The sequence below is a fragment of the Eretmochelys imbricata genome, chromosome 5 (genome assembly GCF_965152235.1).
Source record: "Eretmochelys imbricata isolate rEreImb1 chromosome 5, rEreImb1.hap1, whole genome shotgun sequence".
Taxonomy (NCBI): Eukaryota; Metazoa; Chordata; order Testudines; family Cheloniidae; genus Eretmochelys; species Eretmochelys imbricata.
Window position 1 is genome coordinate 57230127 of NC_135576.1, and position 72089 is coordinate 57302215.

Here is a 72089-nt window from a genome sequence, read left to right on the forward strand (position 1 = left end):
ATTCATCTATTTAAAATGCTTTACAAGTGAACCTTACCTAAAGCACTTTAGTTAGGATACGTTTACTAGTAGCTAAGGTGCTTTGGCCAAATAAACCCTCTCTATGTGGGCTCACTGCCACATAATAGGAAAACTGGCTATTAGTCTTCACTGATTATTAGAGCAAGCTGTGGCAGAGAATGCTGAGAACACTGCTTGAGAATTTCTGAGCAAGTCCTAGAACAGACAAGGCGCTTACTCAGCTGCTTTTGGCTGTGCTTGAAAAAAATTGAGCAATGCTTTGCACCTGTGCACACACAAAAAAAGACAAGATATGGAAACATTTCAATAATAGTATTTACTGGGGGATGGGAAGCCTGTATCATCCCTATAACAAAAGCAACAGTAATGATTTTCATGCATGAATGTTTTCTACAGTTTGTTTTTTAAACACTAACAGCTAAGATGACTCTAAACTACTGAAGGGGAAAAAGTGCAAATCTTCCATAATTCAAGAGTCTTGAAATAAAGGAAGTAGTTTCTGAAGAATATAACGTTTTGAAATATAGTCATTTCCTGCTTGTGAAGCACTTTGAGTGGTAGGTCTTCAACAGTGGAGATCTGAAAGATAAAAAGGGAGACAGGATTAGCCAACAACAACATTAGGACTAATAACAGTAATCAGGAAAAGTATCACCCTTACTAAATCTTATTCACTTTACCAGAATGTGATGTTCTTCCATGCACTTTCCTGCTATCTAGTATAGGTGTTACTTGAGTGGTCTCAGGGATGAATTTGGTGAGCTGATATCTATGCTAAAACACCAAGGGAGAGTAGACAATATTTTAGGGGATACAGCCTGCTAAGAGAAGAACACACAGAGAGAGAGAAATTAGGGTACTCCTTACACCTCGTGCAATTACTTTGGTTCAAAGTACAAAGTGAATGCTACAAAACCAGAACGGTAATGTTTCATACCTGTTTTGCACATGTGTGAATGACCACACAAAGTGAAAGGCAATGTAGAATCAGGCCCTTTGTGAATCCAATGCAAAACCAGACTCATATGCTGCAGCCTTTTGTCAGTGAAAACACCCATTACCAACACCAGCATATTAAGTTTGATAATGTGCAGATTAGCCTGATTCGCCACTCCATTATACCATTTTATGCCAGTGTAGCTCCACTGAAGTCCTTGGACTTACAGTGCTTAAAAAAAAGGTGTAAGCGTGGACAGTTAGATGTCGTGTATACAACACATTAGGAATTTAACAAGTGACTTATCTCTTCTGACACTATAGCTCAGGTGTCTGCCTTTCCTTCAGTTAGATGCTGGCTGCCAAATACAGAGACTGCAACCTCTAGTAACCATTTTTTCTCCTTTTGGAGTGAAGGGGTATTACCAGTACCCAAGACATATATGCAGCTCTTTGGGGAGTCAGAACCAATTTGTGGAACTGGCTATTGGATATGTAAGCAATCTAGAATCAACAGCACCACTTCATGGTTCCTTGCTGTAATGCACATTTCTAGTCCCCTCAAAACACATGAAACCTTAATTTGGGCAACCTTACCTTATAAAGAGACAACCTTCTCTTAGGGTAAGGGGAACTTTAGGAAGTCAAAAAATGTAATAGGGCAAGAGCTTTCTCAAACTCAATTCATGATCTAGACTGAAGAAACTCCATCCTGTGACAATAACCTGATGCATATATTTGTATATATGTAGAGAATTGTGTGTGACTTTAGTTTTCTTGCTTCTGCATGTTTTGGAAGCTAGATAACCAAGGAGCTTGAGCTTTGTTATGTTGAAGGTGACTTCTGTGATTTCAGAATCACCATAGCCATGTGTGGCACAGAATACTGGTCAGGCCACAGATTGGTAAGAGCAGTGCTCAACCTGCATATAATCCCCCCACAGTGCAAGCGGCCCTAGCTCAACAGAAGAGCCTTCAACATAGCAAAGCTCAGGCACCCTGACTAGCAAGTTCAGGTTCAGCAGTCACTTAGAAAAATCTTGTCATCAATGTCCACTATTCACTGGCAACCCAACAGAAAAAATGGAACCAGTTCAAAGATGTAATTGACAGCTAAATCAGTGCTGGGACCAAAGAAAAGGTTACAATGGGATTGGTTTGATGAGAACAACAAGGACATTTCCAAATTCCTAAGTGACAAGCAGAAAGCGTTTGTTGAATGGCAGAATGATCTCACTTCCATCTCAAAGAAAGAGGTTTAAGTACCTACAGAGAAAGGCTTAGTTTGAACTGAGGAGAATGCAAGATGTGTGGTGGGAAAGGAAAGCTGCAGAAGTTCCACATTAGGTGGATTCAAATAACTCAAAGATATTTTTTGTCTCTCTAAAAGTCGTCTATGGACCATCTAAACCTGGCACAGCTGCCCTGAAATTTGGAGATGGTATAAACCTCATTAAAGACAAAGAGGGAATCATACAGAAAGGGTCTGAAACATCAATAGTCTACTCAGTAGACCATCCACAGCTGGTTGGCATGTCCTTGATCAGTTACCCAAGAAACCCACCAAAGAGGATCTTGACCTACCTCCATCAGTTGAAGAGTTCATGAAATCCATCAAACAATTGAACTCTGGCAAGGTGTCCAGAAAGGATGGTACTCCAGCAGAACTGTACAAATCAGCAGGCCCAAAGGCTATTGAGATGTTTCACGACATCTTCAGCAGCAATTGTGAGGAAGAAATGCTTCTTAAAGGATGCTATTATATCAATTTTCAAATACAAAGGCAGCAAAGCTGACTGCAGAAACTATAGAGCAAGAGTGGGCAAACTTTTTGGTCCGAGGGCCACCTCGGGGTGTGAAACTGTATGGAGGGCAGGGTAGGGAAGGCTGTGCCTCCCCAAACAGCCTGGCCCCCACCTCCTATCCGCCCCCTCCCACTTCTCGCCCCCTGACTGCCCCCTCAGAACCCCCCACCCATCCATCCCCCCTGCTCCTTGTCCCCTGACTGCCCCCTCCCAGGACCTCCACCCCAACTGCCCCACAGGACTCCCCCCGCATCCTGCAGCCCCTGCCCCCCCAAACCTCTGCCCCATCCAACTGCCCCCTGTCTGCCCCCCCATGACCCCCTGCCCCATATCCAACCCCCTGGCCCCAGCCTCCTTACCATGCCACTCAGAGCAGCATGTCTGGAGCCACACTGCCAGGCCAGAGCCAGACACTCTGCCGTGCTGCCCTGCATGAGTGCGCAGCCCCACTGCCCAGAGAGCTGCCTGTGCGGCAGCATGGCTGCAGGGGAGGGGGACAGCAGGGGGGGCTGGGGGCTAGCCTCCCTGGCGGGTACGTCAGGAGCCAGACAGGACAGTCCCATGGGCCGGATGTGGCCTGCAGGCCATAATTTCCCTCCTCTGTTCAGTAGAGAAAATACTAACGCACATTTTACTGAACTGACTCATTGCAAATATATCTGAGGAGAATCTGCCAGAGATGCAGTGTGATTTCAGACCAGGTTGTAGTACTACAGATAGGATTTTTGTTATAAGGCAAGTCCAGGAAAAATGTTTAGAGCAGAACATGAACCTGTATGCAGTCTCTATTGACTTGACTAAAGCCTTTGACACGGTCAGAGAGGGTCTGTGGGCTATTCTACCTAAACTGGGCTGCCCAAGAAGGTTCATAGACAGTCTGTTCCAGGACCACGTGCCAGAGCAAGTGCTCTCCAATGGTGACTTTGAGTCATTCTAAATTTCAAATGGAGTGACGCGAGGCTGCATACTTGCTCCAGTGCTGTTCAACTTCTTCTTTGCCTGTGTTCTCAACCATGCCACAAGGGACTCGGATTAGGGATATATATACACACTCTGACTCGATGGCTCTCTTTGAGCTTTGAAGACTCAATGCTAAGACCAAGATACCAGAAAGACTTCTCGTCAAGGCAATTTTTGCAGATGACTGCGCCTTTATGGCCCATAGACACAGTGACCCACAGGTCATCATTGATAGATTCTCTGAAGCATCCCAGCTCTTCGGCCTCACCATCCATCTCAGTAAAACAGAGGACTTGTCCAAACCAGCACCTCATTCCAATGCCCCAGTGCCAGCCATCTCCATTCAAAGCACACAACTGAAAAATGTGGATCAGTTCAAGTATTTTGGCAGCACTATCTCCAGTGATAGTTCCCTTGATAAGTAAATTGCCTCCAGAATTAGTAAAACCAGCTAGGCCCTTGGCTGACTCCAAACAAAAGTTCTTAACCAACACAACATTTCTCTCTAACAAATTGAAGATTTACAGTGCAGTGGTCCTCTCCTGTATGGATCTAAGATGTGGCCTCTTTATAGATGGCTCATTAAACAGTTTGAGCAATTTCATATGTGCTCCCTCTGTTCAACAATGAGCGTTCACTGGCAGGACAGATGACCAGTGTTAAGGTCCTTGATAGAATAAACACCACTTGCATTGAGGATATTCCATTGAGAGCACAACTTAGGCAGACTGGATATGTCATTAGAATGTAAAACTACCATCTCCCAAAACAGACCTTGTCTGGGGAGCTGAAGCAGGGCAAAAGAAAGAAGGGTCATCCATATAAGTGCTTCAAACATAACCTGAAGAGCAAGAATTTGAGCAAATGGCTCAGAACAGGACTCACTGGCAGTCTCTGACAAGATCAGTATGTAACAAGTGTGAGCAGGATTAACAAAATAGTCCAGGCTGCATGTGTGAGGCACCACAGAGTTGCCTAGTCAAATATCATAGATATGGACTTCCCATGCCCTCAGTGTGGCTGACTCTGTGAATCAGGGTTTGGTTTTCAGAGTCATATGCGTAACCAGAGATGAGAATTTCAAAAATATCATCATCATCGTCAGGGACATAGGGGCTGACTCCGTGGGTGCTCCAGCCCTGGAGCACCTACCGGCAGTCCCATGAATCAGCTCCCCTCCAGCACTTCCCATCTGCCAAAAGCCACACCAATCAGTTCCTCCGCCTCTCTCCCAGCACCTCCCACCCACTGCAATCAGCTGTTCAGGAGCATGCAGGAGGCACTGGGGGGCGGCGGGTAGAGGGAGGAGTGGGGACAGGAAAAGGAGGGAGAGGGGGTGGAATGGGGAGGGAAGAGGCAGGGCCTGGGATAGAGTGGGGGTCGAGCACCCCCAAGGAACTCCAGAAGTTACACCTATGATCAAGGAGCTACTTTGTGACTGTACATCATTGCCTGTGAATTCCCTTGAATAGAGTTGAGTTACCTTAAGGTGATATATCAACTATGTAAGTGTTATACCTTTCTGTTGGCAGAGTATTGCCCCTTTAAATCTTGAAGGACTCTATCCGAAGATATGGGCAGCCATTTTGTGTTCAATCAGAAGAGACTTTATATACTCTCTCATGGAGACCTTACTTATGTTCTTTGTTTTGTTGTTCCCTTAATCCAAAATAATTGCCATTCTTACAGAAAGAATTTTCTCTTTGGTTATGGAAACACTTAATTCAAATACTGATCATATTAAGAAATAGCTTGTCCCCCACCATTACTCCTGCCTATTTGCTGTTGACTCTGACATCTTAGACAGATGCCCTACTAAGCAGATATGGTTATCATGATAGCCTCAAACCAGATATCCGGAGAAATTTAAAAGAGTGTATTAGATGAGGGCAGCGTACAGATAAAACAGTAAAAAAAGTGTACTTTCTGGGTATTTTTTATTTGATGGGGGGAGAAGATTCTTATGAAATGTTAGGATATAGATATTCAGGCCTGTCTGTAAAGGCCTATACTCTAAGAATTTAGGTGTATTCTTATCACTTGGCTAATTATAGAGGTATAAAAGAAAGAATCAAAATCACTGTCTGGCGGTGTAAGGGCCTTCTCTTACTGTGACAGTCTGAGGCCCTGTTCTTAGGCTAAGGCCTTTGGCTAAGCAGCAGAGGCAGCCATAAGCTCGGAAGTGAACGGTCACATCCTCACATTCCAAACCATCACATTGAAATCAGGTGCTATTGGGCTGTTAGAAATAAAATCCTGTCCTAATAATGCCTATCGCCTCCAGAGAAAGGGAAGTGCCAAGAAGATGTAAAAGGAAACATAGTTTGATAGCATCCTGTCTGGCAAGAACTCACTTATCAATAGCTGGGATGTGAAATCCTCACTTCTGTATTGTTTTGTCATTATAGTTCCTACTTTGCTATTGTTTGTCTGTATAATCTCTGTCTGGTTCTGGGATTGTTCCTGTCTGCTGTATAATTAATTTTGCTGGGTGTAAACTAATTAAGGTGGTGGGATATAATTGGTTGCACAATCATGTTACAATATATTAGGATTGGTTTGTTAAATTTCAGGAAAATGATTGGTTAAGGTTTAGCTAAGCAGAACTCAGGTTTTACTATATAGTCTGCAGTCAATCAGGAAGTGAGAGGGGGGGAATGGGAACGGGGGGGGGCGGAAATTGGAATCATGTTTTGCTAAGGGGGGGAATGGGAACAGGGACACAGGTAAGGAAGGCTCTGTGGTGTCAGAGCTGGGAAGGGGGACACTAAGGAAGGAAACTGGAATCATGCTTGCTGGAAGTTCACCCCAATAAACATCAAATTGTTTGCACCTTTGGGTATTGTTGCTCTTTGTTCATGCGAGAAGGACCAGGAAAGTTACTGGGTGAAGGAATAAGCCCCCTAACATGAAACACTTTTATTGACTTTTTTTTTTGGAAGAAGTTATTCCCAAGCTGAGTGCTTGTTTGCCAAGTTATAGGCCTGAGCAAATTTTTCTTACATTATAACTGCCCGAAAAATTGGGTTCACAATGAAAGAGTTGATACGATTTTAAACTACAAAGGTACACATAGTTTCACTGAATATATAATATTTCATGTAAATAGCATCATTCATCATTAAGGTTCCCAAATTGCTTTGAAGCCTCCAAACTCTAGATCTAAAGACCTTTCAATTTTCAGAGGCTTATAGTCTGAATTGACTGAAGTTTCCATGTCAGATTCATATCTATTAAAAAAAAACACCCAGTTTTGAGCCCCCTAAGTAAAACTCTTCATGAACCTCTGTAGTCTATGAATTTAGTTTCCCCTCTAAAAGGTCCTGACTCCCAACTGCTTTTCTTTATATGTCTTTTGGAAGGAGGCTGAATGATATTCTTTCCCCCTCAATGTCTTTGAGGAAAGTTGATTGCTCTTCAGTGGTGGCCAGCACAAATTTGCATCAAGTGAATCTCAAAGGGTTCCAGTGATTTGATTCAACAAATCTCAAATAACCTCAAGGGATTTGAGAGGTATGATGGTCTACTGGAGAAGCCAGTAGATTAGGAATGAGGAGCTCTAGAATCTATTCCCAGACTTGTCCCTGTCCTGATGTACAAATATGGGCAAATCACTTCACCTCCCTGTGCCTCTGTTTTTACCTGCTCTTTGTGTGTTTTTTCTGTGCAGAATGTAAACTCTTTGGAATAGATTGTTTCTTACTATATGTTTATATGGCACGGTCATGGGGCAACGACTCACCGGTGTGGCGCCTCCTGTCGGTCATCCTGGGAATTAACTCTTCTGGCCAGGAGCACCCTCTGCAGGCCATTGTCTTGCCTGCCGCTGGCCCCCCATGTCCCTCCCAGACCCCAGTGCCCTTGTCGTCAGGGTTCCGCCCCAACAGTAACCCACAATCCGAGTCTCCCCACCCAGTGGATTCCCCCAACCCTCTACCCCCACCTTGCCGCAGTGCCCACTGCCAGTCACCATCTAGCCCCTGCTCCCTGGGGCAGACTGCAATCTATGAACCACTCATCATCGGCAAGGGGCGTTGGACTAGCTGCCTATCTCCAGGCTGCCCCTCTGCAACTCCAGTACCCTTTCATAAGCCTTTCACTAGGCCTGGAGCTTTGCTAGGCTGGAGCTCCCCAGTTCCCTCTGCCTTTCCCCAGCACTGCTCCACTTCAGGTACCCTGCTAGTACCTTTTGTGTGTCCTTAACTAGGCCTGCAGCCTGGGGGTTTGCTCAGGTGGAGCTCCCCAGCTCCCTCTGCCCTCCCACAGCACTGTTCCACCCTAGGTACCCTTCTTAGCTTCCCAGGCAGCCCAGTCCTTCTCTCTCTAGAAAGCTAGAGAGGGTATCTATCCTTGCTTCTGCCCCACAGCCCTCTTATAAGGGCCAGCTGGACCCTGATTAAGCTGGCCACAGCTGTGGCTGCTTTCCCAATCAGCCTGCTTTTCCAATTCACAGCCCTCTCCAGGGCTGCTTTAACCCCTTCATGGCAGAAGCGGGGTAGTCACCCTGCTACAGGCACCTAGAAAAATGGGTCCCTGATTTTGATTGAAGTCTCTAGGTAGCACTGTAATATATCTACTACTACTACTACTAATTAACCTTTGGAGCTAGGGCAAACAAAATCCTCGATATTTGGTTTGCTAGGGTAATGCAAACAGAAATGGTCAGGTTTTGTACAGCCATAAAGGCAGGAGTTTATGGGGTCAAACACTACAGTTTTTAACAGTGCATAACAACACTACTTGAGATAGGTCAAAATTTCGAGGCTGATATGTGGAGGTGGAGTCTAATCTCAACTTTGCCAACTCCAGTGTTCTGGTTCCAGCCCATCTATGTACAATACAGTTTAAGATAGGAAGTGAAGAATATCATAGCCAGTCAACACCTCAATAGAAAAATCTAAAGATACTGTTTTTTTCATCCAAAAGACAGATTTATTGCAATATGGAAATATATTGTAAAAATTCTATTCGATATTTTTCCAAATCCAGAGGGTTTGAAACTGAGCTACGCTGTTTCTGAAATACAATTTATTGGTGTGGTAATAGCTTTTTGAAGTGGTTATCATGGTATCATGTTCAGCTGGACATAAGCAGTCAAAGCACAGTTTATGATTTCCTATGCACATCATTATGAAATAGTATATAGGAGATTGTAGAAGGTATTTAATAAGAGTAGAATCCAGCAAGACTTTCATCAAAATAAAAGGGAAGAAAATATTAAGGGTTTTCTGACATGAGGCACAGGATGCTTCGGGGGCAGTTAAACTAAAAGCATTTCAGCACTCTAAATGAATATTTCCTAGATAGACATGATCTATTTCTGACGGAAGGGTCTGTTGCATCTGAAAAATTCTAATATGCCTGTTACAAGTAAACTGATGCCACATATTGTCAGGTTCCATTCTCAGAGGAAGTTCATTTGCAGTCAGTGCAATAAAATGATACTATATCAGTAATCTCAGCTCTGATTATGAGCTCCTAAATATATGAGAAGAAAAATGAAACGGTTAAATTTGACAGATACTTGAAGTACATTGCTCTTCTCACCATTATTTCAGTCATCTATTTATAAATCAGTATGTAACTGTACAGGCATGTTAACAAATCCATTCTGTTTTTAATTAAATTCTTCCTTCTTGGTGTGTTAGTAGGTTTAAACTTTTCAGGAAAGCTAAACATTGAAAGAGGGAAAAACAAACAGGAGGAGAAAGGAGAAGGACAACTTGGAAGCCAACAGTACAAGAGTTGAATATTATATGCATTACTTACATAGTCTGGTATAGTTTAAGTTTAGTAGTGGGGTATCAGACATTATAAACTGCACAGCTTTGTGAGGTCATGATGGCAACCAGTTTTGGAAAACCACTTGTGTATTGCACTCCCGCTGTTCATACGTCTCAGAGATTGAGAGCTTGAAATTTATTTATTCCTCTGCTTTCACAGCTAACACATAGTTACACCCTGAAACAAAGAGTGAGCATATTCTGTAGACTGATGCGTACTGTACCCCACACTACCGTAAAGTTCTGTTCCTATCCATTCTAAAAACAACAACAGTAACGCAAGCAAAGCGCAGTGAAAAATCCCTTTTTATCTTCTTTCTCTGATTCCCCTCTACCCCCCGCCCAGGCATTGTATTAAATAAGTTAAGTACGTTTAGGTTTGGCCTTAAAGTAAACTTTTAGGTAAGGCCTTTACAGTCGCAAAGCTCAGCTGTTAAAACAGACCCAAGAATCTACACACTATAAAGACCTTTAGATTTCCCTTTACACTAGACAGAATGTTATTTGATCAGATCATTTTACAAACTACAAACTGATATGAGTGGTGAGAGTACAAGGCTGGTTTTCCGTTCTGTAATGTCTGCACGAAAGGAGAGTATGGTTAAAAACATTGGCGGCGGCCAGTTACAGGAATAGCTGGCACTTCCAGGAATGAGAGCATTCCTAATGAATTTGTGGACTCTGCATTTACCGCAACAGCAGGTTTTCTCACATTCACACTAGACAGCATCAGAATTTGCTAGTTTTATTGACCTTCTGTAAACACTGATAGTGGAACAGAGTTGCCAGAAATTGCAAGGCCAAAGAGCAATCCGAAACATCATCTTGGAAAAGCCTCTGAAAGAATATTTCTGTGTTCAGGAGACACAGTTTTTCCACTTGCCAAAGGTAATTTTGTTAAAGGATTCAAGGAGTGCAAAAATACAGTCTGTAATGACATAGGCACGCGACACCTTCCAAAACTAACAATACCCGCAGAGAATCCTAATTTCCTCCCATGTCTGTTTTAGTTTCTTGATTGCAGTAAAAACATACAAACTGGACTGGGCTTTATTTCATTGCTCATTTACCAGCTTTTATAATCTTCTTGTGGATTAACACTAATTCTAGTGTGCACAGTATCTTTCTTCAGGAAGTAATCTTCTTAAAGACTGACTAGTTTTGACCCATGGCAAAAGTTGGAAAGATAGTACAGGCTTCCTCAGACTTCCACATCTGGGTAGAAACCATGGAAAAAAAACATCAAGGCAAACTAGCTACCTTATTTTGTTATTAAACATTGCACACTTAAAAGCCATTAGTTCTGCTAACCCACCTGGTTCTGTAACTAGTGACTGCTTTAAAAATATTTAGGAAGGGATTTTAGAGTTGCCTGTTTAAGCCATTATTGCTTAAATCAAAACAAAAGTTTACTGTAGCTATTTAAAATGTCACCTCTGACTATAAAACAAGTTTAACCATGTTCTGAACATTAAGGGATAAATTATCCTAATGTAACTGCACTGAATTAGATGGGGAGCATTTGGCCCTACATTTTTATCAGAGACAACAAATTACATACACTGGATGAATATTTGATCATATTAAAGACTCTTCCACTGGAAGAAGGATAGCTTAATTAGTCCTCACCAAGGAACAGAGAAATGTTCACCTGCTTTCCTAAATGTTTGGAACTGAGAGTACTGAGCTCCTCAGGCATGTGTTAAACCAAGAGCTATCCTGCTTTGTGAACAATAAATACCTGTGGCAATGTCAGTACATATTCCCTGGGTAGATTACTCACACCTGTCATCACCACCTTTTCCCCTTTCCCCCATCTCGAGTGCAGATTGATACAATGGTGCCAGAATGTATTTGCAATCAAGCATTCATTCTCAAACAACCTCTCTGTATAGAGATCTACAATAACTAAATTATATAACTGCAATGAATACATGTTTATCATTTCACTGTACCAGTGGTGTTACTGAGTCAGTTTAAGACCACAAACAGTAAAGCCCTGTTTTAATGACCAACTCCAGACATAAAATTTATGCTGTTCTGGCTGCTTGTGGTTGCTGTTCTAGCTAATGAATAAATGTCTCTATCTTCAAAAGATTTAGTTGACCTGCTGATTTGAAACCGCTTCCCAACAGCAGTTAACAGTAGACCCCCAATTGAGATCAAAAGATGGCCCTGTCTGAGTTGAAAAGAGGCTTTTCTAACAGGCAGAATGCAATAGCATCTCTGCTCTGGAATGATGAAGTGAGCTGTAGCTCACGAAAGCTTATGCTCAAATAAATTGGTTAGTCTCTAAGGTGCCACAAGTACTCCTTTTCTTTTTGCAAATACAGACTAACATGGCTGTTACTCTGAAACCTGTTCTGGAATGGGAACTTAAAAGCATCCAAATAGCTCATATTTAGCAGTAATCAATTAGGGCCTGATCCAACATCCATTGAGGTCAATAGCAGTCCTTCCATTGACTTCAAGGGGCATTGGATCTGCCTCTTAGTGCTGCCTGCTACATTTCCCTTTTAAAACAGAGAATGTTCCTTTAAAATATGCAAGCTACACCATGTATTTTACGTACATTAATTTACCAAGAACCGTGAATGACAATGCTCTATCAGATGAGCCTTTTTGGGTGGGGAAGGGGGAAGATGGAGGAAGTTCCCTTAAATGCCGGGTCTCCTCCAATTCTCACAACTCTCTTCTGTCTTCTGTGGAACAAATCCCTCCTCTCTGAGGCTGGATAGAACTAAACCTGGTCCTCAGTGGCAGAGCTGATATTTAACTCTGTGCCTTTCATGAGGGCTTTATCTTGTGTGTAACTTTTCTTTTTCTAGCACATCTTGCACCAGGACAACTATCTTCCAGTTGGGAAGACTTCTTTTGTGAGTTCAGTTCATTCTGATTTTGACAAGTCAGGATATGTTTCTGTAGAAGAGAAATGGTGGAGACAATTGTGGGTGAAATTTGTTTGAAAAGTTTCATGAAAAAAAATTGTTGACATTTTGAATTTTTGGGAAAAGTCCAAACAACCCTTCAAACATTTTTTAAAAACATTGAAATTTCAAATCACCCCATAAAAATGTAGAAATTAAAAACAAAAAAACACCCCAGCCAATTCTACTGTGCCAGAATACTAAAATAACCCTCCATCCAAAAAAATAAGAGCCTTCTACCTCTGCAGTAGAGGTTAGAAATGACTGGGAAAGAGTCTAGTATATGTACCTGAGTTTTCCATTTTGTAGAAAACAACTGGGGCAAAATCTGTGTGTATCCAGTGTCTAAACCTTTCATTTTTAGTGGCATTACCCCATTTCCATTTTTTGGCAGCCTTCGAACACTGGTATGAATTAGTGGGGGGGAGTATTTTAAATTATATAGATTCCAATACTAAGGTTTACCACAAGTGACTTTGAGAGAGTTAACTCAGTAAACCCCACATTTGGATATGTGAAGAAGCCGACTTCTGAAGAAAAGTCATATTTCCTACTCCATCTCAGGATTGAGGGTGTCAACCATAAATAAATATCAATGCATGAAATATACCCACTGCCCACTTCTAAAGTTGCCACTGAACCGCTGGGCTGATTTACTTTCAAGTGGTGTTTATTTTTATTTCATGATCTTTGTGGAATGCTATAAATATATTAGAGAGACAAGATGCGTGAGCAAATGCCTTTTATTGTACCAGCTTCTTTTGGTGGAAGGTACGAGTACTGAGTAACTTGATAGCTTGTGCCTTTCACAAACAGAACATAAGACTGGCCATCCCACATCAGACCAATGGTCCATCTAACCCACTATCCTGTCTTCTGACAGTGGCTAATGCCAGATGCTTCAAAGAGAATGAAAAGAACAGAGCAATTATCAAATGATCCATCTCCTGTCATCTGATCCCAGCATCTGGAAGCGAGAGGCTTAGGAACACCCAGAGCCTGGGATTGTATCCCTGACCATCTTGGCTTGATGGACCTATCTTCTGTGAGCTTAGCTAATTCTTTTTTTAACCCAGTTATGCTTTTGGCCTTCACAACATCTCCTGGCAATGAGTTCCACAGGTTGACTGTGCGTTGTGTGAAGAAGTACTTTCTTTCATAGGTCTATAAACTGCTGCCTATTAATTTCATTGGGTGAGCACTGGTTCTTGTGTTGTGTGTGTGGGGGGGTAAATAACACTTTCTAACTCACTTTCTCTACACCATTATCATCTCCCCCTTTAGTCACCTCTTTTTCCAAGTTGAACAGTCCCAGTCTTTTTAATCTCTCCTCATACGAAAGCTGTACCCTTAATCATTTTTGTTGCTCTTCTCTGTACCTTTTCCATTTCTAATATATCTTTTTTGAGACAGGGAGACCAGAACTCTATGTAGTACTCAAGGTGTGGGCATACCATGGATGTGTATAGTGGCATTATAATATTTATAATAATAATAATAATAAATATTATATATCTCTTTCCTTATGGTTCCTAACATTCTATTCAGTTTTTTGACTGCAGCTGTTTTCAGAGAACTATCCACAATGACTACAAGATCTCTTTCTTGAGTGGTAAATGCCAATTTAGACCCATCATCTTGTATATATAGTTGGGATTATGTTTTCCAATATGCATTATTTTGCATTTATCAACACTGACTTTCATTTGTCATTTTGTTGCCCAGTAACCCATTTTGTGAGATCCCTTTGTAACAATTTGCAGTTAGCTTTGGACTTACTTATCTTGAGTAATTTTGTTTCATCTGTAAACGTTGCCATTTCATTATTTACCCCTTTTTCCCAATCATTTATGAATATGTTGAATAGGACTGGGCCCAGTACTAATCCCTGGCAGACACCACTATTTACCTCTCTCCATTCTGAAAACTGACCATTTATTCCTACCTTTTGTTTCCTGTCTTTTGACCAGTTACTGATCCATGAGAGGACTTTCCTGCTTATCCCGTGACTGCTTGCTTTGCTAAAAGCCTTTGGTGAGGGACCTGGTCAAGAGCTTTTTGAAAGTCTAAGTACACTATATCCACTGGATCAACCTTGTCCACATTTGTTTGACCTCCCTCAAAGAATTCTAATAGATTGGTGAGGAATGATTTCCCTTTAGAAAACCCTGTTGATTCTTCCCCGATAAATCATGTCATCTATGTGTCCAATTATTCTGTTCTTTACTTTAGTTTCAACCAATTTGCCTGGTATGGAGATGATGTAATTGAATTAGCCTCTTTTTCATTTGACAGTTTCTCTTCAATTCCTACCTGTACTTCATCAACTTCTATCCTCTTCTCTTTACTAGACTATAGAGAATTCCTGTTAATAGATCCTCCCCTAAGGGATGTCTCTGTCCAAACTGTGTGCTCCTCCGCACCTGTCAGCTTTCCTGCAGCCCTTAGTTTAAAAACTCCTCTATGACCTTTGCAAGTTTACATGCCAGAAATTTGGTTCCAATTTGGTTTAGAGGGAGCCCATCCTTCCTGTATAGGCTCCTCCTTTCCCAAAAGGTTCCCCAGTTCCTAATCAACCTAAAACTCTCCTCCCTACTCCATCGTCTCATCCACACATTGAGACCTTGCAGTTCTGCCTGTCAAACTGGCCCTTCACATGGAACTGGAAGCATTTCAGAGAATGCTACCAGGGAGGTCCTGGATTTTAATTTCTTACTTTGCAGCCTACATTTGGCCTCTCTACTACATTTCATGTAATTGGGACCTACAGGTACCATGGCCACTGGCTCCTCTCAGCACTGCACACACATCTGTCTAGATGTTGCCAGAGATCTTCAACCTTCACACCCAGCAGGCAATTCACCATGTGGTTCTCCTGGTTACCATAAATCTATTTGCCAATGATCAAATCCCCCATTACTATCACCTGTGTCTTCTTAATAAATGGGATTCTGTCCCCCAGAGGGGAAGCCTCAGTGCAAGAGGTTCCCAAGACATCATCTGGAAGGAGGGTCCCAACTATGGGATTGTTTCTCTCCACTACAATTTGATGTTCGCCTTCCCCGAGACTTTCATCCTCCTCAACAGCACAGAGGCTGTCAGACAGAGGATGGGACTCTTGTTTTGCTCTTGACCAGAAAGTCTCATCTACATACCTCTCTGTCTCCCTTAGCTCCTCTACTGAGCCACTCTGATCTCCAGGACCCGTTCTCTGTCTCTGAGGGTCATGAGCTTCTTGCACCAAATGCACATACATGCCACCTGCTCACAAGGCAGGTAATCATACATGCTGCATTCAATGCAATAAACTGGATATCCCCCACTCTGCTGCTGGACTTCTGCCTGCATCCTGTTTGTTTGTTTGTTTGTTTGTTTGTTTGTTTGTTTGTTTTGGGGAGGCGGGAGATATTGACTAGCCTAAGTTTAGAGAATGTTAGGTGTATCTGGTTCTTATGCTTCCTCTCAAAACTGCCCTGTCTGCTGCTCCTATTCACTAGTTCCTTGGATCTCTTAGGAGCTGGCCTTTTAAATCCCTGTTCTCCCTGAGTAGCCCCACTCCCTGGTTGACAGTTAACGGATCCTAAAGGGATTAGGGCTAAAAGCCTAATTAAGAAGCCCTCAACTTCTCCTAGCAGGCCGGTGGGCTCAGCACAGATCCTCAGCATAGATCCTCAAATGGACCACACTATATGCTACAGTCAAGCAGCAAGCAAACAAACAAACTGATGACAAACTCACCCCAAGAGTCGCATACTCATTCCTCCTTCACCTGGAGAACTCCCTTACAAAACTCCCCTGTTGGCTGTTCCTGTTCACACCTTTCACCAACAGAAGTTGATCCAGTAAAAGATATTACCTCACCTACCTTGTCTCTCTCATATCCTGGGATCAACACTGCTTACTGCTGCTTACAAAAAGGGTAGGGGATTGTTAGGGGAAGTAGAAGTGGGTGGCAACCTGGGCAGCAGTGACCATGAGATGGTTGAGTTCAGGATCCTCACAAAAGGAAGAAAGGAGAGTAGCAAAATACAGACCCTGTACTTCAGAAAAGCAGACTTTGACTCACTTAGGCAACTGATGGGCAGGATCCTCTGGGAGGCTAATTTGAGGGGGAAAGGAGTCCAGGAAAGCTGGCTGTATTTTAAAGAAGACTTATTGAGGGTGCATGAACAAACAATCCCGATGTGCAGAAAGAATAGCAAATATGGCAGGTGACCAGCTTGGCTTAACAGAGATATCTTCAGTGAGCTCAAATACAAAAAGAAAGCTTACAAGAAGTGGAAACTTGGTCAGATGACTAGGGAGGAGTATAAAAATATTGCTCGAACATGCAAGGGTGTAATCAGGAAGAGCAAAACACAACTGGAGTTGCACTAGCAAGGGATGTGAAGGGTAACAAGAAGGGTTTCTATAGGTATGTTAGCAACAAGAAAAAGGTCAGGGAAAGTGTGGGACCCTTAATGAATGGGGGAGACAACCTAGTGACAGATGATGTGGAAAAAGCTGAAGTACTCAATGCTTTTTTTGCCTCGGTCTTCACAGAAAAGGTCAGCTCCCACACTGCTATCCTGGGCAACACAGTATGGGGAGGAGGTGAGCAGCCCTCTGTGGTGAAAGAACAGGTTAAGGACTATTCAGAAAAGTTGGACATTCACAAGTCCATGGGTCCAGATCTAATGCCTCCAGGGGTGTTGAGGGAATTGGCTGATATGATTTCAGAGCCATTTGCCATTATCTTTGAAAACTTGTAGTGATTGCGGGAAGGTCCTGGATGATTGGAAAAAGGCAAATGTAGTGCCCATCTTTAAAAAAGGGAAGAGGGAGAACCCGGGAACTACAGACCAGTCAGCCTCACCTTAGTCCCTGGAAAAATCCTGGAGCAGGTCCTCAAGGAAACCATTCTGAAGCACTTGGAGACAAGGAAGCTGATCAGGAACAGTCAGCATGGATTCACCACGGGCAAGTCATGCCTGACCAATCTGATTGCCTTCTATGATGATATAACTGGCTCTGTGGATATGGGAAATGATAAGTGGAGATGTTAAGTGGAGATGATATATCTTGACTTTAGCAAAGCTTTTCATACAGTCTCCCACAATATTCTTGCCAGCAAGTTAAAAAAGTATGGATTGGATGAATGGACTATAAGGTGGTTAGAAAGCTGGCTAGATTGTCAGGCTCAATGGGTAGTGATCAGCAGCTCGATGTCTAGTTGGCAGCGGTATCAAGTGGAATGTCCCAGGGGTAAATCATGGGGCCGGTTTTGTTCAACATCTTCATTAATGATCTGGGTGATGGGATAGATTGCACCCGCAGTAAGTTCATGGATGACACTAAGCTGTGGGGGGGGAGTAGATATGCTGTAGTGTAGGGATAGGGTCCAGAGTGACCTAGAGAAATTGCAGGATTGGGCCAAAAGAAATCTGATGAGGTTCAACAAGGACAAGTGCAGAGTCCTGCACTTAGGACGGAAGAATCCCATGCACCACTACAAGCTGGGGACCTACTGGCTAAGCAGAAAAGGACCTGGGGATTACAGTGGATGAGAAGCTGGATATGAGTCAGCAGTGTGCCCTTGTTGCCAAGAAGGCTAGCAGCATACTGGGCTACATTAGTAGGAGCATTTGCAGGAGATGGAGGGAAGTGATTATTCCCCTCTATTTGGTACTGGTGGGGCCACATCTGGAGTACTGGGTCCTGTTTTGGGCCTCCCACTACAGAAAGGATGTGGACAAATTGGAGAGAGACCAGTGGAGAGCAACGAAAATGATCACGGGGCTAGGGCACATGACTTACGAGGAGAGGCTGAGGGAACTGGGCTTGTTTTGTCTGCAGAAAGAGAAGAGTGCGGGGGGATTTGATAGAGAGGATGGAGCTCGGCTGCTCTCAGTGGTGGCAGATGACAGAACAAGAAGCAATGGTCTCCAGTTGTAGTGGGGGAGGTCTAGATTGGATATTAGGAAACACTATTTCACTAGGAGGGAGGTGAAGCACTGGAATGGGTTATCTAGGGAGTTGGTGGAATCTCCATCCTTAAAGGTTTTTAGGGCCTGGCTTGACAAAGCCCTGGCTGGGATGATTTAGTTGGTGTTGGTCCTGCTTTGAGCAGGGGGTTGGACTAGATGACCTCCTGAGGTCTCTTCCAACCCTAATCTTCTATGATTCTATGAACACAGCTACAACAGCACTTCAAATAAATATATTAGTTCAAATATAATTTGTTTTTAAATAAATGACATAATTAAGGTTTTTTAAGGTTTTTGCATTATTTTGTAAAACTTTAGGAACTTAGGTATCCATGGGACTTCTACTCAAAGGGAGCCTAAAGTAAACCAAGAGTAAAATTAAGTTGAGTTTTATCCTAGTCCCTAACTGACATCTGTGCACCTCACAAAGCCATTAAGACAATTTGCTATGATTGACATACTCTGATCAGTACAGGTCTAGGACTAGAGCCAGTAGATGGATTCTAGGTGAAGGGGACAGAAGTACTGTCAGACCCATATAGGAAAATTAGTACTGTACTGAAAATGCCTGGCGGTAGACAGTTCCAGGAATCTCTCACTTACATAAATACTTATAAACAAAAAAATTTTCTGGAGGTGTTTGTAAAATTAGTTTTTGTTCTCTGTCTTGTTCTTTGGGGAGACTAGAATACAAAAACCATCCCATTTAGGACTTATTGGCATCATGAGCTGATCATCTCAGAAAAGAAGTGATAGATTACATAGGAGTAATCAATTGGTTGGGAGCAATAATAATTTCCAGGAGGTGTCTGAGCAGCTTTGTTTCTGGATGAATATGGTATCTCAGAGGACTTCAGCAAAGAGGGAAATGGGGTTGAAATGATAGATGAGAATTCTTCCAAGGAAAGAGGAGGAGGAGATGACCAGAAAACATAGAGAGCCTGCCTCTGGAAGTCCTCCATTTCCTTCCTCTATGTGAAGGAAATGTCATCCATCATTCAATCCTCCCCATCCCCTTGTCAGATTTTAAACACAGAAATGGTTCCAGCTGTATTGTTTCTGTGGCCCAGACTTTCTCAGTGGTGAGTCCCACATCCAGGTTGGATGTATGGAGGAGCAGAACTGCGTCCACTCTCTGCATTCCCCAGGGGTGGAGGGAATGATGGTGCTTATCTGTCTATATAGTGGGATTACATTAGAGCAGACATCCTTTTGCACAGAAAAAGGTATGCACATAAACATGAGGTGAATGAAAATGGCCATGGTGATGCAGTTTCCAATCTTCTAGAAGGGAAATTCCATGGAAAGAAAATGTGGGTTGCCATTGTTCTCACAGGTGCCACAGGTATAGCTCTTAAAGTATATGCATCTTGTATAATGAGACTCATAATTACAGCTCTTACAACATGACTGGGGACCCTCCTCCATATAGCTTTGTTAGAAAAGTGGCTAGTGCTACCTCTCAGGGGGAATGACACTTGCCTGCTTCTTATTGTAAGGTTGTATTGTAAGGGATTCAAAGTGCACAGAACTATTAACACCAGTAAGTGGAAGAGACGAGAATAGAATATATGGCGTGAAATCCTGGCCCCATTGAAATCAGTGGGGATTTTGCCTTTTACTTCTATTGGGCCAGGATTTCACCCATGGACTGCTGTTGGCACTTTGCTCAATATCAGAAGGATTGCTTCATCTATTAAATTCATGCCCTCCTACTGACTGGAAATCTAGCCTGGGCCAAACATATGGAGGCTCACTGGGGTACTGGAACTTATTCAGCACAATTGGCCTGTAGAATAGAACAGGGCTGAATAGAACAAAATCTAGAATAGAATAGCTCTTCAGGGCTGGAGCATGCTTAGTACAGATGGGATGTTCAGAGATTTTAGCAGCAGGCCTCTAACAACCTGTACTGGGAATGTGGAAATGGTGATTTGCAGAGGATTATGATTCAGATAAATCTGGGTTGATTTTCATGGGGACAGGAAAAGGCATCTCTGTAACACCAGAACACCCTGCCCTAATTTCAAGTTTCCCCTCCAAAACACAGTAGGTGCTAGAGCTCTTCTGTGAAACAACTGGAAGGCAGAGTGGGGGTTAACTCTGGCAAAATTCTCTCTTTTTTTCTCCTAACTTCATCCTCAGAAATGGCTTTACAGTTTTTGGTGAAACTTTTAAATATACATGAAAATAGCTATAAGCAACCAAAAATAGATGATTTTAATGGAAAGTATTAGGCAACCTTCAGTATTAGGAGTCACTACCAGTTTCTCCAAGAATAAGTGCTTATTTGATCATGTTTATTCTCCTTTCTTAGGAGGGCCTCAGCAGCATGCTCTGAAGATAACAGACTTCTGGGCCTCTGTTGGACCAGTAAGGGAATGAATTCAGAATTTAGAATGCCCCACTGAAAATGCCCTGCCTCTACCCCCATAATGTCAATGAGTCAGCATTTTTTTTTCTGGGATTTCATCCTGGTAACATTACTTTTTTGGGGGAAGGTTAAAGCGAAGGTTCTTTTGGAATGGCATCCAAAATCTCCATTGGTTTAATGGATTCTATTGTATATATTCTATTGTATATAGTATCTGAGAACTCTAGTAATGCATTAAGAAATGTGACTACACATCCGTTCAGTGCTCTTTGTTTTCTCATCTTCTCCCTAAGGGGAAAAGCATGTGCAGTGGAGTTTCTAGTTTTAGTAGAGTGTTTTTTGGTTTTTTGTTTATTAAATATACATGTTGCTGTATATTTATGTGAGAGAAGGCAAGGTCAAAGAAATGCACCTTTCACTTAGAACAGAAAGTGGTGAGATTTGTGATGGTAGTTCCTGGGGGAGTTAATTCCACAATCTCAGACTGGCCCACAAGAAAGTTCTATCTTTCGCAGACAAGTGTTACTTTTGCTGTAGCGAGTTCCATTGCATCAGAGGAGTTTAATTGTTGTCCATGGTCTTTGTCACTGAGCTTTACATGATCTTTCAGATCTTCTGGGCTCAGATTATAGAATGCTTTAAAGATAAAGAGCTGAGACCTTGAACTTGATTCAAAATTCTATGGGAAGCTCATGTAGAAAGCTCTGATATGCTTGTAGTAACCTGTGTTGCTGAGGAAATGTGCTGCAGTGTTCTGTACTAGTTGAGATGGCTTCATGCCCAGGTATATTGCATTGCTGGAGAAGTGACAAAGATGTAGATAATTGAGGTCAGATCATCACTCACCAGGATTTGACGGAGTCTCTTAGCTAACCAGAGATGATAATAGAATTACTAATGGAGGATGTTATGTGAGACCTTGTGGTCAGTAAGGAATCCAAGAGCAGTACTAAACTATGCACTGAACTGACCAATTGTAAGTGTGTACCTTCAACTAAAATCACTGCACTGTGACTGAAAACTATTCAGAATGTTTTCCTCTGCCCACCAGTATTACCTCTGTCTTGTTTGGATTCAGTTTCAGTCAGTTGCTCTTGGGTTGAATTTATCCATGCACTGGGCCATTTTGATGGTAGTGGTGTAGTTGTATGTGGTGAAGGATAGGGAGAGCTGTGTCATCTCTATAATGCTGGAATGAGTGTCCGTGTTAGCTAACCAGTTCACCTAGTGGTTCCAAAAAGGACCAGAAAGAGAACTGATCCTTGTAGGAGTCCAGAAGTGAGGGATCTCATGGTGAAGGTACAATTTCTTATCACTGCACAGATAAGCAAAATCCCTAGTCAGTACTCCTCTGAATCTATTTGCCACTAGGCCTATTTTTACTATACACCCATTTATGTTCAGAGTTGATAAGGTGCTCATTGTACAATATTCACCACATTCCTCAGCAAAACTGCCTACAGAGGGGGAACTGAGACAGAGAGAGATTGTGACCCAAGGTCAATGAGGAAGTCTGAGGTGGAGACAAGTCCTGAATCCATCTCCCTTAAATCCAGAGTCTTAACTACTAAATAAATTTATCATCCTGAGCTATCAAAGGCAATATTGGAAAGTGCTTAAGCATGACCAATGTAGAGAGAACGAATTCATCTGAATTTACTTTCCATCCCAAGTGTAGTATAATATAAAGCTTCTCTATAATTCTACCCGAGGCTACTGAGCGATATCCTTTTACTTGCAATTTCAAAGCAATTTCTTCAAGTCTTTTCAAGAATTATGATGAATATCTCAGAAAACATACTTACAGGTCTGCCATTCTGTTTCTGTGACTCAGCTCCAGAGAGCTAACAAGTTAAGATCTCCTTTCAATGGAACACTGACTCCCAACATTTCAACAATGGGAATGTACATGTATTATACTGAAAGTCAGAGGTATCATCATTCAGACTTTTCTTTATACAACAGCACTAGCTCAGCTCCTCATAAATCTGTTTGAGAATGGAGGTAATGGAGCAATAGCCATGTTGTACTCCTTTGGATAGTTTGCTAATAGCATGAATATATGGCATTTCTGCTACCTACTAGAATACACATCATACCCTACTATCAACAAATCTTTGGGTTTGTTAAACTATTTTGTAAAAGCATCATCAATTAAATAACATGGAATGAAATGAAGCTCACAAAAGCATTTGGAGTGACATGAAAGTATTCGAGATAAATCAGCACTGACAGTTTCTAGCTCAAGTTTTTTTGTCTAATGAACCATACTTGGAACTCTCATGACCCAGTAAGTATTTCTAATCAATAATTAAGAAAATACAAGGATTACACACACATTGAAGGGTGTATTTCCTACTAAGTCTTTCATACCTTTGACATTATATTTGAATTTAAAATGAACTCAGGGTTTTTTAAAGCCTGGAGCAGGATGAAGTTTCTGTCTGGGTGCACACAGCCCCAAGTGGTAGAAATAATTCTGTACATTGTTCTTCTAAATGTTCTCTTTGTTTATACATTATTTCTTAACCCCCCCCAAATTTGTTTCTCTTTCATGTAGACTTGCAATACTGCTAAACTGTGCCCACTTGCATAGCATGTTGTGGAGTAACATGCAGTGGCCAAAATTCATGGAGGGTCTAGGCATAGACCAAGGCAAAGGGTCCATACTGATAGAAAGTCCATAGGAAAAATGTGATTACAACATCTCCTTACTGTGGAGCCTGCAACTGGCACAACCTCAGAAGAGTGTGATTCCGCCTGGGGAGCATAGCGGCTATGGCAACCAGGGGGGATTCAATGGTTAAGTGCATCTCCTCAGGAGCCTCTACTCTCAGGGTGCCTAGTCAGCTGCTGTTGGAATGGAAATCTGTCCTCTCCCAGGCATTCTGCTGGGGAAGAGCAAAAGTGGTTTGACCCGGTAACTATACATGTCCATGTGAAGCTATATTGCAGTCGTACTCAATTTCCTTGTGACCCAAGTCATACCTGGACTTAGGTTTTATGTATCTATCTGTGAGTGGAGGAGGATCTCCCACCTCGTCCCCTTGTTATTCTCCTCTCCACCACTCAAAGTGCAGGGGAAAGGAAAATGTTCTGGAACAGAGGCCACATAATCCATTATACATAAAGAATACTACACCATTCCACTTACTACAAAAATGTGTTGCCTGTGATCATAGCAGAATGAAATATGAATCCAAAGTTGTAACAAAGGAAGCAATAAAAGAGAAGAGTCACCCCATGTTCAGTCTCTGTCATAAAACAAATACTTGTAATTAAACTGAGACACGGAAAATAAGAGCAAAACATAGTTTGAGGTAAAGAACCAAAATGTCTGTCTAACCAAATTATTTTTTTTTTCTATGTGGTGCATGATGATGCCGGGTTGTTGAGCTCCTAAAGTTGAGTGTTGCTATTAAGCAGGGTCTCAGATGCTGGTAAGCTGAGAGACTTGTCTGACAATCATTTACCATCTGGAACTACTTCATGACTTCATTATTCAAAAAAGATCAAACATATTGCCCTTTTTTGGTGTTATTCATTGTGCATTTACTAAATTCAGAGATTACAGACTTAAGGGCCTGACTTTTTAGGGCTGTTTTTACATCCCTAAAAAACTGCTCGGTGGACATTTCTCTAAAAAACATCCACAGTACAGCTCCAAAAAAGACTTAATATGATCTCTAGGGCAGGTTCCTGAAGCTCTGACTGTCCAAAGTACTGTATATTAGGTAATAACATCAGGACTCCATGTCTCTAAAATTAAATTAGCTGTTTATTAAGAGAACTGCCACTGGCATTCCAATCATGTGCAAGCAGACTGACTTCTTGGAACCTCCTTCAAACTCTTCCTTCCTGAAACCTATACTCCTCCCTCCTAGTTCCATGCAGGTTGCTACCATGACCACTTGGGGAAAATTTTAAATGACTGCTGAATAAAAAGTGTAAGTTTATTATCCTTTGTAGTTGTCACCATAGTTCTAGCACTTAAATTTTTTGTAAAGTATTTTAAAAAGGTGTTAAACCAAAATTAGCCACAGTGTGGAAAAATAGTATGTGATCATAAAATTAAAGACTGCAACATAATACATATGCACATGGGGGTCGAATTAATTCTGGCTTTTCCTAACTTTTAAGTGCTTGATTTTGCAATCTTAATTGTTTTAATGTAGGGGTGTGTGTGTGTGTGTGTGTGTGTGTGTTATAATTATAGGTAGATAGATACACAGACAATGAATAAGGAAATACATTGTGGTATATTGGTATTATTGATATCATCTCGGGAAGCCTGCAATATTCATAGTCGTTGACAGATGACTGAGTGATACAGGTCATCCCAAATATATACACAAATATATACCCATATATACCCTTTATTTTACACCTCACTGCCATATATTTTGTATATACCATGTATTTTACAGAAAATTATTTTAGAAATGTTTTAAAGAGTTGTAAAAAATGTTGTTGGTACTGATTTTTCTACCTCCTCTGTAAGGCCATGTCCCTTCCCATAAGTCCAACTTCGCAGGCCTCAGAGAAAAAGGAAAACTATAAGTAATACATTTTAAAAACATCTACAAATAACCTAAAATAGACTTTGTTTTCAAAATAATGCTGTGATTTTAAGCTTTTTTGCTTCCAGGTAAGCATTAACAAGAAATGCCTAAACATCTGAATAGAGAAAAAATACATTTTTCAGAGATAACACCAATTCAAGGATGTGTCCTGGCTATTGCCATTTTTGCAGGGAGGGGACTGGGTGCAGGTTGTACAACAGCATATTTACACATTTTCACAAGTAACTTTATTACTAGTGCCCTTTTTGAATTAATGGGAATAAGCGTGCCCTAGATTTTACTTTCTTCCTAATACAAACGTCATCTAAAGTTACAGTTTCATTTTATGCTGTTGTTCTTAAAGGCCATCTAAAAACTAGCCTGCTTTACTGAAGCATATCAATTACTAGTGCTTACTACAATTTGCAATAATTACAGTTTGTTTAGCGAGCTGGTTCTTAATTGCAGACACCGCTGAAAGAACAATTCAATGAAAAATAAAGTACAATTTCTGCAATCATTCTTTTTAGGCTAGAGGAAATAAACTGGTGGGGAGGAAATTGGTTTAGATAAGTTATCCTGGAGCATTTTCAAAACAGCTGGAACAAAGGCACCAAAGTGCTGTATTTTCCTGGTATAAATCAGTAGTAACCCCCTGCAGCTGATGGAGTTACACCAGTGTAAAGCCAGTGTAAACTGAAATAAAATCAGACCCACTGTGTCCAGTTCAAGAGACCACAAGTCAATTTTTTTGCAAACTTATATCCCATGCAATCCTATTGAAGGAAATGAGGCTGCACACAGAATGAATCAAGGCTAAATTGGTCCTAATGTCCTGAGAATTACTGCCTTCCTGAAGAGTAGTAATAAGGTAATATTCAATATGAGTAAGAGTGGCATCTGGCCATAAATTAATTTAAATGTTGTGTTTGTTTGATTTCCATGCATATACAACTGACTGAATATACTGTTAGTAACAGTTATAGAAAAATTGAGTATTGGATACTATTCATAAAACGTGAATATTGAATTTGTAACCGATATCATTGTAAACCTGATTCTAACAGTTATGCTCATGGTCAATGAATAGAACAAGCCATGTGACTTATGTATCTAATAAAACGACCAGCACAGATCATTTTTCAAATATCAGGTACCTGGAATGAATTCTGCATGACCAATCTATCTACCAAGAGTTATTTGCAGGAATTAATGAGCAGCAGAATCTGATCACTTTACTCTCACTGATCAGCCTTTTACTCTCACTGAAGTTACTTGTTGCAACTTCTGATTTAATTCCAAGACCTTTCAAAATTTTTTTTGCAATAAAACATAAATGAGAGAGTGTGTCACCCCATCCTGGACCTAAGAAAACTTCCCACCAAAAAAAAATCAAAATTGGTACATTTTGTTTAAAAATGCCTGACTAGCTCTGGTATTCAACATCAGTAATGCTGTCAGAAGCTGGCCCTCAATAACTTGTTTCCTGACAATCTGTGCAAAAACAAACAAAAAAGTCAAATAGATCATTCTTTAGGAATTATTCATCTATCTATATATTTTACATTTTCTCATCAATGTAGCTGGACCTGAAAAAATAAATGCAACACTGTGTTTAGGTACATAAATCCTTATAATGGTAACATCTTTTTTTAAAAGCACACCTAGTGCTCATGAAAGGTGCCCGACTGGCAGCCCTGGAAATTCTTGCAGTTAAACTCTATCCACAAAATAGGTCCAGCATGGTTAGTGGTAGTGAAACCACCTCACCGTGTCCTGCCACTATACCACAACCCTGACTGGGAGGGGATCACCACTGAGGATGAAAGGGTAGTTCAATCTCCAAGCCTGTTTAGTCCTTGGCCTCTCTACTACAGCTGCCAGTTACTGCCAATTATAAGGTGGGCACCTGCCAACTTAGAAGTGAACTAAGGAGACCTCCAACTCATTTCAGATACACAATTAAAGAACCAGCAAATGGCAATGACATTTGGTCACTATCAACCTGGGCTACATTAAAAGTATTACCCTAGCAGGGAAAGGCTCTATGTTCAATAATTCATCTCCTAAACTCTCCAATCACAATTTAAATATAGTAACTTTACAAATATGGGCAATAAATCAACGGCGTTATGCCAGTTTACACCTAGATTTGACCTTACATAGTTTTTTCACTGTTAAACTGTATTTAAAAATATTTTAGTACAGTCTACTTTTAAACTGAAAATATAGTAAACCGTTCATTAATTAAGGTAGTAACTTATTGGTAACTTCACAGATAGGAAGTGCACCCAAATCTGTTCCTGCAGTGCATTCCATCACTAGAAATACAGCAAAAACAAGCACTTTTTCTGGAGAAGGAAGACTGCAGAGGGTTACGCAGGCACTTCCAAGAATATGAGAATTTAGAAAGAATCCCAGCTCTTCAGAAAAAAATAAGTTGAATTGCAGATGCCAGGTGGTCTCTATTGATCTATTTCTGGGGAACCAAGTAGGGGGAAATCTCCCCTTCTAAAATAATATTTTCCCTGGTTCTAAACAGTCAATAACTTCAAATCCAAATTTTTGCCTTCATCTGCATATTCCATGGTTCCATTTGTGAAATGTGGGCCAAATTCTGATCCCCTCACTCATGTTGAGTAGCACCTTACTCCACAATCAACCCCACTAAGTTCAATGGGACTGCCTCAGAGGAAGGCACTACTCAGTCTGAGTAAAGATTACCCAATCTGTTTCTGTATTTTGACACACCATTTGCTCCAGAAAACCTTTGTGTGGCTTTCCCTCCACTGGGAATTTTGCAGATAAATCACTGCTGATCACCAACTTCCATATGGTAAACTGATAAAGCCTGACTCAAGATTATTAATGGAAGGGAGATTTCTAATGTCATTGCAAAGTATCTGCATGACTATAAGGGAACATCTTATCCATTAATGTATTATCAGGCTTCTCTGAGGAATTGTACTAGAGCACAGGAATACAGATATATAGGATATAGGGTTTGTTAGTTTAAATTCTTTTATCCTTATCTGTTGAAATTTCTTGTATGCAATTTTCAGTAATCATGAAAGAAAATCTAAGACCAGGGAAAAAGAATAAAAAGCTCAGTATTGTTGCGTAGGTGGTTTTGATTAGCGTTGGCAGCAATTTAAAACGAGATGCATTTTCCAGAAGTAAAGACCATTTTACTCAGAGGAAATACATGGGATACAAGAATAAGACCTTTGACTAGTGATGGGCCAATACACTTAAAAATTTGGGTGCTTATTACAAGCATCTCCAAACCTTTTGAGGTCTCCCTTATGTTTCACTTCTCCAACATAATACTCATCCCTTTACCTACTACCTCCTCAGAGATTGCCTTGGGGTTTTCAGGTGGGTCTGCAAAGTATTTTTTTTTCTGTCCCTCCTTCCTCCACAACATCACTTACTTCTGGCCATCATTTATATCACCCTACTTAACGACAGCCTGAGGCTTTTGAGAAGGTTAGAGAAATGATTTTGTGGGGACAGCATCTCTCTTGCCATAAAAAAGAGCGCTGCGGGAATGGGACTTTAAGTCTTGTCCTTTGCTTCTTGCTATCATAGTGAAATCCCTGATATCTCTGCTGGGGTCTCTGCATGTTTAAAATGTTTTGAAAGGGATGACAGGCCAATTAAAGTAATACTTTAGGAACCAGTAGGTCCTCAGATGATACATGTTTTAGGGAATTTTAGCCCATACATAGCACTTTACCCCCTCCAACAGTAGCTCCAGTATTATGAATTAACTATTATTATTTTGTAGGGGCCGACATACTGATTGTGTGCTTGACACTGTCCAATACATGAATAAAGACGGAGGACAAAAAAATCTCTTGGTCAAATTCAGTGGTGACCTAAACAATGCTATATGTTACTGACTGGGTCAGATGCTCAGCTGTTGTACATCAGCGTAATTCTATTGGCATCAGCGGAAGATCTGACCATTTGGGAGTAAGCGGTTAAGAAAATTGATGTAAATCTCAAAGTAGATTAATTTGCAGTAATCTGGCATTCAGTGGATGTGCAAACCTTGCGTAACTTTCCAAATGATTCTCCCATTGGCTGCTTTTCTTGCTTTGATTCAAGGAGTGTAAGTTTCACTCATTTTGCACTCCCACTAAATACCAAAGTCAAACAGCTTTGGAACTTACAACCACATACTCCTGTGTCTTGACCCAGAAACATGGTGTGTAATTTACACCATTTCACATCACTGCTGAATTTAGCCCCGTGTTTTGTGTTTATTTTTCTCTTTTAAAAAGAAACAGTGCGTGAAACGTGTAAAGGCATGTTCTCATCTGCACCGGTGTCAATGGCTACAGTCTGTACTCTCAGGGGTTTCCAACCTCTGGTGCTGATCCTGCAAACCAAGTGGTTAGACCCTAGCATTACAGGATTGGGTCCTAAAGATATACAGGTCTCATAAATGCTGTTCTGATCCTATCAGAATCTAGAAAAGTGAAACCCATATAAATGGATTTTATATAATTTTGTTGCATGTGGTCTTACTATTTTGTTTGTTTTGTGTGTTACGGTCCTGTTTCCTATTTAAATGGAAATAAACTATCTGGAATAACTCAGAGTAATCTGTGTCAGTAATAATCTTCCAATCAAGGTAGCTTTCAGCAGTAGAGAGTTGCAGAACATGGGAAGGATTTGGTGTTCGTGTATGCATAGAGTTACAGTAGTTTTTGATGTTGAGGATAAAGTCAACTGATAAATTTCAGCTTGGGGTAATAGCCAAGAAAACGGACTCTCACTCTACAAAAGCTTCATAAGGGTATGATTTAAAATACGTACATCTGAAATGGCAGTATATAGTATTGGGTCAGATTGGGCCACTAAGGCACTGGCCTAAATAGGGGTGGGGCAGAGTTGCCCAACCCCATTCTGGTTGATCTGAACATTCCTGAACTGCAACTGGGGTGAGTGAAGATTCGCATTTCAGATTTAAATTTTGCAGTTCAGCTTATCTCTACTTATAGCTACAAATGGAGCTATTTTGGACTGGTCCAGTTGTGGAGCATTCACAAAAGCTGTTTCAGCTGTTACAGCCTTTCGTCCTTCTCTGGCTTCTGGGCACCCACTTAGCTTAGGTATTTCTAGGAAGTATTAGTTAGATATAGATCTAGATAGATATGTTTCTTTATTAAATGGTTTTAAATACATGATACAGTTTTAAATAACCCTGGCTGCTCACAGTTGTCGTGCTTGGAGAAGCATCATCTTGAAGATATGATTAGCGTTTACTATAAGCTTATAATATCAAGAAAGGATCCCAACAGGAAGTTTTAAAAATACTTCATCTATCAACATGGCACCTTCATTAACAAGATCAGATACACTTTACAGGACATTAATGCAGTCATCATAGTATTACCCCTTTTGCACTGAGTGGTTAGCCCCTACTTGGAGTTGTTTTCGTTAGGAGGAAAAATTGATGATCAGTCAGGTTTTTCTTTGATGCAGTCCAGTTTATTTTTGAAGCGTGTGCACAAAAAATGGTTTCACTGAACACAGTAGGAATCGAACAGCAGGAGACACTTTATTTGCTCAATATGCTAAGACTCTTCTTTTTTCAGCCAGTACTCTACCCCAAAACAATGTTTCTGAGCTTTCTCTCAGGGTCACACTACAAGCGCTTCTCTGGCTGTCCTTGGCTTTCTGCTACCTTCTGTCTGCTTCTGACGTTTTTCTGACTGCATCTCGCACAGCTCCTTCAGACAACACCTAGTGAAAACCCTCCACCCACGCCTTGCATATGACCTGTGGTTAGGGTGTTGGCTCCTATTATTTAGCTCCTATTGTTGTCCTATCAGCTATCTTACTCCAAAAGGAACTTAACTGCATCTTACATTTACCTGGAATGATGGGCAGCTGTTATGCTACCCAGCTTCAGTGAAGTATCACCTAACCCCCACCATAGTAATATTCTAGCTCTTCCATTTGCAGACAGACATACAATATAAAGAAATGCAGATAGATTCTAAGGGCTAGTCCTTGAAGTGTGCCTGAGTGCTCCCCCAGGCAATAAGGGGAGATATTAGTGGCTTTTCACCTTGCTTGCCCACAAACCTGGGGATAGCCATGGGGCCACTTTGACCCCTGGAGCAATTTAGAGCAGCCTCAACATGTTTCTAACCTGAAGCAGCTCAAATGGCTTAACAAAGAACTGTTTTGCCCACCAGTATTACCAGAGCACAGCACATTCCCCACATGGGTCCTCTCACCATGGTAGGCCCCCTATTCCAAGAGAGGCAATATACCAGCTTCACACCACCTGGGGATTCTTATGCGTTGTATAAGAGAAACTGAAGATTTCCTGGACAGACGTCAGGATATGCTTCTATGGACACAATGTTCTGAAGATTCAGAGCAGGCTGCACTGCGGAGACAGGAGGACAGTGAAGAAATTTGGCAACATGTAACCTCCAGAAGAAGAAAGAGGAGCGTCCATGTACCAGCAATGCAGATACAGGTAAGTAACCGTTTTCATGTTCTCTCCACAGATACTAATGCGGAGAGTGGACTAGATGATACATCTGAGGGAAGGAAACAGAAGGAGACTCTACTGATTGGAAGGCATGAGCTGCACTGTCCTAGGGTTGGGGGTTTCACGACTACTGCTCCCAAGAGAAGGAAGCGGGTGGTGGTGGTCAGGGACTCTGTCCTCAGGGGGACTGAGTCATCTATCTACCGCCCCGACCAGAAAAACCGAGTAGTCTGCTGCTTGCCAGGAGCTAGGATTCACAATGTGACGGAGAGACTGCCGAGACTCATCAAGCCCTCGGATCACTACCCCTTCCTTCAATTAATGGAGGTTACTAGATCGCAGGCCCTGGTTCTCATGGGAGACTTCAATCACCCTGATATCTCCTGGGAGAGCAATACAGCGGTGCACAAACAATCCAGGAAGTTTTTGGAAAGTGTAGGGGACAATTTCCTGGTGCAAATGCTGGAGGAACCAACTAGGGGCAGAGCTCTTCTTGACCTGCTGCTCACAAACCGGGAAGAATTAGTAGGGGAAGTAAAAGTGGATGGGAACCTGGGAGGAAGTGACCATGAGATGGTCAAGTTCAGGATCCTGACACAGGGAAGAAAGGAGAGCAGCAGAATACAGACCCTGGACTTCAGAAAAACAGACTTTGACTCCCTCAGGGAACTGATGGGCAGGATCCCCTGGGAGAATAACATGAGGGGGAAAGGAGTCCAGGAGAGCTGGCTGTATTTTAAAGAATCCTTATTGAGGTTACAGGGACAAACCATCCCAATGTGTAGAAAGTATATGGTAAATAGTAAATATGTAAATAGTAAATAGAATAGTAAATATGTAATAGTAAATATGGCAGGCGACCAGCTTGGCTCAACAGTGAAATCCTTGCTGATTTTAAACACAAAAAAGAAGCTTACAAGAAGTGGAAGATTGGACAAATGACCAGGGAAGAGTATAAAAATATTGCTCGGGCATGCAGGAGTGAAATCAGGAAAGCCAAATCACACCTGGAGTTGCAGCTAGCAAGAGATGTTAAGAGTAACAAGAAGGGTTTCTTCAGGTATGTTAGCAACAAGAAGAAAGTCAAGGAAAGGGTGGGCCCCTTACTGAATGAGGGAGGCAACCTAGTGACAGAGGATGTGGAAAAAGCTAATGTACTCAATGCTTTTTTTGCCTCTGTCTTCACGAACAAGGTCAGCTCCCAGACTGCTGCACTGGGCAGCACAGCATGGGGAGGAGGTGACCAGCCCTCTGTGGAGAAAGAAGTGGTTCGGGACTATTTAGAAAAGCTGGACGAGCACAAGTCCATGGGGCCAGATGCGCTGCATCCGAGAGTGCTAAAGGAGTTGGCGGATGTGATTGCCATTATCTTTGAAAACTCATGGTGATCGGGGGAAGTCCCGGACAACTGGAAAAAGGCTAATGTAGTGCCCATCTTTAAAAAAGGAAAGGAGGAGGATCCTGGAAACTACAGGCCTGTCAGCCTCACCTCAGTCCCTGGAAAAATCATGGAGCAGGTCCTCAAGGAATCAATTCTGAAGCACTTAGAGGAGAGGAACGTGATCAGGAACAGTCAGCATGGATTCACCAAAGGCAAGTCATGCCTGACTAATCTAATTGCCTTCCATGACGAGACAACTGGCTCTGTGGATGAGGGGAAAGCAGTGGACGTGTTGTTCCTTGACTTTAGCAAAGCTTTTGACACGGCCTCCCACAGTATTCTTGCCAGCAAGCTAAAGAAGTATGGGCTGGATGAATGGACTATAAGGTGGATAGAAAGTTGGATAGATTGTCGGGCTCAACGGCTATTGATCAATTGCTCCATGTCTAGTTGGCAGCCGGTATCAAGTGGAGTGCCCCAAGGGTCAGTCCTCAGGCCTGTTTTGTTCAATATCTTCATAAATGATCTGGAGGATGGTGTGGATTGCACCCTCAGCAAGTTTGCAGATGACACTAAACTGGGAGGAGAGGTCGATACACTGGAGGGTAGGGATAGGATACAGAGGGACCTAGACAAATTGGAGGATTGGGCCAAAAGAAATCTGATGAGGTTCAACAAGGACAAGTGCAGAGTCCTGCACTTAGGAAGGAAGAATCCCATGCACCGCTACAGACTAGGGACCAAATGGCTCGGCAGCAGTTCTGCAGAAAAGGACCTAGGGGTTACAGTGGACGAGAAGCTGGATATGAGTCAACAGTGTGCCCTTGTTGCCAAGAAGGCCAATGGCATTTTTGGGATGTATATGTAGGGGCGTTGCCAGCAGACTGAGGGACGTGATCGTTCCCCTCTATTCAACATTGGTGAGGCCTCATCTGGAGTACTGTGTCCAGTTTTGGGCCCCACACTACAAGAAGGATGTGGAAAAATTGTAAAGAGTCCAGTGGAGGGCAACAAAAATGATTATGGGAACACATAGAACACATGACTTATGAGGAGAGGTGGAGGGAACTGGGATTGTTCAGTCTGCGGAAGAGAAGAATGAGGGGGGATTTGATAGCTGCTTTCAGCTACCTGAAAGGGAGTTCCAAAGAGGATGGTTCTAGACTGTTCTCAGTGATAGCTGATGATAGAACAAGGAGTAATGGTCTCAAGTTGCAGTGGGGGAGGTTTAGTTTGGATGTTAGGAAAAACCTTTTCACTCAGAGGGTGGTGAAACACTGGAATGTGTTACCTAGGGAGGTGGTGGAATCTCCTTCCTTAGAAGTTTTTAAGGTCAGGCTTGACAAAGCCCTGGCTGGGATGATTTAGTTGGGGATTGGTCCTGCTTGGAGCATGGGGTTGGACTAGATGACCTCCTGAGGTCCCTTCCAACCCTGATATTCTGTGATTCTATGATTCCCCTATATGAGGGGAATTCCCCATTGGCTGTGTAAGCCTGCTTTCTGTCCCCTTTCTGCTGGCCTAAATATCTAAACCATGTTTCAAAACCTTTTGCGCACTTAACATTTAGAAGCATTTTGCTCCCAGTCTAATCCAGGGAAGTCCCATTTGTTAGTACTTTCTGAAAAGTAGGAGTGAAACCGACTAAGCTATTTCATGCTTTTTCTTGCAGGGATATTTCAGTCAAACAGTGGTTCAGCTCTTAAGCCCCCTGGAAATAAAACACTAGAGGTATAAAATTAAACACAAAAATAAATACAGAGATTAGCTAGGAACAATAACGATTTTTGAAAACTCTGTGGAAGAAATAGTATGGTTCATAAGATCGTTAGGCCAAATTGACTGCTTACTTAAGCTGCTGAGACTCATGTTGTAGTATAGAAGGTATATCTGTTGTAGCAGAATTACCTTGCTGGTTCAGTGAGTGTTTCTTGCTATACACACACAGAAGCCCCAAAGATTGTAGTTCCTCCCCTATGGGAAGGAATCCTGAATCAGGAAGTAATTCTGAGAGGACGTTCAGCCATGTGTTTGCTCTGCCTGCCCCTGGGAGAGAAGGCAACTGAATGTGATGGTAAAACCAACAGCGGGAGGGGCAGCAACAAACAGACCACATTAAATAAATATGTGGCAGGGTTGTTATTGCAGGGAGTGTGTCTGCTTGTGCTACTGACCGACTACCCTGGTAGGAGGTGTTCTTCCTTGTCCAAGAGTTAAGTCAATAGTAAGGCAAGATGGGCTCAGGAAATCCTAAGATGTGAAGCAGCTAATGGAAGCATTGCACTTATTAGGGGGCTAACACAAGGGGTTGTTTAGTTCAGTAAATTACAAAGAGTTCAAAAAATTACAAATTACTTCTCCTGCTGCTGGTTAGGCTGTTATAAATTCAGTTGAGTTCACTTCAATGAGACATGGCATGACAAGCTATACAAGAGTTGCCAGTGTGAAAAAACACACAGACTCTGTCAGGGAAAAAACACACAGACTCTGTTATCCATTCAGGATAGGGCTATGCATCATGTTGGAGCTTTGAGCCCTCTCTCCATTTGTTAATAGTGTTTATTCCTGATCCAGTGATGTCTCTCTTTTTCCACAGCTAGGCACAGTTTTTACTCATTAAATTATGTTAGTTTCCTCTCACACTCAGATACAGAAAGAACAGACAAACAGAACATCCTTTCAGAATAACTGCCTGAACTAGGGTCCTTTTCCTTTGGGAGGAGCTAAGTCCTTTGGGGGGCTGTGACTGTGCCAAGAAATACTCACTCACTCACCCAGGACAGTCGCCCTACTACAATTCACAGGATAGAAGAGATCCATAGAATGGATCAGAAAAAAGAATGGTGCCCCATTTTGTTACACTTGTCTTGATTTTAAATCCACTCACTGTTGTAGTTGTTGGTAGATCTAGTGCCATGTTATGCTAAACAGGTCTACCACAGGAGAAGAATGGGACAGAAAAATAGATACAGACGTTTTTAGTTCTTGTCATGCAAGAGAAAGCATAATATTATGACCTTATGTTATTCCTGTGCAATGCTTGCCCAAGATCCTGTGTCAGGATGTAAGACACTGTGTGCCACAAATTAATGACTAAGTCAGGACAAAGTAACTTTAGGATTCTTTGATTGACCTGTTAGCAGTGAACTATGAAGAATAGGATCACTAAAAAATGATGACTGTCCTGTGAAAACTGCGACAGGTGGTAATTCCATATGGGAAATAAAGCATAATAATAGTACTTTGCACTAACTTAGAATTTTAAATCTGAGCATTTCAGTGCACTTTATAAAACATAATTAAGCCTTGATGGGATCATTGTATCACTCATTTTATAGATGAGTAAACTGAGGCAGAAAGGTGACTTGGCAGCCTCCTGGTCACACAGTAAATCAGTGGTATAGCTGGAATATAAAATTGATGGTTTGAAAGCCAATCCCATGCTCTGGCAATTGGATCAGACCCCATAAAAGATATATAGAAAAGAAATCAGAAGCAAGGAAGTCTTTAACTGCTTTGTGTCTGTCGTCAGTCTATGTATCTCAAAGGTGTGTATATTAAAATTATTTTCAGAGTAACAGCCGTGTTAGTCTGTATTCGCAAAAAGAAAAGGAGTACTTGTGGCACCTTAGAGACTAACCAATTTATTTGAGCATGAGCTTTCGTGAGCTACAGCTCACTTCATCGGATGCATACCGCAGAAACTGCAGCAGACTTTATATACACACAGAGATCATGAAACAATACCTCCTCCCACCCCACTGTCCTGCTGGTAATAGCTTATCTAAAGTGATCATCAAGTTGGGCCATTTCCAGCACAAATCCAGGTTTTCTCACCCTCCACCCCCCCACACACAAACTCACTTTCCTGCTGGTAATAGCCCATCCAAAGTGACAACTCTCTACACAATGTGCATGATAATCAAGGTGGGCCATTTCCTGCACAAATCCAGGTTTTCTCACCCCCCCACCCCCATACACACACAAACTCACTCTCCTGCTGGTAATAGCTCATCCAAAGTGACCACTCTCCCTACAATGTGCATGGTAATCAAGGTGGGCCATTTCCAGCACAAATCCAGGCTTTCTCACCCCCGCCCCTTTTTCCCGGGGACACACACACACACACACAAACTCACTCTCCTGCTGGCAATAGCTCATCCAAACTGACCACTCTCCAAGTTTAAATCCAAGTTTAACCAGAACGTCTGGGGGGGAGGGTAGGAAAAAACAAGGGGAAATAGGCTACCTTGCATAATGACTTAGCCACTCCCACTCTCTATTTAAGCCTAAAATAATAGTATCCAATTTGCAAATGAATTCCAATTCAGCAGTTTCTCGCTGGAGTCTGGATTTGAAGTTTTTTTATTTTAAGATAGCGACCTTCATGTCTGTGATTGCGTGACCAGAGAGATTGAAGTGTTCTCTGACTGGTTTATGAATGTTATAATTCTTGACATCTGATTTGTGTCCATTTATTCTTTTACGTAGAGACTGTCCAGTTTGACCAATGTAAATGGCAGAGGGGCATTGCTGGCACATGATGGCATATATCACATTGGTGGATGTGCAGGTGAACGAGCCTCTGATAGTGTGGCTGATGTTATTAGGCCCTGTGATGGTGTCCCCTGAATAGATATGTGGGCACAGTTGGCAACGGGCTTTGTTGCAAGGATAAGTTCCTGGGTTAGTGGTTCTGTTGTGTGGTATGTGGTTGTTGGTGAGTATTTGCTTCAGGTTGCGGGGCTGTCTGTAGGCAAGGACTGGCCTGTCTCCCAAGATTTGTGAGAGTGTTGGGTCATCCTTTAGGATAGGTTGTAGATCCTTAATAATGCGTTGGAGGGGTTTTAATTTGGGGCTGAAGGTGACGGCTAGTGGCGTTCTGTTATTTTCTTTATTGGGCCTGTCCTGTAGTAGGTAACTTCTGGGAACTCTTCTGGCTCTATCAATCTGTTTCTTCACTTCTGCAGGTGGATATTGTAGTTGTAAGAAAGCTTGACAGATCCTACAAGATCTCTGTCTTGGGAGACAGGCCAGTCCTTGCCTACAGACAGCCCCGCAACCTGAAGCAAATACTCACCAACAACCACATACCACACAACAGAACCACTATCCCAGGAACTTATCCTTGCAACAAAGCCCGTTGCCAACTGTGCCCACATATCTATTCAGGGGACACCATCACAGGGCCTAATAACATCAGCCACACTATCAGAGGCTCGTTCACCTGCACATCCACCAATGTGATATATGCCATCATGTGCCAGCAATGCCCCTCTGCCATTTACATTGGTCAAACTGGACAGTCTCTACGTAAAAGAATAAATGGACACAAATCAGATGTCAAGAATTATAACTTTCATAAACCAGTCAGAGAACACTTCAATCTCTCTGGTCACGCAATCACAGACATGAAGGTCGCTATCTTAAAATAAAAAAACTTCAAATCCAGACTCCAGCGAGAAACTGCTGAATTGGAATTCATTTGCAAATTGGATACTATTATTTTAGGCTTAAATAGAGAGTGGGAGTGGCTAAGTCATTATGCAAGGTAGCCTATTTCCCCTTGTTTTTTCCAAACCCCCCCCCCCCCCCAGACGTTCTGGTTAAACTTGGATTTAAACTTGGAGAGTGGTCAGTTTGGATGAGCTATTGCCAGCAGGAGAGTGAGTTTGTGTGTGTATGGGGGTGGGGGTGGGGGGGTGAGAAAACCTGGATTTGTGCAGGAAATGGCCCACCTTGCTTATCATGCACACTGTAGGGAGAGTGGTCACTTTGGATGAGCTATTACCTGCAGGATAGTGAGTTTGTGTGTGTGTTTTTTGGAGGGGGGTGAGGGGGTGAGAGAACCTGGATTTGTGCAGGAAATGGCCCACCTTGATTATCATGCACATTGTGTAGAGAGTTGTCACTTTGGATGGGCTATTACCAGCAGGAGAGTGAGTTTGTGTGTGGGGGGGTGGAGGGTGAGAAAACCTGGATTTGTGCTGGAAATGGCCCAACTTGATGATCACTTTAGATAAGCTATTACCAGCAGGACAGTGGGGTGGGAGGAGGTATTGTTTCATGATCTCTGTGTGTATATAAAGTCTGCTGCAGTTTCTGCGGTATGCATCCGATGAAGTGAGCTGTAGCTCACGAAAGCTCATGCTCAAATAAATTGGTTAGTCTCTAAGGTGCCACAAGAAAAGGTTCTCCTTTTCTTTTTGTAAAATTATTTTCTTTCCTTTGTAAAATCACACAATTTTGAGATTTTCCTTCTAGTGCTTTGTTTGTGCTACTGTGCTTTGCTTGCAATATCCTAACTAAACAGATCCTTATGCAAAATAAAACAAAGAGAGAGCAATCCGATAAGCTATTTAAACCAGACAAAACAGATGATGGAATAACAAAACATTCCAAGTTCCTTTTTGAATGGGATTCTTCCAGACTTACATCCATGATTAGCCCAAAGAGTTTTGTGAAGCATTCTAGCTAACTTTTTTTGCACCTCAAAAATGTCCCAGTAGAGCTGTTTCCTCCCCCAACATATCCTTGTGGTTCGCCGACCTCTCTAGTGGAATATTATGAGCTTAGAGGAAGAAGAAAGGAAATGCAGTAAAATTAAAATGTATAAAATACTGCCTTTTTTTAACAGAACATTATCTTTAGCAGGAAAGACTTGCCCCCACCAAAGCATTTCCTACACTAGTAGGATAGCTCACTCACTGGCAATAATTTCATTCTCATCTTTCGTATTAAGATTCTTTTGAATCTGGTGTGATGGAAAAACATTAACTTACCTTCACACCACAGGTTTAACACCTAATAGAACTGAACCCCAGCAGTAGCTCATTCATTGTTCCAAAAGATGTTTTGTATATATTTGTCATATGCTTCAATTTCAAGCTCCGCTTTCTAGAAGCCATATTGCTAAGTGACCTTCTAAATCAATATACCTTCACTAGCCTGGCTTGGTGCTAACTGAAGACATGCCATTCTGAACTAAAAGGAGAAACGTTTTCAAAAACAGGGTCTTTTTCATTCCAGCTGCATAGGGAAAATATGTTTCCTGCTTAGAACCAAAGAGCAAACTATGGAAAAAACATACTTTGGTTACCATTCTCTGTCTAGACACAGACCAAATTGAAGATAATAGATAATCATTTTAGAGTTGACATAGACTTAGCAATTTGGAGGACTGAAAATCATGTGTGTTTGCACTATCATTTAGGGCAAGCCTTGTACGTTTTGCTGACTACTAAAACCAATTCCTGGTTTAAGGATGATAAAGCATGGGCTCATTCTGTACATGAACAAATGCCATAAAAGCAGAATGGAAGTAATAGATCCCTGTTTGAAAGGCACTTCACAAATTATATACTGTCTGATTTTGAGAAAGGCAGTTTCATGAACTACCTCCCCAACCTGATCATATGTCTCAAAATTCTAATCAAGTATAGAATCTAAAAGGATTGGAATTGTTACATAAAAACTTATAAAGGTCATCTCCCAAGCCTAAGCAGCCGGGCTCTGGAACAGGGTTCATCAGAGGTTAGTGAAGGAAGGCATACTACCATCTAAATCATGCACTTTTATAGTCCTATGTCTTCTCCTATATTCCAGTTCTACAGAGAACGATGGCTGATGAATATGTGTAGCAAGAGATCCACTAGATTCATCCTTGCTTTTCCCTTCTCCTGACTATGACTTTTACCAAATGCCATTATGTGGGGCGGTATAGGGATTACCTAGGGAGCACCTTCTCTGCAGGTTCCTCAGATGCTGCTGTCACCGCAAAATTGGACCAGATCCACTGTGTCTGTGGAACTCTGTGGCTGAAGCAAAAGATCCTAAGAATATTGTTTGATCATGAATGTCTATTTCTCAGCTTAGTGTCTGTATTTAATTGGATATATATTGGTCTGTTTCTCTAGGTAATTATAAAACCAGTAAGCATTGCAAATAGATGTGAAGCAATAATTTAGGACCACAAAAAGATTTTTCTGTAGCAGACTGTACTATTAACTTTGAGATATTTTTCATGCTTTTTCTCTTCCTTTATTTTTCTCTCTTCCTCCACACTCTGTTTTTCTACTTTCTACCCTATTTTCATCTGTCCATGAGAGTCAAGTGCTCTTTACCCCTCTCATGGTGGGAAAGCCTTGATTAAGAGGTGGGTCTTATATCAAACTCTGAAGATGATTAGGCCTGGATTTATCCTGATTGCCTAATTAAGCTTTCAGAGCCTTAAAGATTGGTTTCTGGCCCTAGAATTATTGGTTTTAATATCCTTCTCTGAGGGGAAATGTAGGGTTTAGAGCTTGGCAAAACAAATGTCTTTTGAAATTGGATCACTGCTTTAATGATTGGTGTGCAGATGTCATCATTAAATGATAAGGCTGATCTCCTGGCACTTCCATCTTGCCTCAATTGCTCTTTATCCACATGCATTGTGACATGTGAATGATGGACTTCCCTGCATCTGCTGAAAGAAGAAGGCTTCCTTTTCATGTTGAAAATGAGAGGATACAAGACAGATCCAATCAGTTTTCTACATATGATTATGAGTGCTTTTGTGGAAGAAAAGTGATTGCTCATTAGAATGGTCAGGCACTTGTCCTAGAGAAATGAATGAAGCCAAACTTAGTGTCACAGGATCCACCTGCTAGGTGTATGTGATACAGCAGCATGCTGTGATTGGTGGGGCTAAAGACAACTGCATACATTCAGTAGCACTACCAAGAGGATGATAGTTTAAGCAAGGAAGCTTGTCCTTGGTCCATGGCTATAAGGAGGTCAGCCATTAGTGTCACCAGAGGCATATTTACATCATGTCCTGGGTTTAGAGGTCTAGTGTTATGCCAGCAGACAAATGATATTGGGAATTTGGTTACCAACATTAACTCTGTGAACTTGTCTTGAAAATGGAAATTTGACACAGCATGGTAGTTGGCAAGACCAATGACATTAAGGGATGGTTTCTTAAGGAATGATCTTTTAATTACCTATTTCAAGATCTTTGGTATATTGCCTTATTTGAAGGAGATGTAGGGCAGTAAATGTCCCAAGCATTGCTCACAGGTTTTGACTAGCTGCTAGGGCTAGAAATCTATTTCACTGATGGTGTTCCAGATCTGCCTCATCACCTCCAGCACTTCATTTAGTTTGTGTGAATTGAGGCCATGTATACAAAACGGGACTATAATAGCATTGCTACAGCTCCATAGCTCTGTCAGTGTCACCCTATGTAGATGCAGCCTACAGTAACCGAAAGGGGTCTCCCCATTGCTGTAGGAACATCACTTTCCCAAGCGACCATAGCTAGGTTGACAGAAGCATTCTTCCATCAACCTAGCCATGTCTATACCGGGAGTTAGTTAGGCATAGTGATGACACTCAGGGGAGTAGATTTTTCACACCCTTGAGTACCATAGCTACATCAACCTAATTTTTAAGTGTAGACCAGACCTCTATTAGTGCCAGAGAAGTGGAATGTTTGAGATTTTCCCATATTTGCTTGATCTTGTCATCAAAATAGGACAAGACCTCTTTGACACAGGTTAGCTCAAGGCAGTTGATTAGCTGGTTGACTAGTCAAAATAGTTGTGAAGACTTGATCTTCCTGCGTTTGTGGCAGCTGAGAAGAAAATTAATTTAGTTTTTCCCCTTGGCAGCAGTCCGTGTTTGTGAGAATTCCTTGTGTTGCTATTGATATGATTCAGAGCAGTTTTTGTGTCACCATTGTTCCAGGCCAGTGTCTTAATGCTCCATTAGAGATACAAGGTGGGTGAGGTCATATCTTTTATTGGACCAACTTCTGTTGGTGAGGGAGAAAAGCTTTTAAGCTTACACATTGCTCTTCTTCAGGTTTGAAGGCAGTTCATCTCCGAACCATGGTGATTTGCAGAGTTGCGGAGAAAGAGGAGGCATTTGGGGACCAAAGAATCAAGAGCTGGGGAGAGCAGATGGCTGCAAGTTAGTGCTATCATTCACTTTACATAAAGGGCAACATTTACATTTTTTGGTTCTGTTTTTATCTTTCAGCAATTTAAACTGTGCAGTCACTCACAAATTTTGATCTGCAATAACCAGGTAGTGCTGAGTCCAAGTTTCTGATTGAGTGGTCAGATCTGAAATCATTATTACTTTGCAGTGAAAGACAGTTGCTGTGATAGTACATTTCATCCACTGCACACCCAGCCCACAAAAACTCAAAACATTCAGTTAGCCAGGAGTTTTTAAACAGGAAATGTAAGGTTTGCCATACTGGATCAGACCATTGGTCCATAAGATCCTATCTTTGGCAGTGACTAGAGGAAAGAGGAAAAACTCCCATAGTACACCTACCTAGTTATGAAATGCTGTCTGGGGAAAAGGGAGAAGTGAAATCTTTTCTGACCCTTTTACACCTTGGAAAAAGAGGTTGCTTTATCTTAGCATGTTCAACTTTAGATGTTATTATTTACCATAAAGTTATTCAATCTTGTTTTAAATCCAGCCATGGTACATGACTTTATGAACTGTTGTGACAGTGAATTTTACAGGTTGAGATCCTGTCTAGACTAAAAATAAAGGTGTTTTTTTTTTAAATCCAGCTATCTTAGTTTAATTGAGAAACCTATTAACACCAATACAGACTTGGACCTTGTCTTCACTTAAAAACAATGTGCTCTTTACTTGAGTTAAAATCCTAGTGAAGACAAGACAGTTTGTCAGTTTCACACAAATTAGCAAATTGAGTTATAGCTTAAGGAGGTTATAATTTGAGCTCCTAAAAACCAAGATGGAGATGTTAAACTGTGTCTACAATAGTGTTAAGTGAGGCTTTCATCTGACTTAAGCTAGCTTAATCGCCTAACTTGATTGAAAAATGTACCTTTTTTCCCCTCTTCACAGGACCTTTGCAGTTCTAATTGTGCCTGGCACTGAAAAACTTCTGTCTTGTAAAAAGGGGATATGCACTTTACTTGTACTGGTGAACAACAAGCTATCTGCAGCATTTCCACACATGATTAGCCACTTTTGTTCATATGGGTACCACATTTTCTATTATTTTTCTTTTCTTGTTTGTTGGTATATGAAGCTCTTTTTGATCTCAAGGTGAACTCAGAGTTTGATTTGCTACTTAGGAATTTTTTCTTTGTCAAACTTAGTGGTGGCTTTGTATGTAATACAATTTAGATTAAAATGAAATAAGTCATATTAATTTCATTTTGCTTCTGGATGGTACCTATTAGAGTAAAGAGAGAAAATGGATCTGGCTTAAATTAACCAGAAAGTAACTCTCTTTCAATCTTTGTACACTGTTCATTCATTCTAAGCCCCACTGGATGTGCTACATTTCATTTCAAACCAGGTTCCCATCTGGCTAGAAGACTGAAGTTTAAAGGATCCTATTACTATGTGAGGATGGACTATTACTTATTCTATTGATTTCAGGCAGAGGGTAGGAAGGGGTAAATAGAGCAGATGAAGTGGAGAATAGAAAATAGCCTTTTACACATTTGAACTGAACAGTGAGTATAGAGGGCTGCAAGCAATTTTGTTGGGATACCTCAAACAATATATGAAATTAGGTGTTTGGTCTCAATTCAATGAAAGATAATGAAGGGGTTTGATATGATAATCCCACTTAAATGATTATAGAGTGTTGTGTATGTATGGGGCTGGGGGGAGGGGTGTTACAATAAGCTAGCCAGCCAGTTCTGCTCTCAGCAAAGTGTCAGATCGGCTGTTTTGCTAAAGATAAATTTTTCATGTTCCAAATATTCTGAGAGAAAATAAACTATACTAATAGCAAGATGTGTAGTGATTTGCACATTATCCAACCCATTGAGTTATTCCTGACTGTCCCTATTCTAGTTCTTGATTTGCAGGCCAGCTATGCTCTGCAGCTGGAGCAAATTATATCAACAGAAGTGCTGATGTGACCACAAGTTGACAAAAGGACATGATTTCTAGTAGCAGAAAAGCAACTAGATGTTATGAAATTGTATCTAATAATGTTGTTCAACTCATGGATCCTGCATCTGACGTCTACTTTTTATCCAGTCCTTTCAGCAGCCCTTTGTTAACAATCACTCAGATGAGGAAATAAAATGTAGCCATTGAAATAAAAATTGCTCTACTCTTTTTAATAGCTCAGCTGCAAGCTCTATTGTTTTATTTAATGGATTGTATAACTGAAGTCTTTCCTCATGACTATACTCATTTGGCTTCCTACTTTCTAAACTAAACTACAGTATCTTGGGGTTCCAAAGTAAGGGAGTTAGAGAGAGATGAAAGAGAAGAATGGTCTCTGTGTTTGCCGAATACAAGCTACTAGTAGACACGGTGTAGTCTACTGGTCAGAGCAGGGGACTGGGAATCAGGAGTTCTGGATTTCATTTCTAGCTCTGTCATTGGTTTGATTTGTAACCTGGGGTGCTAAACTCAAACTTTCTGTGTCTTGTTTTACCCATCTTCAAATGGGCATAATGATAGTTATCCACCTCACAAATGTGTTATGACTAATGTTTGCACTTTGAGATTCTCAGATGACTAACTACTATAGGAGAGTAAAGTATTATTTAATTTTTAAAAAAATCCTAAATCATGCAGGAAAAAACTCTCCTCTCACCTAATATTTTATTGATTCAGTGGTGTATTCAAATAAACAACATCTAAAGGAATGGTTTGTTTAGAATGAAACAACAGCAAAATCATAGGCATAACAAGTATGAGGAGCTCTGTTGTCTAATGGATAGGATATTGGTCTAAAACTCAGAAAATTTGAGTTTTATTCCCTGGTCTGTCATGGCCTTATTGTGTGACACTGACTAAGTCACTCCACCTTGTACTGCCTCTTTCCCCTTCTCCTGTTTCTCTCTATTAAGATGGTAAGCTTTTCAGGGAAGGAGTGGTCTCTTACTATGTGAACAGAGCCAAGCACAATGGGAACTCAGTTTCATGGGACTCCTCAGCACTACTACAAGTAAAATAAAATTGTAATGATAAAAGTTTAGCTGAGGTAGCATGTGAAGAAGGAATGAAACTTCTATCAGTTTGTGAGACTGTGAGAAGTAAGACCAACTGTTAATAGGGTTCGCAAAAAGAAAAGAAGTACTTGTGGCAACTTAGAGACTAACAAATTTATTTGAGCATAACCTTTCGTGAGCTACAGCTCACTTCATCGGATGCATTCAGTGGAAAATACAGTGGGGAGATTTATATACATAGAGAACATGAAATAATGGGTTTTACCATACTCACTGTAACCAGAGTGATCACTTAGGTGAGCTATTACCAGCAGGAGAGCGGGGGATGAGGGGGAACCTTTTGTAGTGATAATCAAGGTGGGCCATTTCCAGCAGTTGACAAGAACATCTGAGGAACAGTGGGGGATGGGGGGGATAAACATGGGGAAATAGTTTTACTTTGTGAAATGACCCATCCACTCCCAGTCTCTATTCAAGCCTAAGTTAATTGTATCCAGTTTGCAAATTAATTCCAATTCAGCAGTCTCTCGTTGGAGTCTGTTTTTGAAGTTTTTTTGTTGAAGTATTGCCACTTTTAGGTCTGTAATCGAGTGACCAGAGAGATTGAAGTGTTCTCCCACTGGTTTTTGAATGTTATAATTCTTGACGTCTGATTTGTGTCCATTTATTCTTTTACGTAGAGACTGTCCAGTTTGACCAATGTACATGGCAGAGGGGCATTGCTGGCACATGATGGGTTGTAGCCTTAGTTAATCCAATACGATTCTACACCAATTCTCAAAAGAGTGGAATGGCTGCTTTACTAGTAAAATATCACAGTTCATTCTTATAGAGAAATTAAAATGACATACACTTACCCAACATTTGTGAAATAATTTTCAACCAAGTAAAACAAAGAAGCCTAAAATGTAATTGACAGATAAAAAGTAACCTGAGAGACTCAGTCATCACACCCAATATCTTTAGAATTGTCTTCAAATATCTTAGGTACTGTGAGATTTTTTTCAGGTTTATCTGTCCTTTATAGACTGTTATACAGAAGGTATCTTGCACATGCTTTTCAAAGAATTTAGGAAAAGCTTTCATTTTGCTGCTGTCCCAAATGCACTTGTACCTTCCAGGCATGTTCTGTGTAATGGAAAAAAGGGTTTATTAAATCATCAAGTGCTAAGAAGGCTTTCAGGTGTGGAAGATACGCAATGTACAATGCAGTTGAAACAAATCATACACTATAACCTGTTAAGGATGTAATTGAGATACATGTAATCATTAACCTTGGAACAGACTGGGAATCAGTTAATGAATCAAATCAATATCTCTCCACTGATCCATAATAATATGAAAGAAATGAAAAATTTAACAGTTGCTGTATGTGAGGTTATCATGGGCTGCAATTAGCTAGCCTCCGGGAGATTATGTTACCTAGTTACCAGAGGGTAAGTGTAATTTCCGTAGATCTTTTGGAGAGATTGTTATAACGACAGGTGCCAGACAATGAAATGGGTCAGAAACAGACTTTAGGCACAGGCTATAGCAATGTCAGCTTTCTGCCCCCTCAAGCAGCAAATCCTTCTTGAGACATTTTGCACTCATGGTTAATTCTGAAGTATGATGAAGACATTTCAATAGACTCACGAATCGAGTGTGGCTATTTAAAAAAATAATTAAAAATCACCTTCATTTTATGTGCTGTTACCTATCCACAAAGCACTATTTTATGTTTGTTTCATGGGCAAATCATGATAGATGCACTGTGTGTTAGAAGCAGGACAGTTTTCCATTAGGCATGGAGTAAAAGCTGTTTGTTTTCTGGGTCTGTGAATCAGATGCACTGGCCAAGGGAATAAATGCAAATGAAAAACAAATTTCAAAACTTCATGTGGAATATTATATGTGCATAGATGGCAAATATTAAAGAACCTATTTTATAACACCAAATGGGGTAGGGAAAAACTGCTATTTCCTTCCACAGCATGTACTCAGCGATACTTGTGCACAGTAGGATAGTTAGTTAGCTACCACATGAAAAGCAGAAAGCAGATGGTATGGTTGATATAGATCACAGGAACATGAGTGTCTGTAAGTGTGCATGTCTGTGTATGCTCGTGTGTAAATCAGCGAGGAATTTGACATTGACATACTCCATCAAGCCTAGTTTATAAGGAACAAGTAGTGCAACATTCTGTGCATCTGGCAACATAACTAGCTCTGTCAATCTGTGGATACTGCTGACATTGTACTATTAGCATCACTTCCATCTGTGTTGTTTATATAGGGCTTGGTTTACTTTCACCATGTGAATTGGTAGTGGCTAGAAAGGTTCAAAAGACACTGATTCCATTTAATTTTGCAGTGCCTCAAGTCACACAAGGTTATATCACACACGGTTAGGTGGGAACCAAAGAGCTGAGCACATTGCAAGAATTGTTACCTGATTCTGTCAATAGATAGTGCCAAAACACCCACCGTACTGTATAAAGAAGGAAATTAGTTTTAAAGAAGTATTTTTAATAATATAACTATGTGCTCAACACTTGGTCCCTGCCTATTCTGTCCTAAAGGATCAACCAAATATTCACTGACACAGGAGAATCTTCTGGTGGTGCAAAGTCAGTCCTATGCAACCTGTCTCCACCTGTTTTCTCATAATGGATTTTTGGGGGATTCTGAAGCCTCTACAAGTCACTGGGAGGCATTTTGGCCCCCAGCTAACATTCTTTTTGCCTCTTGCCAGGACTGGGGGCGTGGAAAAATTGTATCAAACCATCTTTTACCACTCCCTCAACTTCACATAGATAAATAATATTATTATAGCAGTTTACATCCGGAAAGATTTACCTATAAATGATACAAAGGAGTCACTACATCAACTTCTGAAATCAACCACCTCTTGGGTGAACCACGGCAACGGTGGAACATCATACAGAAACAGCAGACATCAGTTTAGGACAGAAATTAAAGAATGCCTTAGTCAACTGAAACTGAAAGGGAAAATTAGATGGGCATGTTGTAATATTATCCTACTTGGCATCTCGTCAGGAAACAAAACAACCCTACCCTTACAAAGTGATTGGACCTTTTCCAACTACAGATAGCCAGAACCATGCTTCTGAACCTCATAATCCTAGATTATAAGGCCAGAAGGGATCACTGTGATCACCTAGTCTGATGGTTAATTTATAACTCAGGGGGAATAGTGCCATCACTGAACCACTAATGCCACTTCCTGTAGCACCAGTTGCTCTTTGAGGACTACCATCCTATTCAATTCTAGACCCAGTCCATTCTCACTTAGTTTGTTAGCAATTATATGATCACAGAACAAAGTGGCTAAGGGAAACACCTAGAAGTCTCTCTCGTCCCAACACTAGGAATTAGGGCAGAAGAGTACAACAGTCTTAGTCTCTTGCTGATGAAGTCAAGGTCAGCTAACACCGAAATCAGCATCATTCATAATCTTATTTTGTACCAGACTGACTTTGCTTCACAAGACTTGGTTTGCCACCACTTCAGCTGTATTCTACCCCAGCTATTGCCTGTGGACACAATACATCACAAACCAAGAAAGTTTCATCAACAAGGCAAAAAAGAACAGAAAGAAGCCAGGGTCCCAGTTTGATTTGCAAGACAGAGCTCAAGAGGAACCTGGGTCTCCTAGTGGTTTACAGATCTTTAGACAAAGATTCTGATGGTTTGCTAGAGAATCTAAAGGGCCTTTTTAATAACACAGTACTGGAATACCTCCAGTTCATTGCTTTTGGTGAGCTCAGTTTCCATACAGGCAATACCAAGCGTAGCCTAGCATTTCCTTTCCCACATGCTAACCATGGATTTTATCCAAACCACCTCCTGACTCACACAGTCACATGGCGCACACTGGATCTCTTCTTCATCCTAGGAGCAGTTATTAGGTACATCATAAACATTCTGCTCTCTCAGTCTGACTGACAACCTCATCCAGACAAAGATCATGGCCTTCCCTCTGTCCCATTAGGGAAATGAACCAACCAAACTGATTCACCTGTGAAAAGCCAAATGCCAAATTATAAGGTCTAAATGATGATATGTTGCAAGAATGTGTTGAACCTATTGACTACAGAGTGAGCTGTGTTTCCAGGTAAATCAAAACGTTACATTGTAAAAAGATATACCACAATAAAAAAAGAAGAAGAAGCCCGTTGAACATTGGCTGTCAGTTCCAAGTTCAATTTTAGTTTTTGGTAAGTTTTCAAGCTAAGGTCCTAATGACAGTGACAAATCACACTTCTGGAACTTAAATACATTGTGTAATGCAACTTGCTGACCAAACAGGAAATGACACATTAAATACAGGAAGCCTAAAGTGTGTGGGCTTAGCTATCAAAACAAGGTTTAATTTATTCAAAATGTTTAATTTGCTGATTCCTATGTTTGAAGGCACCCAGAGCTCCTACTGTCTAGATTTCAGGCAGTTCAAAAGAGTGTGACATGATAGGGACAGCCTTTCCTTCTGGCTGTCAGGTATCACACCAGGCAGGAGTCTAATTTCCTCAGATTTCTTCATTTAGTCATTATTTCAGTTCAGCTATTTACAGAAACAGTTCAGCAGCAAACGCAATCTTTATGCTGACTGTCAGGGCATAACATTTGCATTCCCCATCATTCTACCATGGCATGTGGTTAGTATGGGAGAGCTCCCCTCTTTGTTTGATGATAGTCACATTACCAGCACCTGAAGAATGAGAGGGGGAGAAAGTCCTCCTTCCAGAGGTAGGGGCTGAGGGCAATGAAAATGGAAGAAACCAGAACAAATGCATGACCATGTGAGAGACCATGCTTTAATATTTTTTGATGGCCCCATATAACCTCAGTCCGTCCCTGTATAGCAGTATGAAAAAAGAAAGTTAACCAAATGTTTTCTCATCTCCAAAGCAGTTTAAGTTGAGAGATATATGAAGGTTTGGGTAGCTGGATTTTATTTTACAAAGCAATCTGGCTCATCATCACTAATTTCAGTATTAATTCACTGTCATGAGCCCACAAGTCATTGTTAGAGCCAAATTTTCAAACACCTGTCCAGCAGGTAGCCACTTGAAATGGACCCCCCACTGGTTATGTCCACAAAAATCTTCCGTTCTCATGCGTTAACCAGGTAACTGCACAGACAAAAGGTGTAGCTGCAATATGCAGCTGCCTGATTTGTGCATAAGAAAACGTATGTATGGACATAAATATGGGATTTTGTAGAGGAACCTGCATTTTGTGTAGCTCACCCATTTCATAGGCCTTTGAAAATGTGTCTAGTAGAATCCGCTGGATTCAAGAACCAGTTCAATGCTGATTTCTTAACTGGAAAGTTAGTAACATGGGCATACATAGAATGTGTAGAGAATAACAGTCATTCCACATATATATATAAGAAGGAAGCCTCTTTCCTAGTAGTTAGCCTGTGAGAAAGTGGAAACAGCCTTGAAGTAGCAACCTGACACCAATTAGTAGATTATTCATCTTCCATGGTTGCTATGGATTTTCACTAGTCAAGAATAAACATTTCAGTTTTTCACTCAAAGATAGCATTTCACAAAATCTAAGGGCCAAACTGCACTCCTGAATGCATATGTAAGTAGAATGTGTGGTTCCTTTTACAATGCATATTCCAGGGCAGAAATTGGTCCTAAACTGGTATTTTTTCAATATGTTCTCCCCCCTGTGCCCCCCAAAATCTGTATACCTACCATTTCTTGCATCCATATTCATTTACTTCAAACTTTGCTCCCTGGGATAGTCTTACTCATTTGTGTTTTGCAGTCATATGTTACTCATACAGCATGAACAATACAGCTCATGACACAAACTAAACCAGCAGATAAGAACACCGAGCAGTAATGAATAGTCCAAATCAATATAAACAAAATAAAAACAGCCTTTGTGTTTAAAAAAAATAAACTTCTGGGCCACAGAGCAACATATGATACAAATGAAACAATTTTCACATTAAAACAAAACAAAACATCCCAACTTGCACAGATCCTTGTCTCTGAACCAAGAAATGAAGAGAAATATATGAGTAGCAACTTAATATGTTACGTTGCATGAGGCACATTTGGTTATAAAAAAAGTAAATCGTGCATTTTAGGGGGAAAAGGCTTTTATTAAATGTTATTCTGCTTTATTGAGCTGCACCTGATGGGAAATAAAGAAAAAAACGTTAATGGTGAGATCATGCATTGAATTATTTCCCAGCATGTAAAGGGAAGTTCCCCCATAAAGCAAGCCTAGTATCATACAGTAAGCATGCATTAAACTTAGGGTCAGAAGCTAGTATTGATGTACCATCTTGGTAATTATATTACTATGCATGGATAGATCTGCCTGTTATTTTTTGTTTCAGTCACAAGACAGAGAGACAGGAGACCTGAGCCAAAATTTTGATATGTGGTCACAGATTTAAATCCCACTGTGTTTTTATACCTAAGTTACAACATCTAAGGCTTGATGTTTTTCAGAGGTGCTGAAGACCCACAACTCCAGTTGAAGTTAATGGGAACCACAAGTGCCGAGCGCTTCCTGAAAATTAGTCTGCGCATGTCTCAATTTGTGATATAAAAATAGATGCACCCCAAATTAGTGGCAATATTGACAGTTTTTGCTTTAACAATACCATCCTCGGTTTACCCATCTTTAAAATAGTAAAAGTAATACGTACCCTCACAAGCCTGTTGGTTGACTTAACTCACTAATAATGTCAGTAAAGGAGCATGAGATCCTAAGATAAATGGTGATATAAAGTACGACATAATACTTCTTATTTTACTTTTATTTTATTACATAGTACAGCCAAAATAAGCATCTGTAGTCTACCCTAAGCAAAACGAGCACAGTATTATTATTTTTCATTATTTAAAAAAGAGATTGTAGAGAATATGGCCAAAAAAGGCAAGGGAAACAGATTTCATAAAAATAGAGCACTGTAAATCCAAATTGTCAAGTGTGTTGAAGAGATACAAGCTGCCTTGTGGTCTCTGAACATAAATAGGTACCAGGAACTCCTGAATTTTATTCATCCCTCTGATACTGACCCTATCTGTGAGCTTCGACAAGTGACTTAAGCTCCTTGCCTTCACTCCTGTACAAAAACAGGGGCAGCACTGGATGGAATTATTACCCCTGGCCCCCCTCAGAGACACTCAGTACAGAGAGAAGACACTCTCTTGCATGCAACTGTCCCTCTTTGCCTGCAGAGAAGGGGAGAAGGAGTCAGCCTCCTCCTCCTCCAGACAGGGTCATCTGACGGTCAGAGTGAGCGTTCTGGGACAAGAAGGGGCTAGAGGCTACACCAGCCAAAGGCCCTAGGGAAGCTGCCACAAGGGACTATTGTGGAAAGCCCACTGGGGGCCAGAGCAGCTATGCAGACACAGGAGCTCTATGCAGACAGCTCTGGCTTCCCATGGATCCCCTGGGATCTGCCTGGTTTCTGCTAGGCATATGGGCCATTCTGTAGTGGGGTAAACCTGGCCCCCTCCCCGTAAGCAAGGTAATCCAGAAGGGGAGATTTCCTCTCCTTGGGTCCCTTTTGTGAGATAGTAAGATCCAAGCCATTGTACTTATTTACTCCATATCTGTTAGTTGAAGTTTGCACAGCACCATGAAATTAAGTGCAAAGTATTATTATTACTAAAATAGTAATGATCCACTTCTTTGTGAATGTGTAGTCTGTGTAGCAGATATTCTGTGGTATTAGGGGATTCTGGGGTTTCTGAATGTATTTATATGAGGAAGTATAATTGAGTGGTTAGGGCATGAGCCTAGGTCATGGGAGACCCAGGTTCAGTTCTCTGCGTCATCACAGACTTCTTGAATGACTGTGAACAAGGCATTGAGGCACAGACTCACAAAGGTACTTAGGCACCAAAGTCCCAGTTTTGGGAACCACTGTGATCCACAAAACCCCTGTTCAGCATCTGCTCAACCCTGTAGGTGCCTAAACTCACTCAGTGCCTAAATTTCCAGTGTAAAAGTTCTCTAGCCACCTATGTTTCTTTCTTTTCTTCCAGATGCCTATTTCCTACTTTAGCCCCAGAGTGATCCACAAACTGGGGCAAGGGCAGTGGAGGACCATCTATCTGACACAGCGGGCATGCTTCGGTAGGTGTGCCCAGAGGCCAGATTGCATTCCTTTCAAACATCTGGCACATAGAAGACCCAGGCTGAATACCTCCATCTGCCCGAGAGGTAGAAGGGATCCAAACAGGGGTCTCCAGTTTCTCAGGATAGTGCACTAATTGTTGACCTCTGGAATATCCAAAGTGAGGCTTCCTTGATCTATGCTGTTAAAGCTGTTCTACTTTTGATTAAGTACTATACTTAAAGAATCATTCGGGTGCTCCGGGGGAAAGAGGGACCCTGTAGCCTAGTGTGTGTGTTGGGGGGCGGGGGGGGAATTGAACCTGGGTCTCCTGAATCCCAGGTGACTTTCCTAAGTTACAAGGTTGGCTTTCTCTCCTTCGGACATTTTATGTGCAGAGTGAGGCAGGCCTGTAACATTCCAACAAGAAACAGCTCAGGTGCCTAAACTGCCTGGCTCCAGGAGAGGGTTTCCTGGCTGTGGATTGCTAGCAGAGAAAGGTACCTCCCTTCAGTCTGGACTTAGGCACCAAACTAAAGCCCTTTGTGGATCTAGATGTTAGCCTTTCTGTGCCTCAGCTCCCCATCTGTAAAATGATAATCGTAAGGATAAATCATTCAAGACTGCGAGGTGGTCAGCTGCTAGGAGGGTGGGGGCCAGATAAGTACCTAAAATAGATATTTGAATGTGCTAAGTACTTACCCGAAATATTCAAATGGGAATTAATTCAGGGAAGTCCTATGACCTGTGTTATATAGGAGGTCAGATTAGATGATCGCAGTGCTCTCTTCTGGCCTTATAATCCATGAAGAAGTATGTTAGTAATATCCTTAGTTCTGCAATCCATTTAACATCGCACTATTGTCAACCATGTTTCGTGCTATACCCTCAAACCTTATTAATTCATATATTTGTGAATCCTACAGCAAAATGCAGCAAATATCTTCAGTCCTGTTGTCTTTAAAAAGGAAATCCAAATAAAATAGAGTTTGAAAATTGATTCAGATTTATCCAGATCTGGACTATACATAACTATGTTACTGTTGACTTTGATTATTCATTTGGATGTGACCATATGTTGCATTCTCTCTCTCTCTCTCTCTCTCTCTCACATACACACATACACACACACACAAAATATTAAACTCCAGGCCACACACACACGCTATTAAACTCCAGGCCAAGAAAAGGTGAGAGAACAGAGGGAGGTACATTGCAGGTTTTAACTTGAGTTACTAGTTCTTAGATAATGGAACTGAGAGGTTACCAACAGGTCTCTGAACTCAGACACAGTATGGTTGTGTGATGAATTTAAGCTCCCTATGGTTTAAAAAACTTCCTTTTATCTCACCATTACTGAGACATTATTGCATTGCTGAGGAGGTGGGAGAAGAACCAGAATTGTTTTTTATGTTGTTGGTTGCAGTTTTATTCTTATCATTTGTTATTCTAGGTGAACCTAAGTGCAAGTGAATACTATATGTTCCCTATAGGTGTGGGTCATTAGTTCACTTACTGTATGTCTCATAACAGCAGATCACTCCCTCCTCCATTTGTTTAAAAGCCTCTCAAAAAACAATAATGGGCAGATTTGTCCAAGGCTTTCTAAGTGTTTCCCACTGAAAAAAAAGCCAAGTTTGCACTACTAGTAAAAGCATCACCCATGAGCCCCGGTATCTTCTGATTGGATTGCTTCCTTTTTGAAACAAAAGATTTATTTCTGCATGTTCTTTTGTTGTTGTTTGCTGTTAATTTGGAATGTATCCTATTTTATCAAACCTTCATAAAAGCTATATTTAGCTTTTGCATGTGCTTGAAGCTTTGACTTTAGCTTATTCTTAGATGCCTGTAGTATTTGACTACCATGGACTCACATTTAAAATTCCTTGGGGAAGGAAGGATGTGGGAGTATCTAATGTTAAGAGAAGAATGGATAGTTTTCAACTTCATCAATGCAATGACTAATTAATGCCAGGTGAGAACCTGAGGAATTTTAGAGAGTTTATTTCATTTAAAAAAAAACAGAATAGTTTTGACATTTTAATTCTTGACCAAATCATGGGCCATATTCTGATACTTGTGTTCACAATGGATAGTACTTTACTGCAAGAATATGCCCACTGAAGTAAATAGGGCTTCTTATGGATTAAGGTACTATTCAATGGGTGAAATCTTGGCCCCACTGAAGTCAATAGGAATTTTGCCATTGATTTCAGTGGGGCCAGGTTTTTGTCCAGTGTGAGTATGGGTATGGTATATTATTCAGGCAGAACAGTGAACATCCAATATATTAACTCTATTGTAAATCAATTTGGGGAGTTCTGAAAATACTTTACGTTCTTTCCATCCATTTCACTAGGGTGCATCTTGATTTGGGGTTGTATTCTCCTCTCAAAGCAAACAGTATTTATAGTTATATTAATAAATTCCCATTCAGTGACATGGCAACTAATATACCCTTTTTCTCTTCAAGTTCTAAGTTTGACTGATTTTCAAATATAGGTCAAAATATATATACCATGTGATGGGATATCCAACTCTGTCAAAGAATTTAGTGGGTCATTCTCCCATTGTTCACAGTGTTTATGGACAGGATACTGAACCACCCCATTGGCAGATGTTAGAGGAGTGCAGCTAAAGCAAAGATAAACATGTATGAAACCAGAAGATAAAAGTAGGGCTCCTGGTGTATCCTACGCTACTAAGATACATGTTTACACCCTTTATATTCTACATCACAGACTTCTAACGCATTCACAAAGGGTGTGTGTCATATGAGTATGAGCTACTTCTCAGCCACCCACTCATACTTCCTTCCTAGTAGCAAGTTGTTCCAAAATATCTTGTCAGCAGACCTTTCCTGCTGCTTCAAGAAGAATGTGAATCCATGGTCCATTGCTTCATTATACCCAGAGAACTCAACTTGTTTATTTTGTCTTCACGAGGTTACAGCTACATCCTCTTTGTGAATGAAATGCTCATCAGTACATTATAGTGTGAACTCATCAACACAATGTAGTGTGACTCCATGCAAAAGCAGCCACAGCAGGGACATCTGGGCATTCATAGAACTTATGACAGTTTTGACTGAACTTTCTCTGCCCTGTACTGATTGGCTGTTTGCACCGACACTCTCCCTCCTTCACAGTCTCTTCATCTCAGCATCACTCCTCTTATACATGCCTCTTATATCATTCCCTGCCCATCTCACCTGGTCCCTGCAATGTCCCCTCTCCCTTCACTTTTCTTTCCTTTAGCTGAGCCCTTCCTAAGTAGATGGACTAAAAAAAATGAGGCATTAACATGCCATTTGCCACCATCACATTGTTCACTCTGCAATTGTGCTCTACCCCTTCCCCCACACTGTGTCTGTCTTGTCTATTTAGACTGTCAGCTCTTCAGGGCAGAGATTGTCTGCTACCCTGGCCTTCTACAGGCCTTGCAGAGCAGACCCCTATTCTTGGCTGGCCAATAGGCACTACCGCAATAAACATGATTAAGAATAATAATTACTACTATCAGCTCTGTTGTTAATGTTCTGTTAACATAGGCAGGCAGTTAATGGAACTGAGTCGCAGCATTCGTCTAAGACTGAATTTTCTGACAATGCGATGAACATATTTGCTCAGACATTAATTTTATACAAATTATGCACTGTAGTCTGTGATTTTTGCTCTAAAGCCAGACTACGAAAATGAACCAGTTTCTAATTGTACCTTAGGTAGCAGCTTCCACTACAAATATCATGTGCCAATATATTTCATTAATTTGGCTTTCTACACTAATTAGCTAAGGTGCCAGCTGGTTGAATTTAATGGTGAGTGTTGTGATCACCATTTGCACTTTCTGATCTGTCAATTGTCTCTTTTAATAGGGGATATATTAGAATTGCCTTTGATGGTTGAACAGAGATCTGGTATTAGAAAATCTTATCTTGGGAAAAGTCTTCCTGTTAATTTATTCTTTCCTTTCACCATGCCAGTTCATAGTGTAGGCCTTTTGACAATTAATTTAAGGTCCAGTCCTGCCTCCTTAATAAGGATTGCTTTCCATAGGATTGTGCCCTAATAAAGTTGGCCCTAATATTGATAAAACAATGCACTCATACATTGTTTAGAAGTGAAAAACCACAAATGTTGTTGTGTTTCCTCCACTCACATGCTCTTTCACAAATTTCATATTGATTTTCCCCATTTCTTTTTCATTTAATTGCCACTGAAATAATTGTTCATAGATAAATAGATTGGTTTTGTTTTTATAAAATCATTTTGTACTCTGGATGCTGTTTTGTGACTTTGAGCCAAAAGCCCTTTTCATAGATATTAATGTGAAAAACATACTCAAACCCTTTAGTATATTTCTGCAAGATATATGCACCACAGAAAGTACTTAGATTATTGGCATCAAAAATACTTTCTGTATGTTTTAGGTACAGTTGAGTAAAAGATCTCAGGACATATTCAGTTACACCTGTCAACCTGCATCTCAGAGCTTTTAAAACTCATGAAAATTTGATAATTTTTCAGTTTAATAGGTTAAAGGTTTCACTCCCAGTGAAATGGGATCATCTCATTAGGAGAACAAATACTGATCAGACTGATTTGTTTCTCATGTGTACTGTCAAGGTTCCTCCCCCACTCTGAACTCTAGGGCACAGATGTGGGGACCTGCATGAAAACCTCCTAAGCTTACTTTCACCAGCTTAGGTTAAAACTTCCCCAAGGTACAAATTAATTTTATCCTTTGTCCCTGGATCTCCACTGCCACCACCAAACTCTAACTGGGTTTACTGGGAAACGTAGTTTGGACACATCTTTCCCCCCAAAATCCTCCCAACCCTTGCACCCCACTTTCTGGGAAAGGTTTGGTAAAAATCCTCACCAATTTGCATAGGAGACCACAGACCCAAACCCTTGGATCTGAGAACAATGAAAAAGCATTCAGTTTTCTTACAAGAAGACTTTTAATAGAAGTAAAGGAATCACCTCTGTAAAATCAGGGTGGTAGATACCTTACAGGGTAATTAGATTCAAAACATAGAGAATCCCTCTAGGCAAAACTTAAGTTACAAAAAAGACACACAGACAGGAACAGTCATTCTATTCAGCACAATTCTTTTCTCAGCCATTTAAAGAAATCATAATCTAACCCATACCTAGCTAGATTACTTACTAAAGTTCTAAGATTCCATTCCTGTTCTATCCCCGGCAAAAGCAGCATACAGACAGCCCCAAACCCTTTGTTTCTCTCCCTCCTCCCAGCTTTTGAAAGTATCTTGTCTCCTCATTGGTCATTTTGGTCAGGTGCCAGCGAGGTTACCTTTAGCTTCTTAACCCTTTACAGGTGAGAGGATTTTTCCTCTGGGCAGGAGGGATTTTAAAGAGGTTTACCCTTCCCTTTATATTTATGACACGCCCCCCAAATCTCAGCTAGGGTGAAACGCTGGCTGGGATTTCTTCCTGGACCTCTAGGAAAAACAGAGTTAATAAGACACATGCACCTCTAAATATACTACCAAGTACATAAAGACTAACAATATTTTCCACATCTCAAGGACGATTTCAACCAGTTGATTCTGGGAAACTTTCACGGGAGAGTGCATCAGCCACTTTGTTAGAAGCTCCTGAGATGTGTTGGATGTCGAAATCAAAATCTTGGAGAGCTAAACTCCACCGAATAAGTTTTTTGTTATTTCCCATGGTGGTATGAAGCCACTGTAGTGCAGCATGGTCGGTTTGCAGGTGGAAACGCCGTCCCAAAACATATGGGCGTAGCTTTTCCAGAGCGTAGACAATGGCGTAACATTCTTTTTCACTGACTGACCAGTTGCTTTCCCTCTCAGACAGTTTTTTGCTGAGAAACACTACAGGGTGGAATTCTTGATCAGGTCCTTTCTGCATTAAAACTGCTCCCACACCACACTCGGACGCATCTGTGGTTACTAGGAACGGTTTGTCAAAGTCTGGGGCCCTTAGTACAGGGTCAGACAGGAGTGTCGCTTTAAGCTTGTTAAAGGCCTTCTGACACTTTTCGGTCCACTGAACGGCATTTGGCTGTTTCTTTTTGGTTAGGTCTGTCAGTGGGGCGATGATTTGGCTGTATTGCGGTACAAATCATCTGTAATAACTGGCCAAGCCTAAGAAGGATTGAACCTGTTTCTTTGACTTTGGGACAGGCCACTTTTTTTCTCTCCCTCCTCCCAGCTTTTGAAAGTATCTTGTCTCCTCATTGGTCATTTTGGTCAGGTGCCAGCGAGGTTACCGTTAACTTCTTAACCCTTTACAGGTGAGAGGATTTTTCCTCTGGCCAGGAGGGATTTTAAAGGGGTTTACCCTTCCCTTTATATTTATGACATGTACTCATCATGTTATTGAAATCCTGGAATCAGAGAAAGATATTACACTTTGTTTTTACTGGAGCCTATTCTAAAGAAGATTCAGCTTTGTGATTAACTGGGTTCCACTCCTGATGGACCTTTGCTTCAGTTTTAATGGTAAATACATACATTCATTCAAATGATTGACTTCAAGATGTACATGAGACAACTGGGCAAAAGGGCAAGCACATTGCTTCAATTACCTACTATATCTGGCAGTTTTAAAAGAATATGGGGCCAGATACTCAGCTGTATTGTTTCTGACTTTGGCACAATTGTGGTGACGATGATGGCTTAATGCTACCTTTATATCCCATCCGTTCACTCTGAATTGCATTTGGTTGCAACCGCCTCAAGGGGCAATCCTGGCAGACAGGAATCAGCAGAACACAGCAGCAGTCTGAACTCACCCCTTTTTTCCTTGACACCCCCCCTGTTCCTGCAGCTGGAAGGGTGATAGCGTGTAGAGCTGGATGGTAAATGGTTTTCCTATCCCAGGAGAATTTTCCATCTTTCAAAACAATTTTCATGTCCCAACTTGAGACAAAGAGTCAAAACCTCACATTTTCATGAACTGAAAACCCAAAATAATAATAATTTTTGAAACATTGAAGCTTTGTTTTATTTTTGACCTTTTGATTTTTTTTTAAAAAAAATGTAATTCTCAGTTCATTTGAATTTTGAAACAAAAAGTAATTTTCACAGAAAAAAAAGGAACTTTTTTCATTGCAAAAAACATTAGACATTTCAAAATTGTCAAAACGTATTTTTATGTCCAAAATGTTTTCAAAGCAGGAAATTCGTCGTCAGTTTCTACAAATTGGCATTTTTCTGATGAAAAACATGTCAACAAATTCCCTACCAGCTGTAGTTGCATACCACTGCCACAAAGGCACTACATCACCTGAGCCCCTTTGTAGTCAGGGAATCCTGGGCAGCTGGTTACACCAGCTTTCTGGTTGCTTTGAGCAGCACTGCCAGTGGCTTTTGTTCCATGATAGGACCACGTGCTGGAAAGAAAGAATGTGAAGAGCCCACAGCCAGATTCTCTGGGCTACAAACCTCACGGTACAGAAATGAAGATCATTTAGGCTCCCCTTGTAGCTCTGTACTCCCCACACCCTCATCACACACATACACTACACAAGCCAGTGTCACAACTGTATATTGTGTATCGTGTCACAATACAGTGACATCATTCATAGACCTTCATCTGAATGGGTTTCTTCAGACTAGTGTTAGTTCATAAGGCAGTGGTTCCCAAACTTTAACAGCCTGTGAACCCCTTTCACTAAAATGTCAAGTCTCATGAACCCCCTCCTAAAAAATGAATATTTCCAGGGATTTTCTCCTTTACTTGAGTATAAATTATAAAAGCAGTGATCTTGGAAATATAAAATTTGTTTTTATGAGATGCTTATTACACACTATTTATTATTAATTATTATTTATCATTACAGTATTTTTATTACATTATGAAAACAGCAACATTCTTCCAAGATCTCACTTTCATAGCTTGTATCACTTTGAATAAGCCTGTTATAAGACAAGGCTCCTATGTTTCCTCAAGGAGTATCAGATGTGAAACAGCGTGAAGGTATTTAAGAAGCCAACTCAAAGAGTTCCTCCTACACAAGCATTCAGGTCTTGAGCAGTTCAGGCAAACAACGCATGTTACAACAAAGCTTAACCTTGTTTTTCATAATAATTTTAAAAACAATACTAGCTGCCTATTTAATTTTAAAAACAGCAAAAATATCCACCTCCCTTTCCATTTCTTATAAGGAGTCTTGAAGTTTACAACTCCTCAGTGTGATAGATATGTTTGCTTTGATCTGCTTAGCTCTTGGAAGTCCAGGGGCTCCGGGATGCTGGCCCTGTGCTGTCCGGGGTCTCGAGGGACAGCTCTGTCCACCATTAGGGAATTTTTTCCCAAGAACCCCCTGTAACATTTCGCGAACTCCAGGGGTTCACGAACCCCAGTTTGGGAACCACTGTCATAAGGCAAGGTATGTGTGGATATTAGTGACCATACTGCTTACTGACTTACCACTCCTATACTTTTGTGCTATTTCTTGGTACCATACTCATCTTCTATTCATGAGGAAAGCAAGAAGCACAGTAGGAAATGATACCCAGTGGTAGTAGCATACACTGAAATCCAAAATAGCTTCCACACAATCATTTTACAATATGATGTATTCGGATTATGATAAGTTATTAATATAGCTTATTTTTTCTCTCCTATTTTTATGACTTTTCTGCTGCTGCTATATAACTTGTTAATCCCCTTACAGATGATCTTTATTCCTGTGACAAGCACATCATCACAAGAGAGAGGCAGCTGATGTGAACGCTGGTCTCCCCGCACCTTCCTTGATCTGCTACAGAGCTCATTCTGGGTCCGTCTGGGAGTTATAAAGAAATGTTTGTGAGTAAGGACTAACAGGACAAATACGACATAGACTCACATTATTTTCTTTCCTCCCCCTGAGATGTAAACCATCTTCAAATTATGAAGACAAATGGCCTGGCCTGCCTTGTGTGATTGAGATCCAGAAATCTATTGCAGCATTTTTTGAGTTTCAGCCCTTAAGGTTAGACTGATGCTTCTGTCAGCGAGCTCGCCCTTACAGAAGGGCCGTGGAAAAGGAAAGGCACTAATCAATTTAAAAAAAAAACAACTTGAGGCAGTCTGCTATACAGTATTGTATTAGTGTAAGCAGTTTGGCCATGCAAATAGTCCTCGAAGAACAAAGCCTTGTCCACCCTTTCCGAAGCACTTACCCCCGATAGAGAAAAGATTTGGCACAGTGACATTGTGCACATTGGGTGAAGGATATGGGGAATCTGCACAGTGGGGCTAGAGGTCCCATGCAGTCTGGAGCTCTGCTACACAATGTTAGCCCCATGCAGTTAGAGAAAAATGGGCAAAGTCAGATTTGGGAGGGGGGTGAGAACAGTTTAGGGTGCAGTAGCTGTTTAATGCAGGTATATGGTAAGTCACGGGATTGGACTGAGCCAGGAGAATGCTGCTTGAAAGTGTGTTACACAAAACAACTTCAGAGTTTATAATAGAGGAAGCTGTTCTCATTTGCTGTTGCTGTTTTGGTCGAAGATGGAGCAAGTAAAATAAAAAGGAAAGAGCTTTGGGCTCAGTTCCATAAAACAGGAACCATAGTGTGGAAGGATCTTAAAAAATATTTTTAAAGGAGAAAAAATATATTGCAGGTTGTGTGTCTGTGTGGGAAATCTCAATACATTTTAAATCACAGCAAAATAGAGATCAGCTCAGGCATCCCATCAGCTGCGTCATTAACAAATCTATGAAATTAAAATTTGTGTTTAATGTGCTATGCAAGGAGCAAATTCAGTCATTTAACTAGTTCATTCTGATCCTAACTTTTAATTTGGGATTCTTAAACGTTCTTACTTTGCTCTTTCTCTGTCTCCTTAGAAACCAGGAAAAGCATGTAAAAAATACAAGTAGAGACCTAAACTTAGATGAAATAGCTAGCTCCTGAGTGCTTCTCATCAGGGTAAGACTCAGGTCAGCAAAACTGACAAGCAGCTCTCCATGACAGCTAAGGACTTTGAAAAAAAAAAAAAGTCATTTAGCGAGCTTCTCTTTTGATGTAAACAGGAGAGGTCATGTCTTTCTATTCTGGCTATGATTTCAGCTATGAAAAGATTACAAAGATGTATACATGGATAAGAATTCTCATCCTGTCTTCAGGGGTACTGGAATAGCTGAGCTTACATTTGACCTTTTTCTACCCATCAGACTTCATACTTTTTATCTATGTCATGTCACATCACAATATCATTATATGTAAACTATCTTAGCAATTCAGCCTATCTGTCCCTACCTGTCCATTCCTGCCCATCCCATCCCCCAAAGAAAATCTTTCCAGAAGTGCCATGGGCTAAAGTTTCCTTGGGCAATGTTTATAGACCAAAAATAGCCCCTGAGCTGATGTACTGGCTTTCTCTGGGGTGGGAGCTAATCTTCCCCTTCATGCAATGTTCTCTGCTGGCTGACGCTGCTTCCATAGTCTTTGTGGTGTTGTTCCAGGACTTTGATGCAGGTTTTGCTGTAACAAACGTGGAATGTGTATACTAATTCTTAAAAAACTCTGTGGCCACTTTCCTTAGCAGAATGCTACATGAGCATGAGGGAGGCAGGTCACTACCTTGTTGAGTAATGACTCAGTCAGCCCACAGCTAATCTCCCTCAGGCATCATTTGTAACATTCCCTCTGCACAGATAAAGTATAAGGCCCAGGCCAGAGCCCATCCATGTTATGAACATAATAACCACCAAATTGTAAATATTATTTATCTGCTTCCTCAGATATGAAACTTTTAAGGTGAATATTCCCTAGTTTGGGGATTATACTGACAATCAACACCCCCTCACCCTGACACTTTCCTAATTTATCAACCTGTGCATGGAGCAAGCTATCATTGAAATGAGAACATAACTACCTATCTATGAGAATAGAATGGCAAGGGGTAAAAGAACTAGAACTGAGCAAATAACTCACTCAAAAAATATAGACCTTTTTCCTATTCACAGAATAGCTGCCAGGAGAGCACAAATCTGAATTTGCTACTGTTATTATTGGTGAGGTTACAATCCAGTCCTTATGTAATCATACTGCTTAGATGCTGCATATTATACCTGTGCTCCAGAGAAGCCACTCACTTCTAACTAACTTCTGGGTGCAGTTCAAGGTGTTTTTTTTTGATCTATAGTACAACCTCTCATGGTCTGGGTCCCAAGGATCATAGAGACCACCTCCATCCTCCTGTTTTAAGTTGGCAACTGAAATCAGCTGGAACACTGAGCTTAGCTTTCTTCATAGGGGAGCTGGTGCAGCATATTCTCAATGGAAGGCTCCTGATTCAGGAGATTCCTTTCTTCCTTCCTTGGGCTGATAGATCCTCAATTTGTTGACCGTCATGGCACATTATTTGTCTATTTGCTCAGATTTTTCTTAAGAGGGTGGATGGAGTGAGCTGAGTGAAGGGCATGTCAGTTATTTTAAGATGATGAGTTGTTGTTGTACTGACAATTAGATCAACTTGAATTATTTTGTGATTTGTGATTTTTATGTGTGAATTGTTCCTACACCTGAGAGAGAGGCACACTGTACAAGGCCAAATAAACAAATAAATATACAGATCCTGTGGGGTTTTTCATAAGAATGGCTCTTTGCCCTAATTTCCCTGGTTGTAATTTTCCTTCTCTATATGGTTGTGCAGGGGACTGTGGACTAGTTGTTCATCTCACTGCCTTCTTTCCTTCCAGAGCATGTATTGCATGCACTGTATGTAGCTAATAAAACACTTTGGGATCATTTTGGATGAATGGCACTGTACAAAATATAGAATATTAGTATTATTAATTACAGGCTCAGTTACCCAAAGTGAGATGGTTCTCAGGATACCAGGACTGTGAATCACCTTGTTACCACCTTGCCTTCAGCAAGAGAGAGACTTGCTTGTGCTTAACTGGGTGTCGGCTCCCTGACACCACCAGCCTGTTAGCCACCCAAGCACGCTCCTCTGCAGTATGCCAGCCCTTATGTGGCTTTGCAGCTTAACAATAGGTACACCCCAACCCCCGAGCCCTTTTAAGCATTCCCCTCTAGCATGCAGCCCTTTATCCCGCACCTAGAAAGTAAACAAATAGTGTGTTTACATTCATAAAATCGGGATCCCAACCAGCCGAGTGTGCTTTGTGGTAAGAGGTCACAAGGTGATTCACATTTCTGAGTGCCCCAAGAACCAACACACTGAGGCACAATGAAGGAGGTGCAGCGGGGTCATGATGCAGCCAGAACCCCCAGGAATCATCCAGCGTCTGCACATCAGCAGTGCAGCTTACTCTCCCTTTTAAGGCAGGCCAGACCTACTGCCTAATGTGCAGAAAAGGCAGGGTCATGACCTCAGCTCCTGGTGCACCCTTTCAGGTAGCTAGAATTAACATGAGCATTAATTCATAGATTAATTCATAGATACTAAGGTCAGAAGGGACCATTATGATCATCTAGTCCGACCTCCTGCACAACGCAGGCCACAGAATCTCACCCACCCACTCCTGCGAAAAACCTCTCACCTATGTCTGAGCTATTGAAATCCTCAAATCGTGGTTTAAAGACTTCAAGGAGCAGAGAATCCTCCAGCAAGTGACCCGTGCCCCATGCTACAGAGGAAGGCGAAAAATCTCCAGGGCCTCTTCCAATCTGCCCTGGAGGAAAATTCCTTCCCGATCCCAAATATGGTGATCAGCTGAACCCTGAGCATATGGGCAAGATTCACCTCAATTAATTACCAAAATCATGTTATCCCATCACACCATCTCCTCCATAAACTTATCGAGTTTAATCTTAAAGCCAGATAGATCTTTTGCCCCAACTGCTTCCCTTGGAAGGCTATTCCAAAACTTCACTCCTCTGATGGTTAGAAACCTTCGTCTAATTTCAAGTCTAAACTTCCCAATGACCAGTTTATATCCATTTGTTCTTGTGTCCACATTGGTACTGAGCTTAAATAATTCCTCTCCCTCTCCGGTATTTATCCCTCTGATATATTTATAGAGAGCAATCATACCTCCCCTCAACCTGAAGCCAATTAAAGCACCTGAAGCCGGTCACCTGATAAAACCCCCCTGCTTCAATCAGATAAGGGAAGGAGTTGAAGCAGAGTGGATTGGTGTTGGAGCAGAGAGCAGTTTGGAGGAGTTGAAGCAGAGTGGATTGGTGTTGGAGCAGAGAGCAGTTTGGAGGAGTTGAAGCAGAGTGGATTGGTGTTGGAGCAGAGAGCAGTTTAGAGGGAAGCAGAGGAGAGTTTGGAGAAGTGCTGTGGAGGGCTAAGAACACCAAGACCTAGGTAAAGGGACACCTGGTTTGTGCAGAGGGAGAGCATGAAGCCCCACAAGCTGAAGGGCAGGAGAGGGAAGTAGTCCAGGGGAAGGAACCGCTAGTTCAAGCAGTTTACCGCTATCCCTAGGGCCCCTGGGCTGGGACCTGGAGTAGAGGGCGGGCCTGGGTCCCTCCCTCTCCACTCCCATCCTCTAGGACATTAGAGGGAGGAGGCCCTGTACGCCCCAGTCGGATGACATATAGTCCTTACTCAAGGATGGAATATTCTCATGGCACGTAATTGTCATCCATTTTATGATATGGTATGATCACTGGATTGCTAGTCTTTATATGTAAATCTATCCCCTATAGTATGTTAGTGGATCTATCTATCCGTCTATCCAGGTATTTCCAATGCTGCCATCACTGACGTAGCTGAGCACTAGTAAATGGCCATATCCATTTCTAGTGGAACTCTACTAAAATGAGTGGAGGTACAGCAATGATGGATTTACCTCTGTGTGTATACTGCACAATGGATCTGACAAAGTGGATACAAATCTTATACAAAGAACAGTCTTATAGAAAGAGAGGATAAAATATACTCTGACCACAGAGAAGGGTATGCAGTAGAATATCACATACTCTATCAGCTTTAAGCAAATGTGCACTGAATTAAGAGTATACCCGATGCCTTGTTTTTTTTGTCTTTGTTTTCTATTCTTTCTCACCATAACTATCTTTAGTAAACACAGAAAATAGGGTTCATTATACTGCATAATAGATTTATTTTATTCCTTGTCTGTTAGGCTTTATGGCTCTATCACAAAGTGCAGCCAAGAATAGAAATGGTTTCCTCTCATTGAGGAGTGAATCTGCCAGAAGTTATTGCTATAGGAAATCTAAGTCACATTGGATTACCACCTGGCACTATCAAAGCTAAAGCACTGTCAACTTTAAAGCAAGAAAAAATTATCAGATTAGTATCACCTTATAACATATATTGCGGACTGTTTTCACTAAGAAAGCATTTACTTTCCTTCTTGTAATAAAGAGAGATATATTAATGAATAAATAAAATGACGATAAAATAAAGTTCAAACCTGCAATTTAAATAGGGATTTGTTGAATAACTGAACATCTCCTAATCAGAAAATGGTTGGAGCTGGAACGCTGCAGAGAAAGGACCTGAATCTCAAAGCTCAAGAGTGCCTGGATTTGGGATTTTGGTTCATTTCCTAATAGGGATGGGCCACCAGCTACATATTAGGACTCCAGTGTACATTTTCCAAAACGTGGGTCTTTTGATCTGGGCTGATTTCTCCAGCTGATGAGAATTTGCAAGGTGACTGAATCAACTTCGAAAACTCTGAGTCACTAAACATGAAAGGTACTCTTGTAAAGGAGAGGTCTCTGAGATGTGGGGGAATGCTTATAAAATCCATGGTGGAATGTGAACCCTTTTTACATATTCTTTATGGATACTTAACTTATTTAGATTTTGATTTGTTGAGAAATATTAATGCATAAAAGTGCCAATCCAATATATATATATATAGAGAGAGAGAGTGTGTATGTGTGTGTATATATATATATATATATATATATATATATATAGTAGCCATGAGTGTTGAAAGTAATTACTTACAATTGGTTGCAAGTTTTTAAACAACCACCAAATCATGTGCTCATCACAGATTAATTCCTGCAGTTTCGTCAAGATGTCTGCGCTTGACTGAAACTGAGGACCAGTGTCTGCATTCTCTAGATGCTCAGCATGCCCTTTGTTTATTTGGACCTTGTCTTCCTGGCAGACAGACAAGCTGTTTGAACGATGTGGGGAATTTAAGAAAGGAACGTTTGTGTGGGTGTTTCAGTGCATTCTGGGAGCTTACATAGCTCAAAGGCTAGAGACGTGTGCTGTTGTGAGGGCACTCATAACACAGGTTCTTGCTACCTTATAGGCTGATAGGAATGCCTTTATAACGGATGTTTGCTTAGTCCTAACGGTTTTGGCTCTCATGCCATGATTTTCCCAGCCGTCAACCTGAATTTTAAAAAGTCTTCTCTACCGTACTGGAAACCCACCTCCATTATGATGCACTGGAGCATGGGAGAATTGTTTCCTTATTTTTTTCTTCTGTGGGATCCTCCAAATAGGATTGTACACTGCTTGAATAGTTTTCAGAGAGGACATGTTTAACCTATGGGAGTTGTAGCTATTCTCTTTATGTTAAGGGCTGATGTTGTTATTGTTTATTTTAAATAACCCCTGCAGGATGATCAGCAGGTATATTTAAATAAATGGCAAAAATAATTAGCAAGCAGCTGTATTCTGTACTAACTACGGATACTGAGTCCCTCATAGTCTCACTGAACCAGTGCAATCTGGCAAAACGCTGCTACAGAACATTTTTCACTCAATAACCCAAATTCATCTCCAGTAAAACTCAGTTGAAATCAATGGAGTTACACAACAGGTGGATGTGGCCCATTGATGTGCCCAATTATGCTGAGGTCAAAGGTATTCTCATTGCTCCCAAATGTTTATTGGCTGCTACTACTGTTGGCTGTCTTAGCCGCACCACTGTAAACCTGGAGTAACTCCTCTGAAGGAAGTGAAGCCACTCCAGATTTATAGAAGTGTAACTGAGACTGAAATGTGTTTCATAATAATTTGGGTGAGGAGAGCTATGTCCTGCAAATCATTTATTTATTATTACTGTATATTTGTGCTAAGAATACTTACTGGGTGTTTACATGAGTTTTGAAACAGCAAAAGTTGTAAAGAAGCCTATGTTTTTTTCTGGACTGGGGAGAACAAGTGATTTAGAAGGAAAAAAGATGTGTGAAAATTATGACCAGATTTAAAATTGGCTCTTTACAGATCAAGAATAATTTCCCCAAGGCTCAGGATGTTAGGACCATTTCCTTTTTATTAGATTCTCTGCCCTCCCAGAGAAGAAAATCTTATCCTCTTCCCATGGGTACAAAACTTTGAGGACAAGCTGGTTGACAGTGTCCTTCAACATTGTTACCCCCCCGCCCACTCTGTGCCAGCTCTTGTTAAACCCTTCAGATTAATAAAGTGTTAATTTAGCCATTCAAGTGATGATTGTGCTGAGCCACTGGACTTGTGATGTTGCTGAGACATAATAAAAATCTATAGTCCAATATTTTTTGTATTTATTTCATCTACTGTAATCTTGACAGCATGAGTAGAGATTAGATTCATTGCTGACAATATCAGATGAGCAAAAATAGTTACTGTAGGTGGGTTCTCTTATGTTTAAGTGGAATGTGTGTGGTCACAGTATATCTATTTCTAATTTTAGTATTGTTATTTTGTGATTTGTGTTGTTTATAAGATTTTTCTACTGTAGATATTGTAAAGATTGAAAGAACACACATTGTATGTTGAAAAGAATAACAACACGTGGGACTCATGTTTGGAGTGTAGTAATTTTTTATTTAAGAAAACAGATACAGAAGTAATCATCTGAATTGAGACTGTGCATGATTCATGACTCATGATATGCCTTTTCATTAGAGATGCGACTGATCCTACTACCATTGCAAAACTCCAACTGACTTCACTAGGAGCAGGACTGAGCCACCTGGTTTTACTGCTACAGTGAGAATAATCAGTAGATGTTTAATAACCTGAAGAGGGACACAGCACAGTAGAAAATATTATGGCCTAAATGGACCTCTTCGCTTCCACAAGTGAAGTGGACTGAAATCCATTATATCAGTCATGGAGGGAGGGAAAACTTGCAAGGGGGGCTGGGTGAGTCTGGCAGAGTGTCCATTCCTCTTTGGAACTGCACAGAAATCCCTCATCTGACTGCTTGGTCTCTGTATGTAACTGACTCCACAGGGTTTTAGGGATAAGAGGGGAGAGCAGGGGCTCAGGCATTCTCTGTGTCACTGTCCTATGAAAATGACCATTTGTAAATACCAATTGGGAGTTATTGAAGATGCACTATTTTCGGCAGACTCCCCTCCATGGCTGCTACCGCACATCCGAAGAGGTGACTTAGCTGTGAGGTTATGAGTTTGACCTGCTGTTTCCAATGGTCTACTTGTAACTAGATAGCTGCCAAAGACTTCAGCTTTATGCCTGATCTGAAGGACGCAGCTGCACGCATGTAGAGATTTTTTTTTTTTCACAATAGACATCATGATCAGGAGTCTGAAGGACTAAAGCTCTGTGCAATTTTATATGAAGAGTTAGGCCATCCCATCTTTCCTGAAGAACAAAAGGCATCACTCATGCTTTGTTGTATCATTGCAGTACTCACCTCTTGGTGTCACCTGCTGTAGAGTGAAACTGACAGCGCTAGTATCAAGAAGCACGAGAAGAGCTGGGCAAATATTTCTTAATTAATCCTTTATTCTGTTTCTGAATTGTTCGCTAATGAAACACTGTTTTCTCCACGTTATTAGTTATTCAAATTATTCATTGTATGCAGGGGGCTGTAACGGGTTTAAATAGTTATTGACAACCAGCATTCCCATTCTAAATGAAACAGGTTACGATATC